The sequence below is a fragment of the Gymnodraco acuticeps genome, unplaced genomic scaffold (assembly GCF_902827175.1).
Source record: "Gymnodraco acuticeps unplaced genomic scaffold, fGymAcu1.1, whole genome shotgun sequence".
NCBI classification, from domain to species: Eukaryota; Metazoa; Chordata; class Actinopteri; order Perciformes; family Bathydraconidae; genus Gymnodraco; species Gymnodraco acuticeps.
The window spans coordinates 496,360-568,448 of NW_022991022.1; the positions used below are offsets into that span (position 1 = coordinate 496,360).

The following is a 72,089-nucleotide window of genomic DNA, read 5'->3' on the forward strand; positions in this document are numbered from 1 at the left end:
ATAAAGTTAATACATTTCAAAAGTATGAAAAATGGAAGCACATATTTTAATATCTTCGCCGTATTTGATCATTTTACGAAACGGAAAATACTGGAAACTGTAGATCCTGCTCAACAGGATGTATATGTGTATTTCTGTCGAAAGTACTGGCTTGAAACTATATGACAGTCTTTGTTTCATGCAAAAAGACCCAATAAACACGGACATACGATGATATAAAGTTAATACAGATATATTTCAGAAGTATGAATAATGGAAGCACATATTTTAATATCTTCGCCGTATTTTATCATTTTACGAAATGGAACATACTGGAAACTGTAGATTCTGCTCAACGCGATGTATATACCAGGGAGGGGGTGAGGTAATCAGGTAAACGGAGTGATACGAAACGAGACGAAAAGAGACGGCGGGAGACTGCGATTGAAGTAAAGTGACAGACAAACATTGAGAATTTAGATATAGTTAGATAGATTTAGAGTTTTGAAGATTCAACTATGATGAAGAGAACTCTGAACGTGAGTCAAGCTTTAAGCTTGTTTTTTGACATGGAGGAGGAGGAATCTGTGATGTTGCCCTCTGTGTCGTATTGACAGAAACCGCTTTGAAGCGTGGCACAGATAAAGACAGAAACAACTGATTTTTGTACATAATGTGTATATATATATATTTGTATTATATTTATAATAACACTTTTGCCTTATCAGAATGAAATCCCATGCTACCTCAATCAAACTTTCACATTATCATAGTGACATCCCATGTATATATTTCCAGCTTTTAAATTGTTTCGTTGTGTATGTTTGTGTTACATATGAAAAATAATATCATTTTCATAAAATGTTTTTACGTTTTTTTTTGTGATTTTGGGTCCAAAATGTTCATATAGTAGAAGATCACTGCTCTAAACAAAGTCAAAAATCCTACATCTAAACGAAATAAATATAATTAATTATGATGAATACGTTAAGTCTTGTTCATTGTTTTTCACTTTTATTAAATGTTTTTTTTATTTAGTCTTTCATTATTTATTTCCCTATTTATACATTTATTCCTGAATTTAATATATATATATTTATTCATGCATTTATTTATACCTGTGTCAATTTACCCAAAACAACAATCAAGGGTAGGAAGAAAGTGGTGCCATGGTGGAATGAGGAATGCAGCAGGGCTATTAAAGAGCGAAATAATGCATTTAGAGAATTAAAGAAAAACATGACACAAAATAATGTTATAGAGTTTCAAAGGACCACGACCATTTCTTAGTAACTTTTGAAGTACTGTTACGAGACTACAAAGCATTAGTCAAAAGCTCCTGCAGCAGAAACCTATCTGTTAGTGCTATAGCCAAATTTAAGAAAGAGATTCCACCAATACTTAACTCGATAGCATGTCTGCATGTAAGGGAGGAAACTTATACAAAATGTACACCACCCCAAATTGATCATGTTGTTGAGAGTGCTACAGATGCGCTGCAAATAAAATTAGACTCTGTTGCTCCTTTGAAAAAGAAGAAAATAAAACAACATAGATTAGCTCCATGGCATAATGCCGAAACCCGCTAAATAAAGCAAAAGTCGAGACAACTTGAAAGGATATGGCGTTCCACTAAACTTGAAGAATCTCGTTTAATTTGGCATATTACTCTCAATGAATATAAGAAAGCACTGCGTAAAGCGAGAGCAGCCTACTACTCTTCATTAATAGATGAGAATAAGAATAATGCAAGATTTCTTTTCAGCACTGTAGCCAGGCTGACAGAAAGCCACAGCTCGATTGAGCCTTCTATTCCCATAGCACTCAGTAGTAATGATTTTATGTGCTTTTTTAACGATAAAATTGTTACTCTTAGAAACAAAATTAATTACCTCTTGCCTTTGACCAGTATAGTGTTATCAACAGCTCCCGGAAACGTAAGTTCTAATATTACACTAGATAGTAAACTAGAATGCTTTTCAGCCATAAACCTTGAACAATTAAATTCAATGATTCTCTCTTCTAAACCATCAACGTGTATGTTAGACCCAATTCCAACTAAGCTGTTGAAGGAAGTTTTTCCATTAATTAGCACTTCTTTATTAAATATTATGAATATGTCTTTATTATCAGGCTATGTTCCACAATCATTCCAAGTAGCAGTGATAAAACCGCTTCTTAAAAAGCACAACCTCGATCCAGAGGTTTTAGCCAATTATAGACCTATTTCTAATCTTCCGTTCCTCTCAAAAATTATTGAGAAAGCGGTCGCAAAACAGTTGTGTGATTACTTAAAAAACAATGATTTATTTGAAGATTTTCAGTCTGGCTTTAGAACACATCATAGCACAGAGACAGCTCTGGTTAAAGTCACACATGACATTCTAATAGCCTCTGACAAGGGACGTGTCTCTATTCTTGTTTTGCTCGATCTCAGTGCTGCATTTGATACTATCGACCATGATATCTTATTGCAAAGACTAGAGCACTTAGTTGGCATATAGGGAACTGCTTTAGGCTGGTTTAGGTCCCATCTATCTGAACGCTCTCAGTTTGTATGTGTCAATGATGAATCTTCCACGCAAACCAAAGTTAGCCATGGAGTGCCACAGGGCTCAGTGCTCGGACCTATTTTGTTCACATTATATATGCTTCCGTTAGGCAATATTATAAGGAATCATTCTGTACATTTTCATTGTTATGCGGATGATACTCAACTATATTTATCAATCAAGCCTGATGAAATTAATCATCTAAATAAAATTCAAGACTGCCTCAAGGACTTAAAAACGTGGATGACCTTAAACTTTTTGATGTTAAACACGACCAAAACTGAAGTTATTGTACTTGGCCCGAAGAATCTACGAAACAAATTATCTAAGGATATACTAACTATGGATGGCATTAATTTGGCCTCCAGTGAGACTGTAAGGAATCTTGGTGTTATATTTGATCAGGATTTATCCTTTAACGCCCACATAAAATCAATTTCAAGGACCGCCTACTTCCATCTACGTAACATTGCAAAAATCAGGCATATCTTGCCTCAAAACGATGCAGAGAAACTAGTCCATGCATTTGTTACTTCAAGGCTGGATTATTGTAACTCTTTATTATCAGGGTGTACCAAGAAGTCAGTCAAGTCGCTTCAGCTGATTCAAAATGCTGCAGCTCGTGTACTAACCAGAGTTAGGAAAAGGGACCACATTACTCCTGTTCTGGCTGCCTTACACTGGCTCCCTATAGAACACAGGATATAATTTAAAATTCTTCTTCTCGCCTACAAAGCCCGTAATGGGCAGGCGCCATCTTACCTTAAAGAACTCATTATACCCTACTGTCCTACTAGGGCATTGCGTTCCAAGAATGCAGGGTTGTTGGTTGTTCCTAGAGTCTCTAAAAGTACAATAGGAGCCAGAGCCTTTTCTTATCAAGCTCCACATTTATGGAATCAGCTTCCAGTTTGTGTTCGGGCGGCAGACACCCTATCCGTTTTTAAGAGTGCGCTTAAGACCTTCCTTTTTGAAAAAGCTTATAGTTAGGGCTGATTAGATTCAGCCCCTAGTTTTGCTGATATAGGCTTAGTTTGTCGGGGGACATCTTACTTCTTCCTTCTCTCTGTCTATACCTGTGTACTCTCATGTTCCGATTAACCCAGCTTCCCCAAATGTCTTTCTTTTTGGTGTCTATATACGCCGGGATCTGGAGTCATGGATGATCCTGCGCTCCTGTGTCCTGGATCACGAGCCCTGGATCTTGAGTCGTAGCTGTGGTCCTGGATCATAGGTCCTGGATGGATATCCTCTTGGATTCATCTTCCTATTATACACACATGCATTTCCAAACATTTGGACTACCTATGTTGCAAATGTATTATCTTTTCAATTTACACACGGCATCTATTGCACGTCTGTCCGTCCTGGGAGAGGGATCCCTCCTCTGTTGCTCTCCCTGAGGTTTCTCTCATTTTTCCCTTTAAACTGTGGGTTTTCTTCGGAAGTTTTTCCTTGTCCGATGTGAGGGTCTAAGGACAGAGGGTGTCGTATTGTCATACTGATATTTTGTACAAACTGTAAAGTCCACTGTTATGACCGGCCCGTTGGCCACAACAGAAAAACCAGGAGAGAAGCTCAAAGTTTCCAACAATCTCCGCACTTTATTCGGCAACACCAAAAAAACAGCAGAGTGTGGACGAGGGGAAAGGCTCACAGTCAGTTCCTCCGCAGCAGGCTTGGAGAGAGTCAAGACGGGGGCTGTAACTCCGGGCAGCTGGGCTTTAAGTAGTACCTCCGGCCAGGTGTCCCCGATCACGCTGATTGGACCTGCAACAACATTCACACCCTCACAGGCCCCAGGCTCTGGGGCCGTCACAGCCCCCCCCCATGAAGTCAGGGTCCCCAACAGAACCCTGGCACCCAAATCAACCACTTTACCAAAACATAGTGCCTACCACAATGAGAGAAAACAGGACACTGGAATGCTGCGCCTATTTAACCCACACTAACATGGCATTACTCACCGGGGGCCCGAGACAATGCATCCGCCACCACATTGTCCCTCCCCTTGATATGGTGAATATCCAAATCATAGGACTGGAGCATCAGAGCCCAGTGCATCAGCCTTTGGTTAGGGCACTGTAGAGAACTGAGAAAGGTTAACGGGTTGTGATCCGTAAAGACCACAACCGGTACCGAGCCAACATACACACTGAAGTGCTGTAACGCCAAAATCAAGGCTTGTGTTTCCTTTTCAATCACTGAATAGTTCAGCTGATGTTTGATAAACTTTTTTGAAAAGAAACTAACTGGCTTATCCACACCCAACTCATCAGGCTGCAACAGCACCGCCCCTGCACCGACATAACTTGCATCCACTTCAAGTTTTACTGGTTTCTCCCACTGTGGAGCTGCCAACACAGGAGCGTTAGATACCAGTGACTTAACGCTCTCAAAACTTTTTGACACTCAGAGGACCAAACATATTTAGCTTTACCCTTTAGTAGATCGGTGAGTGGCGCAACCACAGCAGAGAAATGTCTGCAAAAACAACGATAAAACCCCACCATCCCCAAAAACCGCATCAGCTCCTTCTTAGTTGTGGGTGGAGCATAGTCATCAACAGCTTGCACCTTTGTGCGCACCGCACACACTTTGCCTTGCCCCACTATACGACCCAAGTAAGTAACTGTGGCCTTTGCGAACTCACACTTGGCGAGGTTAACTGTCAGATTAGCGTTAGCCAGGCGGTCAAACAACTTTTTCATGCGATCAAGATGGACCCCCCAGTCATCCGAATAGACGACCACGTCGTCCAGATATACCGAGCATCCCTCCAGATCTCCAACAACCTTGCTCATCAGGCGTTGAAACGTTGCTGGTGCATTTCGTAAACCAAAGGGCATCACACAATAAGAGTACAACCCTGTGGGTGTAACAAACGCGGCAATCTCCCGTGCTCTCTTAGACAGAGGAACCTGCCAGTAGCCTTTCAAGAGGTCAAATTTACTGACAAACTTAGCCGATCCCACCTGGTCAATACAATCCTCCATACGGGGAAGCGGGAAAGAATCCAATTTTGTGACCTTATTGACCTTACGAAAGTCTGAACAAAATCCTGGAGTGTTGTCTGCTTTCGGCACCAGCAGACAGGGTGAGGCCCAGCTAGAACAGGATGGCTCCGCAATCCCATTGTCAAGCATGTATTTGACCTCTGCATCAAGATACTTGCGTTTCTCTGGGTGCACCCGATAAAATCTCTGCTTAATGGGTTCAGCACCTCCCACCTCTATATCATGCTCTACGAAATGCGTACGAGTCGGCGTATCACTGAACAAATACGGATAACGGCTAACCAAATCAGTTAATTGCTTGCGCTTGGCGACGTCCAAATGCTTAAACAAACCAGCCAAATTTTGCAGAGACTCTGAATTCTTAAGTCGGCCATAAAGGACAGCATCATCGGGGCCCGACAAAGTATGTTCGTCCTGCTCTGCCACAGCCTGGTGGGACGCAGAGACCGACAAACACGTCGCGTGGGCACCGGGCAACAGCCCTTCCTGGTTGGCTGACTGAGCTGTTCGAGTGAAGTATGGCTTCAACAAATTGACATGACAGAGCTGAGGAGCAGACCTACGATCAGGGGTAGCTATCACATAATTCAGTTCTGAAACGTTCTTCACCACCGAATATGGACCAGAAAACTTTGCCTGAAATGGGGAAGACACAATTGGCAATAAAGCGAGCACCTGATCTCCCGGAAGAAAAATACGCTTCTCAACTTGACGGTCATATACCTTTTTCATCCTTTCCTGCACGTAGGTCAAATTGCTCTTAGCCACCTCCTGGGCTCTAAAAAGCCTATACCTAAAACCACTCACATACTCAGCCAGCTTTTGAGGTGGTTTATCTTCGGTCCAACCATCCCGCACCAATGCCAAAGGGCCCCTCACAGTATGACCGAACACTAGGTCATTGGGGCTAAACCCCGTACTCTCCTGGACAACTTCCCTTGCCGCCAGCAACAGCCAGGCCAAACCTTCCTCCCAGTCTCCATTTATTTGAACACAATACGCACGCAACATTGACTTCAACGTTTGATGGAACCGTTCCAATGCCCCCTGGCTCTGCGCGTGATAAGCAGTTGCCTGGTTGTGCTTAATGCGTAGTTGCTTTAACACTTGTGCAAACAAATGGGACGTAAAATTCGACCCCTGGTCAGACTGAATTACTTTAGGAACACCAAAGATGGAAAAAAACTGCGACAAAGCACGTACAACAGACCTGGCTGTAATCGTGCGTAGAGGATATGCCGCCGGATATCTTGTGCTCTGGCACATCACTGTGAGTAGGTAACTAGCACCTGACTTAGAAGGAGGTAACGGGCCCACACAATCAATAATGAGATGCTCAAAAGGCTGACCTGTAACTGGTATCGGGTACAATGGCGCAGGTTTCAGGATCTGATTAGGCTTACTGGTTAGCTGACAAGTATGACATGACTTAATGTAAGTGGACACATCCCTTTTTAATAAGGGCCAAAAGAAATACCTCAGCATCCGATCATACGTCTTCCTGACACCCAAATGGCCCGCTTCATCATGGGACATCCGCAACACCAAGGCACGGAACCCGGAAGGCACCACAACCTGGTAAACCAGCTCACCAACGAAGTGCTTCAACTGAGGAACCCACTTTCTCATCAGGACATTATTCTGGAAAAAATACCCCTGAGCATGATTTCTCACCTCCCCGCCAGGCAGAACACTCTCCCTCAGACCTTTTAGAGACGCATCAGCACACTGTGCCTCCACCAGCTCACCGTGAGAAACCGACCAGGGAAACTCGAGACCCATCACATCATGCTGCGGTGAGGCCTCATTGATTTCAGCTAAGCTCATGTTCCCCGCCTGCTCACGTCTCTTAGCCCGTGTCACGGCGCATGCTGTAAATACGTCAGGGTACTCCGTTTCGCTCTTGTCTGGCTTAATATTAACCAGCGGTACTGGCGCCACGATAGCAGGCGGTGCCCCATCAGCCCACACCCGACTACCCGCAATGTCGTTACCCAGGATCATCGTGACCCCTTCTATGGGCAGAGCCGGCCGCACGCCAACCGCTACTTCACCCTGAAACAGATCCAAAAACATCATCATTTTATGGAGGGGGACCTGCATAACATTCAACCCCATTCCCAGCACCGGAACAAACAACCCCATGTACGTGTCCTCTGAAAACGGCAAAGCAGACGCTAAAATAAACGAGTCAAATGCACCGGTGTCACATAATATTTGTATATGCACCTTCTCATCGCTCCCTACCAAAGAAACAAACCCCTCAGTCATGAACGGCAAATAAGACTTCAGTTCTGGGCTAGACCCCTGTGGTTTCAACTCACTGACTAACCACCCAGTCACCTGCTCAGCGGCAGGTGCCACGAACATTGCTTGCCTGGGACTACTACTAGTCCCTGCCTGCTCAGCGTTAGCCCTAAGTGCATAGCAGTCCTTTCTCCAGTGCCCTTGCCTATGACAGTAATTACACACATCGTCAGGTACACGTGCACCACGTCCATACCCTCTCCCTTGCCCCGCAGATCTCACTGGACGACCAGACCACGCTCCCACACCCGAGGAATCTCCTTTGTGACTGCTTTGTACGGCAGCACCTCCCTTAACGTGTGTTAAAACATAGTCATCTGCCAATGCAGCCACTTCAGCCGCCGTCCTGACTGCGTGCTCACTAATATAGACTGCAATGTGCTCCGGTACAGAATTTCTAAATTTCTCCAGAATGACGAGATCCCTCAACGCCCCGTGAGAATCAACGTCAGTTGCCGCACACCAGCGATCGAAATGTGTGGAAATCTCGCGAGCAAACTCGAGGTGAGATTTAACACCTCTCTTCTCATTCCGAAACCTCTGACGATAAGCTTCAGGCACCAGCTCGTAAGCCTTAAGAACGGCAGATTTTACTAACTCGTAACACAAATAGTCCTTGCCACTTAAAGACGAATAAGCCTCCTGAGCCCTCCCGGTTAACACACACTGCAATAATAATACGCGAGTGGCCTCAGACCACCCCCTTACAACAGCGAGACACTCAAATATCGGAAAAAAAAATGTCTGGATCCTTTTCATTAAACCTGGGAACCAACTTCAAATCATTTAATTCGTCGACTGACCTCCCTGGGGCCCCGCTTTTACTAGCTAGATCATCAGAAAAAAGGACATCAGCTGCTACTCTGCCCTCTCTAACCAATACCAGTTTCTCTCTCTCCAAGTCCAACTTTGCCTGCTCAGTTTCCTGTCTCAATCTTTCCACAGACACCGCTCTTTCCAGCTCAATGCCCTGTTGCATCTTCTCCACGGCCAACTCTTTTTCCGTCTCCAGCTCTATGCGTAATTTGAGCAACTCCTTCTGCTGCTCAAAATTCAACCCGGCACTTTGAGCCATTATTCCAGGCGGAGGTAAGTCCCTTGTGCGCACGGAGACAGGAGCATCCACTACAGTGGCAAACACATTATTTTTTAGCAAACAAGCCCTTAAGTTCGCCTTCACTGACTCTTTTACTCTCTTATCGCCAACCTCATAATCATAAAATTCAGCTATTTTCACCAACTGTTCCTTGGTGCACTGATCCAAAAAACTCTCAGACGGTGTCGCAACAAACGCCCCCACAAAATCCTCCATATTTATATGACCACCGCTATTCTTAGAGAGGAAATGCAATTTCTTAGCCCACCTGTGCACGCAGTAGGAATGAGCAACCCCACTTGCTGACTTCCTAACCACAAACTTACTAGGTAACTCCCCCCCTAGTCTTCATGAGGCGTAGCGGTGGGTATTTATGCACTTACAGCCCGCTGGACCGAGAGAGGCGACCAGGTAACCGGCAACTCCCCCTGAACCACGGAAGTGCTCCCGAGCAAGTTTAGGGAAAAGGGAAAGTGAAGCTCTAACCGCCGTACCCCAACACTATCAAGGCCCCCCCAGACAAAACCCAAAGGGTAAACGCCTCCTGAACCTACCAGGGGAAACACTCCTACAGGTATTGTACACACAGGCGGGACCCTACGCGTTAAATATAGTGGATATACAACACCATATAAGGCCACATACGTCACTGTCATCCGAGAGAATCCCCAACACGTGACGTAACAGTCATATGGGCGATACTGCTCCCAGCCTTTCCCCCCAAAAGACACTCAGGCTACCACTTAGCCACGAACACAGGCTAACTCAGGTACAGCTAACGCCACCCCAACCCAACTAACTCCCGGTTCCTACTCACAATAGACGAGCCCCCAGTTGTTATGACCGGCCCGTTGGCCACAACAGAAAAACCAGGAGAGACGCTCAAAGTTTCCAACAATCTCCGCACTTTATTCGGCAACACCAAAAAAACAGCAGAGTGTGGACGAGGGGAAAGGCTCACAGTCAGTTCCTCCGCAGTAGGCTTGGAGAGAGTCAAGACGGGGGCTGTAACTCCGGGCAGCTGGGCTTTAAGTAGCACCTCCGGCCAGGTGTCCCCGATCACGCTGATTGGACCTGCAACAACATTCACACCCTCACAGGCCCCAGGCTCTGGGGCCGTCACACCACTGAGACAAATGTAACATTTGTGATATTGGGCTATATAAATAAACATTGATTGATTGATTGAAAGGAAAAGGGCAGCTGCTCGAAGGACAATAAAATATACAAAAAAGAGAACACGGAGAGAATTTTGTTCTACCATTGGCAGAGTAGTAACATTAGGTGATGTCTGGTCCATCTTTAAGCGGATGAGTAAGAAAAGGAAATCCATTAAAATTCCAGCTTTGGTTGATGGGGAGAGGCTGGCAGTGACAGATAAAGAGAAGGCAGATATGTTAGGAAGGACACTTGCAGCAGTACATAGTGGGGAGCATCTCAGTGATATTCATAGGCAGCAAAAACAGCAGTTACTAGCAGAGAATGAAAACGTGAAGGAGAAGAGACAGGATAATAGGTCAGCTCTGGATGTGGAATTTACAATGTCAGAACTCAAAATAGCCTTACAAGGTACAGGATATACAGTCCCAGGACAAGACCAGCTATGTTATGCTATGTTTAGAAAGTTACCTATGAAAACTATGAAAATGGTGCTGAGTCTTTTCAATAAAATCTGGAGAGAAGGAGATATGCCAAGTGTGTGGAAAACAGCAATCGTGCTACCATTCAATAAGCCAGGGAAAGATACAGTACAGCTAACCCTAGTAACTATAGACCAATAGCTCTTACATCACACCTATGTAAATTGATGGAAAAGATCATTGTCCGTAGGCTCTCACATGTACTGGAACAGAAAGGGCTGCTGAGTAGTTTTCATAGCGGATTTCGTAAAGGGCGGTCCACAATAGATGCATTAGTAAGAGTGAGTAACGATGTGGAAAAAACATTGAAAATGAAAGAGATAATGGCAATAGTATACTTTGACATTGAAAAGGTGTATGACTTTATGTGGAGGGAGGGATTACTGATCAAATTGAGTATAATTGGTATTTGAGGGAGAATGTACAATTGGGTAAGGGCCTTTTTAACAGACAGGACATTTAGAGTAAAGGTTGGAGCAGATATTTCCAATTATTTTGAAATAGAAAATGGTATTCCCCAAGGGAGTGCAGTCAGTCCAATATTATTTAACATCATGATTAATGAGATATTTACATGCTTAGACACATGCGTCCAATCGGCTCTATACGCAGATGATGGGGCTATTTGGATGAGGGGAAGAAATGCCCCATAGGTAATGGAGAATATAGCTAGAGCGATTAAAAAAGTGGAGAGGTGGTCATATAACTGGGGATTAAAAATGTCAGAAAGCAAGTCATGCATGCTACATGGTATTTACAAACAAACGCAAGATTGATGGCCAACAGCTAACACTATATGATCGTCCAATGACAAAGGTGAATGAGTTACCTAGGACGGTGGATTGATAGCAAATATACATGGAAAATGCATATTAATCAAGTGGAAACAAAATGCTAAAAAGTATTACATTTATTGCGAGCTGTTGCTGGATGCAACTGGGGTGCAGACAAACAAGCATTAATAGACATTTACAGATCAATTATGAGGTCCACAATAGACAATGGTTGTATAGTGTATGGAGCAGCAGCAAAAACATCGCTTTTAAAAATTGATAGAATACAATATAAAGCATTGCGGCTGTGTATTGGAGCGATAAATTCATCCCCTATCAATGCAGTTCTGATAGAAGCAGGAGAGACACCTCTGGAGATCAGAAGAGAGAAACTTGCTCTGTCATACTGGGTCAGACTACAAGGAAGTGGAGAAGAAAATATTTCAAATAGAATATTACAGGATTGCTGGGAATATGCAAAATTCCAGGGACGTGGGTTTGGCTGGACGAGTAAGGAGAGAACGAGGGCATATGGAGTGGAGAATATCACGTTTGCCAAAGCAACCCCATTTAGCAGTGTTCCCCCATGGCTTTACCCAGAAGCTAAAATAGATATGAGTATTGTAGAAAGGAAAAAAGAGTGGCAAATAAATGAAGTGGGAATTAAAAAAAGTATGTATCTGAACGAAAAGTACTACAATTACCTACACATTTATACAGATGGTTCTAAGAACAAGGAAGAGTGTGTTGGAGTTGGCATATACATCCCAGACTTTATATCTATTTTTAAAAAGAGCGTCTGATCAATTATCAGTGTATACAGCAGAAATGCTTGCTGTAATAATAGGATTGCAGTGGGTTGAAGAGGTCAGACCAGATAGGGTGGTTATATGTACAGATTCATTTTCCATATTACAAAGCATACAATCAACAACAACTGCCAGAGAAGACATAGAACTGAATCATAGCCTGTTAAGACTGCAGAGAGGCGGTATAGATCTGCAGTTCTGCTGGGTGCCTGCACATGAGGGGGTGAAAGGGAACGAGTGTGCTGATAAATTAGCAAAAAGTGCACTACAAAAGCAAATACATTACCAGTTCAACTTGGAGAAGAAAAAGCAGTCACTAAGGCGAGACAACCCAGGTGAATAGGGTAAATTTTTTTAACTTAAAGGTATCAGCTAGAAATTTCTCCAGTTAATTACTTACAATAAGGCAATTGTATTTTGTATTACAAGTTCTCTGAAATAGCATGTTTAAATATGCAAATTATCCATTACCTCATTAAATATGCACATATTTTAACACATTTCAGGAATCGAAATCTGAACTTTGGATATAGCCAGATTCAAAATTATTGTTTCATTTTGTAGTCATATTAGTATCTAAGGCTTTTACAGAAGGGATATTGGATATCTCTTTTTATCACTCCATAAATCAGAAAATACTGTCAACAGCCCTAAAATATCAATTTTCGCCATGTTTTTTAGGTATACAATGTTGTATAATTCAGGCTATGAATTATATATGAACAAACCCTTCTGTAAAAGCCTTCATAATATTGATAGGAATATAACTGGAAGGTTTGGTGTATGTACGTGCTACTGAAGTTGACATTTCGAACTCAGAGTAGGAGAAAAAAACTCATTTTGAGAAAACGACCTTTAAAGATTGCAGTGAGGCGCTAGCTAAACCCTCCTGTTCTTTGGATGACAGCTTGCGCATCGACGCACTCCGTGAAGGTATTTCATGTTGAGGGTCATTTTTTTTTTATAACCTTGCTTCGTGCAAGTGACAATTGTGTCGTCTTCTCTGTGAACGTTTTTTTCGCCGTTCTTTTGGCATTTTGAGATTTAAATTTCTAGCTGAAAGCTAACCAGGAAGTGTTTTAGCACACCACGTGACGCATCTGAACGAATCACGTTGTCAAAAATTTACACCAGCCAATGAGATTTCGTTTCTTGGTTTAAGACCCCTTTGTGCTTTCACGATTGGTTGCTGATACAAAGGAAATGACCATATTTGGATCCGATGAGATTGTGCAGGAGAGACGGAGCTTTCCAGCGATACCTCTGTTGACATGGTGCACACAGCGGTCGCGGTACTTTATGTTACGTTAGAATGCTAACTTTTGGTGAATTTCGGAGACATCTACAGACGCAAATAGACAAACTATAGTAAAATAAACACTTAAATGTGTATTTTGTACGTTTTCCTTCCAAAAGCCTGAAAGAAAACATGTTATGGAATCAAAATAGCACAAAATCTCAAAATTGACCAGTACTTGAAAAACGATGTTTTTGCCTGCCGTGTCTCGCCTTAAGAAAAAAGGGATGGAGGTCTGGCAGAAAAGGTGGGAGAAAGACCAGAAAGGCAAGGACTATCACAAAGTACAAAGTACAATTACAATTAATATTCATAAAGAAAGAAACAGAAGGGAGGAAATCATGATGGCTAGACTCAGAATAAATCACACGGCTTTGAATAGTACGCTGTATATCATGGGGAAAAGTGACAGTAACAAGTGTGGGAACTGTGCAGTAAAAGAAGATGTAGAACATATCTTGTTACATTGTGACCTCTATAAAGCGGAAAGAGAGCAATTAAAGGCTAAAGTTTTAGAGGCAGAGAGGGAATGGAGTGTGGTTGGTGTTTTGGAAACAAAAGGAGAGGGAGTAAGAGCTACCAGAAAGGCACTGTTTAAATTCTTGAATGAAACTGGGGTAGGACAAATAATTTAACATTAGGTCAGGAAAGAACATAGATTTGTATTTTGTTTTATTTATTTCATGGTTTTATTGATTGATTGATTTATTTTAATTGTATTTTTGTTTAGATCATAGGTTAAAGAGTTGGAATGATGTGATGATTCATACTCATGTACAGTAGGTGGCGGTATGCACCTTTTTAAGTTGTTTGCAATCCGCCAAAAACAAGAGAAGAAGAATATCAGCAGTTGTTCGTCCCACATTTTATTCGGTAACGGCGTCTCGTCGCTACGGTTCTCTCTCTCTCTCTGTGTTCCTGAGAAAGTGTGTGTGAGCTCCAGCACTTCTGATCCATCATCTGTGTGTTTGGATAAACCTCTGAATGGACTGTGTGCTCTTTTTTCTGGAGCGTTTACCTCGGACTATAGGAGCTAGCTTAGCATGCTAGCTGGAAACACGTTAGCAACGCCAGTCAGATTGAGAGTTTGATGGAGAGATAAACGGTGTGTTTAACGGAGCTTGCAGGAAAAGGTGATCTAGTAAACATGAGTAAAGTCCAAATGCTGCTGTCGTTGAAGAAGCAGCGACTCACTGCTGCTGCTGAAGAGATATTTGCTTTGTTTGAAAAAACGATAGCCGAGCTCGAAGAGGAGCTGTCTCTTTCCAAAGAGGAGAACAAGAGACTCCAGAAACTTCTGGACGCTGTTTTACAGCCTCAACTTCGGATACCCAGAGAAGGTCTGTTCCCTTTACCCTTAATTAACACTTTACACTCTTCAGTAGCACTTTATTATCACATTATTAACACTTTAGACCCTTTATCAGCACTTGCTGCAGGTAGTAGATCCTGAAGTAAAAGTACAAACACCACACTGTGAAAATACTCCATTATTGTTTTTAAAGCCCTAAATGGGCTGGCTCCGGCCTATATAGCTGAACTCCTCCAGCGCTACACCCCAGCCAGAGCTGCTGGTAGTGCCCAAGACCAGGCTCAAAACCCGAGGGCACCGAGCCTTCGCAGCAGCTGGCCCTAGGCTCTGGAACACTCTGACCCTCCATGTGAGGTCGGCCCAGACCCTAGGGGTTTTTAAATCTACTCTTAAAACACACTTCTTCTCCCTGGCCTTTTAGTCAGAGCGGAGCACGACTCCTGACTTTTCCCTGTGTTTTTTATATATCTGTTGTAATTTATTGTCTTTTATTGTGATTGTAGTAATGTGTTTTTATGTGATTGTAGTATTTATTACATGTACAGCACTTTGGCCCGACCAAAAATCGCTTTTAAATGTGCTTTATAAATAAACTTTGATTGGATTTACAAGTTAAAGTACTGTATGTAAGTATTATTAGACACATGTACTTTATTATGATAATTAAAATGTATTACGGAAGAGCTAACCTACCAAAATTAATATATTTATAAAAATCCATACATTGAATAATATGCCATTTAATTTACTGATTTAAATATTACCCATACATGTAGGCACTAGTTGGTTAAATGTGACATAATTTGATAATTTAGTTTTAATGTGCTTCTTTATTCACCTTTTCGTTTTAAATGTGAAAAAGCAAATACAAATAAATACTTTGGATTAATTCAAATTGCGCGAGGATAATTCATAAAGAAATCAATGAATAAATATGTTCAATAATAAATTAAACACAATTAAAATGTTACTTGTTAAAGAATAGGGGAACTAGTACAAAGGTCATTAGGTAATTAAAACGTTAATATAAATGAATGTAAAATCTTATCAATCAATTATTGCCAACATGTATTTATAATATATATATATATACACAGAATATATATTTTGAGAGAGATATACACTAGTATTAGACACAGTCAAAAGTTTGGACACATCTTACATGTCATCTTCTCATTCAAAGTTTTGTATTTATTTAAATTGGTTCTACTTTGTAGATTTTTACTGAAGACATCAAAACTATAAAAGAACACATATGGAATTATCTAGTAAACAAAAAAGTGTTAAAAAAATCCAGAATATGATTTATATTTTGCTGGCTACTGCAGAAGGCTGTGGTAGCCATGCTGGTTAAGGGTGCCTTGAATTCTGAATAAATCACCAACAGTGACACCAGCAGACGCCCCCCCCCCCCCCCCCCCCCCACCACCACCATCTCACCTCCTCCTCCATGCTTCACAGTGGGAATCACTCATTCAGAAACCATCCGCTCACCGTCTGTGCGTCTCACAAAGACTCGGAGGTTGGAACCAAAAATCTCTAATTTGGACCGATCAGACCAAAGTACAGATTTCCACTGGTCTAATGTCCAATCCTTGTGTTTCTTGGCCCAAACAATTCTCCTCTTCTTGTTGTTCATCCTCAGTAGTGGATCTTTGCAGCAATTGGACCATGAAGGCCTAATTCACGCTGTCTCCTCTGAACAGTGCATGTTAAAGGTCCCATGTCATGCTTTTCCTGTTATTACCCGTCCCCTTGTGTGTTATGTAGCGTTTTCTGCAAACGGTCTGCAGAGTCACAAACCCTCAAAGTACACCCAGTAGAGAGTAAAACTCTAACACAGAAAATACATGTCTATTTTTACGACCCGCCCTCTACTCTGTGGTAGTGGCTCGTGGGGAGACCCGCAACATAAAATAATACACGCAAAAACCACTTGATTACGATCATTTATTGAAGTACAGCCGTTTACTCACACAAGCAATCCGGCAAACGAAAAGAGGTCTGGAGGACTGGCCAAAAGAAACAAACAGAAGGAGGTAACCCGAGCCAGCCACACCACGGGCCGTAGGACCCAGAGTTTCCCTCCCCTAACCAGAAATCAAATAAATACCCTATGGGAAAAAACTGGACCACCAGAGGACTGTACTACGAAGCAGGATTTTCACTTAGCGAGCTAACTTCAGGGAAAACTCGGTGTTTCCGGTCCTACGACGCTGGTTCTCGTTTTAGCAGGCTAGATCTTCTCCATGGTAACTTATGCTGTGCGGCTAACCTTCCCCGGAGCAGGTTAGGTTGCAGGCTAAGAGCTCAACTCAGTGAAAGCACTGCCTGCTGACCAATCAGAGCTCAGTGTGCAGAGTTTAAAGCGATCGAGTCATATTACAGGAGAAAGGAAATACAGAAAAACTGCCATTGCAGGAAAGACGGCAAATCAACTGACTGTGTGAACGTGAACATTAATAGAATATCACCTCCCATCTTCAGAGCAATCTGACTAATATAACATTAGCGTTTAGAAAGCTTAATTAAATATCTGCCACAACATAAGTAACCGGATCAAAGTAACAGTACAGTCCGCGGCATATCACATCATAATGTATCATATATTTCCTTATCTGAGTCAGCTGGAGCAGCAGGAGCTCCAACAAGGCGTGTAGGACTGTTACGTCCCGACCAGATTGGAATTGGTAATAATTATAAATGGCTTTATTGTAAAAGGGTGAAACAAAATGGCAGGCAAGCAGCCTGAAACAAACAAAATGGCCAAAGGGCGCCGACTTAACTAATGAAAAAAACAAAGGAGGACTCCAAAAGGGAGTTTGACAGATCATACAGAGTAATAATTAAATAAAAGGGGAAACAAAAACCTCACGTTAAACGTGGTACATGTAACTGAAAAAGCTGTGCAAAAACCACAGCTGCTGCTGATCGACAGGTGCTAACCGTTACGCTACCCTGGAACCTATTTACACATGTACACAGTAATCTCTTATCACACACAGAAGCACTGGGTTTAACACGCTGCTAAACAGTACAACTTTAACACATAACACAAATGCACTAAATGTCAACCAAACAAGTAAATGCACCAAGAGGCTTAGAGGCGTCTGTCCCACATCACAGAGCCTCCAGAGTGGTGATAGTCCGCGGCCTTTGTACTCCTCCCCAGCAGGTGTGTGCCGGCTGTGCTCTGCGATTGGATGACGTCAATCCAATCACCATCTTCAGAGGCGGACCAGAGGATGGGCAGCCAATGACGTCAGGGCTACTGCGCAGCTTATTTACATATTACACGCACAGCTGAAAACACTCGCAGGCAGATTAATGAGCAGACAGAAACAGCAACCGTAACAAGGACAGAGAGTGAATACACATACTATACAGAGATGCTGTATGAGAAACCAATGTGGTTTTGGAACATTGAACAATGTAAATCTATTCTAGTAGACCTCAACAATGGAATTATGATCAGTAGAAATGGCCATGTCATGGGACCTTTAAGATTGTCTGCTCCTTGAGCTCTTTGATCATCTATGTGGGCTCTAATCTGAGGTGCTTTTAATATGTGGTTTCTGAGGCTGGTAACTCTGATGTATTTATCCTCTGCAGCAGAGGTAACTCTTGCTCTTCCTTTCCCGGGGGGGGTCCTCATGAGAGCCAGTCTCATCATAGCATTCGATGGTTTTTGCGACTGCACTTGAGGATACATTCAAAGTTCTTGACATTTTACGGATCGACTGACCTTCATTTCTTAAAGTGATGATGGACGGTCGTTTCTCTTTACTGGGTTGAGTCGTTCTTGCTATAATATGGATTAAAACAGCAGTCAAATAGGGCTTTCCACTAGGGGTGTTGAAAATAATCGTTTCTACGATGCATTGCGATGCAGACGTGGACGATTCGGTCTCGATGCAGTGACGGAAGATAACCGATTATTCACGTGGTAGATTTTCCGGCAGCAGCTGAACAATAAAGATTTTCAAAAAAATTAAAACGTCACGGTAGCAACGTAGCATTGCATTGTGGGTTACCGAGCTAGTGCAATAATGGAGGGAGTCAAAAGCAGTGCGCAAATAATAAAAAACGCTCCTAGTATTCTGAAAGCAGACATCTGGACCCATTATGGGTTTTATCAACTAAAAGGGAAAAATGAACTGGACAAGTCGCACGCTGTGTGTAAAGTGTGTCACACAAAAGTAAAATACCTTGGTGGCAATACCACTAATTTGAGGAACCACCTTAGCCGTTTTCACTGTGAGAAGCTAACGTCTGCCACCAAGAACAGCGGACCCAGCCCAGCGAAGAATTGATGAGGTGCTGTCAACTTTTCCGCCTAACTCTGAGAAAGCGAAGACAATCACCCAGTCGGTGGCAGCTTTCATAGCGAAGGACCTACGTCCTTATTCGGTCGTGGAAAACGCCGGTTTTCGCCACCTGTTAAAGACGCTGGAGCCACGGTATAAGCTCCCATCACGTAGCCACTTTACAGAAAATGTCATACCTGCACTCTACAATGGAACCAAAGCCCAGGTAATGGCATCAATGATCCAAGCTAAAAGAGTTGCCATAACATGTGATGCCTGGACTTCTGTCGCAACGGAGTCTTATTTAACAGTAACGGCACATTACATCAGCGAGGACTGGCAGTTTTTGTCGCATCTGCTGCAAACTAGAGCTGTTTACGAGTCTCACACAGGTGCGCATGTTGCGGAGCTACTGTCTCGTGTAGTGGAAGAATGGCAGCTATCAGACAAAGATGTAATGCTGGTGACAGACAACGCGTCTAATATGATCGTTGCAGCTGAATTAGGAAAATTCCCTCATGTGAAATGCTTCGCCCATACACTGAATCTTGCGTCCCAGCGGGCGCTTAAAGTGGCCACCCTCTCTAAGCTACTGGGTCGAGTCCGACGGATTGCAACATTCTTCCACCGCAGCACTACAGCGAACCACTATCTGAAAGAGAAACAGAAATGTCTGGGCCTGAAAAATCATAAGCTGATAACTGATGTTGCCACAAGGTGGAACAGTGCATACGACATGGTCGAGATGTTCTTGGAACAACAACCTGCAATATGTGCCACCTTGCTGTCTCCAGAGGTGAGAAAAGGACAGTCAGACCTCTGCACTCTTAACGAAACAGATGTGTCAAATGCAGAGGACGCTGTGAGTGCATTAAAGCCAATGAAGGATGGAACCACTCTGATGTCAGAAGAGAGCAATCCAACTGTGTCTCTCATTGCTCCAATAAATGCACAACTCCTCCAGAACATGACAGCCACCATTGGAGACTCAGCGATGATCCACGCGATCAAAAATGCCATCACAACAGATCTCCTGAAGAGGTACAACGGTGAGGCAGAAAAGAAGATCCTTCATACAGCCTCTGCCCTGGATCCCCGTTTTAAGGGACTGCCTTTTCTAACAGTGGAGGAGAGATTGGAGATCTACAGAGGAGTGACTGAGGAGGCTACATCCTTGGAGGTATTTTCACCATGTTTCATGTAAACTTATAAAATAAAAACAAACTTTACAATATTAATAATAGTAGCTACAATGAGTGAAAACGTTCTATAGTTAAAGTTAAGTTAAAGTTAAGTTAAAGCCTTTTATTGTCATTATACACAGAGTATAACGAGATTCAGAGTGCAACTCTGTCCCGGTGTGCAAAAAATACAGACAAATACATAACACTAAAAAACATGGCAATAGGACTAGGGTTGGGAACCGAAACTCGGTTCCAGATGAGAACCGATAAGAAAATGCCGGGTACCAGTACACAATACACCTTTTCGGTTCTGCTTAACGGTTCCTAAACGCGGTAGACCCTGTATTCCAGCGGGTCCGTCTGTACCGCAGCGACCCGGTGGAATACAGGGCGGACCTGGAGAATCACAGAACGGCCGGTCGTCAGCGGGCCGTTGACGGCCGGCTCGGTACGCTGATGGCCGGCACCGCCCTTAATTTTTTTAAACGGCATCATGTAAGTTGCGCTGACAGGCGACAGAGGTCCACAGTTGCCCCGCAGCGAGGCTCCCCCCGCCCTCCCGTAGACAGTTCACGAGCTCAGTCACTTCATAACACCAAAGATGGGTCGCGGTAAACGCTCTGAAGTGAGGCTCCACTACACTAAAAAATAAAATTGGGCACAGTGTTAATAGCTTGCCACAGGCATAGCTCAGTTAAAATAAAGCACAGCTATTGTGCAATACATTTGTATTGCATGTATATTTTTTATTTGTAACAATTTCAGTTAAAGCTGAAAAGAATAAAGATATTTTTGTTAACTAAACGTTTGACCTCTTTCTTTTACAATTTTGGAATCGAAACGGGGAATCGATAAGAACCGGAATTGATAAGCAGAATCGGAATCGGAATCGATACATTTCAAACGATACCCATCCCTAAATAGGACAGACAACATACAATCATACGGGGAATAATATAGTTAAAAATATTGATATCAAAAATAGTATATAAAGTGCATTTAAAATTGTGTGTATGTGTGAGAATGGTTACAGTTATTGCATTATGTGTGATGGTTGAGCAGTCTATAAGACTGAAGAATAGAATAGATGTGAGCTGTTGCATTGACTGAGAAAGTGCTAACTGCTATTTTAATGCTATTTTCTATTATTTTGTTCAAACATAGAATGAGAGGACACTCAGGAGGACAGAAGTGATTGACGGCCCTTCTGCTCCCAAAAGAAAGGCCTCATCATCATCACTTCTCGTGAGTTTGCTGGGACGGTCTTTCACTGACACTGAAGGTACAGCAGAACCCAAGACCCCCTATGCCATTGCTGAGGAGGAAATAGAGAGATACTGTAAAGCATCATCTCTCCCTCTGACTGAGGACCCTTTGAACTGGTGGCGTGTCCATGAGATCACATTTCCCCTCCTCTCACGGGTGTCAAAGCGATACTTGTGTATCCCAGGCACAAGTGTGTCTGCAGAGCGAGTTTTCTCCACTGCAGGAGATGTGGTCACCGCAAAAAGAAGCACTCTCGAACCAGAACATGTGGATCAACTAGTGTTCTTGCAGAAGAACCTACACATTCCCAAATGCTGAGCAGTGAGTCATGTTTTTATTGTTTGGCACATTCAGGAAGTGCCCTGTGCCCAGTGCTGCTATTTGAAAACATTGTTGTAGATTACAGCACTGCAGAATGTTTTGTTTTTGAGGATTTACCTTTTTTTACACTATAGGTAGGCCAGGCCTATACTATTTATTTCATTTCAATTTAATAAACATGTTGATATGACACACATGGTAGTTCAATGCTACCTGTTGTCACACTCATAATGATGTTTGGCACTTTTAGGAAGTGCCATGTTATAGAGCAGAAGACAAAGAAGTGGTTTGATCGATTTGTAATGTACTTTCTATAGAATAAAAAAAGTTCATATTTATCTGACTGATTGTATTCATTGATGAAAAAGTGTCCATACAGTAATATTGAAAATTGAGGATGCAACTCATTGTTATGCACCGAAATGCACCGGGATATCGAACCAAATCGAATCGTTGACAGGATAATCGTAATCGAATCGAATCGTGAGACCAGTGAAGATGCACAGCCCTACTTTCCACTGTGCACTAACTCTACCTCTGCACAACACAACTGATGGTCTCAAACACATTAAGAAGGCAAGTCATTCCACACATTGACTCTTGACAAGGCACACGTGTTCATTGAAAACCATTCCAGGTTTCCACCTCATGAAGCTGACTGAGAGAAGCCAAGAGGGTGCAAAGCTGTCTTCAAGGCAAAAGGGAGCTACTTTGAAGAATCTAAAATAAAAATCATATTCTTGATTTTTTTTTTAACACTTTTTTGTTAACTAGATAATTCCATGTGTGTTCTTTCATAGTTTTGATGTCTTCAGTGTTCATCTCCGAATAGAAACATATTAAAATAAACAAAAAACATTGAATGAGAAGGTGTGTCCTAACTTTGACTGGTACTGTATATAAAACACACACATTTTAATATTTAGCAGGTTCCCTCATCTATAATCATTTATACAAGCGCAACTTTGAACATGTACAGCAGTAAAATGCAACATACGAAATAATCAAGAAACATCATACATTAAACACCGTCAGGGAACATTTTACTGCACCATCATTACTTTTACATAAGAAGGTGCCGTCAAATGTTCTGTTAATACTTGCATACTGTTACTTAAATAAGGTTTGAATGCAGGATTTTTATTTGTAACAGAGTATTGTAATTCTCTACTGTAGGCGTAGTGTATCTGTGAACGATCCCAAATACAATTCATTGTTTACATTGCAGCTAGTGCTACGCCAGAAGTGGAAAGGGGCTGGGCTACATAAGTTGAATTGAGCCAACACAAATACACGATAGGTGGGACTAAGAAAGATAATTTGAAAATATAAAAACAAAGGCATTAATTAGGGCTGCAAAATGTCTCCCATTGTAATGGTGATTAGATTTTTAAATGCCAACACTTAACAGTTTGTTCTGACTGTGTGTTTCCTGTTTCCTGCAGATGTCCAGCTGCTGGTGGTGGTTAAAGAAGAGTTTCTCCCTGACCAGCAGGAGTGGCGCACCAGTCTGGACCCGGAGGACCCAGAGCCCCCCCCACACATTAAGCAGGAACAGGAGGAACTCAGGATCAGTCAGGAGGGAGAGCAGCTTCAGGAGCTGGGGGAGGCTGAGATCACCAAGTCCACTTTCACTCCTGACCCTGTGAAGAGTGAAGATGATGAAGAGAAACCTCAGTCCTCTCAGCCTCATCAAACACAAACTGAACACATGGAAACAGAAGCTGATGGAGATGACTGTCGAGGACCAGAACTAGCCAGGAGCTCAGATCCAGAGAGCAGTTTACAACCAAAGACTGAGGACGACACTGAAGACTCTTCTGAACCTGACACTGAAGACAGTGCTGATTGGAAGGAGGCCAGAGAACCTGCATCAGGCTCAAACTCACTGAAAAATAGACATGAATCTGTCAGTGATCCACAACCTAGTGCTGAAAATAAACCATTCAGCTGCTCAGTCTGTAAGAAAGCTTTTTCACGGAGTGGGCATTTAAAGGCCCATAAGAGAGTCCACACAGGAGAGAAACCATTCAGCTGCTCAGTCTGTAAGAAAGCTTTTTCACAGAGTGGAGATTTAAAGAAACACATGAGAGTCCACACAGGAGAGAAAGCACACAGCTGCTCAGTCTGTAAGAAAGCTTTTTCACATTGTGGAAATTTAAAGAAACACTTGAGAGTCCACACAGGAGAGAAAGCACACAGCTGCTCAGTCTGTATGAAAGCTTTTTCACAGAGTGGAAATTTAAAGACACACATGAGAGTCCACACAGGAGAGAAAGCACACAGCTGCTCAGTCTGTAAGAAAGCTTTTTCACAGAGTGGAGATTTAAAGAAACACATGAGAGTCCACACAGGAGAGAAAGCACACAGCTTCTCAGTCTGTAAGAAAGCTTTTTCACAGAGTGATAGTTTAAAGAACCACATGAGAGTCCACACAGGAGAGAAAGCACACAGCTGCTCAGTCTGTAAGAAAGCTTTTTCACACAGTGGACTTTTAAAGAGACACATGAGAGTCCACACAGGAGAGAAAGCACACAGCTGCTCAGTCTGTATGAAATCTTTTTCACAGAGTTATAATTTAAAGAACCACATGAGAGTCCACACAGGAGAGAAAGCACACAGCTGCTCAGTCTGTAAGAAAGCTTTTTCACACAGTGGACATTTAAAGAGACACATGAGAGTCCATACAGGAGAGAAAGCACACAGCTGCTCAGTCTGTAAGAAAGCTTTTTCACAGAGTGCAGATTTAAAGAAACACATGAGTGTCCACACAGGAGAGAAAGCACACAGCTGCTCAGTCTGTAAGAAAGCTTTTTCACGGAGTGATAGTTTAAAGAACCACATGAGAGTCCACACAGGAGAGGAAAAATAGAGCTGCAATGTTTGTGAGAAAAGATTTAAATGGCATAAGTGTGTTGGTCGTCAGCTGCTTCTGTAACTGTCAGGGAATACATTTGTCTATTTTGTGTCCTGATGACCTCATGCCGTTACATGTAATGCGTAACTCCCTAAGCCTGATTTCACCCACCTGCAACCGATTCGCTAATAATCACAAATCTTCATTTTCTTTGACCCCTTGTCTCGACTATTTCTTGTTTAATAATCGTTACATCTCCTCAGGACCAAGTTCCAGTGTCCTGCCTTTCACCTGCTGATCACCAACTGCTCATTTAAGGTGGACTCACCTTTACAAGGGACCAGCTAGTCTTAGTGTCTTAATGCAAATGTTTTGTAAAGTGATGCTAGACCAAAAACGTGCTGTTGGGTAGTGTGCTCTCTGCAGGACGGTGTCTGTACTCAAATATTGTTTATGAAATGAGAGCTTCATTCCGTTGTTGTTGTCTAAACAACGCCAACAGTGCGATACGTCTTCTTTCCAGTAGATGGCATACATGTTACATCATCCAGTTCAACTGTCATTCACATATTAATGATTCAAAACAGCAATATGTAAGATATGGCTAGTAATTGATCATTTCAACAGAATGTGAAGAGGTTACAGTATTGAGGCCATGTCCAATATGTTTATGTTTTGTTTGAATACATCTACTGAAATGAGCATTCAATGACTAAATTATTCTTAATTACTGTCATTACATCATGGGTTTGCATTGCAATATTAGAACGCATTAAACCCAACTTTAGTTCTTCCAAGTTGCGGGTGTTCATTGTTTAGAAGTCTGCTGTGTTTCATCCAAGCTTCCACTTTGTGCTCCGATAATGCTGAAAGTATCTGTTGTATGCTTTACCTGCTCCAGTAACAAAAGTGTAATTCACTGGACAGAGACAATAGATAGTGGATGGATCCCGTAGATAGTCCGTATAGAACTCCAAAAACCTGAATAGAGCTAGAAGATAGCCAGTACAAAGCCAAGAAAGACCAAGTAGAAAGACAGGAAGGAGCCAAAAGAGTTTGTGTTTTTTAATATTCAAGCTCTTCACTTAAGATATTAGAACTTCCTATCTCAACATGTGTCCTTTTATGTCAATTAAAAAAACCTTACATTTTTGCTGCCAATTATTGAGATTGTTTCACAGCTTTATGTTAAATATATAGACTTGTATCTTTACATATAGATTACATAGGATGAACAGCACGGTCCACTCTGCTGGATTCTGCCCAAATCTGCTCCAAATGCATGCACACATCTCGCTGTATCCATACTCCTGCATTTGTATTGTTCTGGATTCATAGTGAAGTGTATTAGATGTAATGCACTCTTATTGTTATGTATTTAATATAAAGTGAAATACCCATAATGTCAGAAAAGAAAAGAGACTCACTTTAGGAAAAAGGTTCTGAACCAGTGAGAGTTCTTCATTTGCATATAAACATGGTAAAATATTTAAAGTTGTTACCAGATTGTGTCGCCATAATCCGTGTACCTACGGTCCATTTGTTTTTCTTTATTACACAAGTAAGCGGAAGAGTGCCTGAGAGGCCTTTTTGTTTTAGTTTTTTTACCTTACTAAATGGTCTAATGATCATTGGAGCGAGGGGCAGGGCGAAACTCGCGGAAGTGATTTAAAGGAGACATGTCATGGCCACTTCCACTGATCATAATTCCATTGTTGAGGTATAGAATATTTATATTGTGCAATTTTCCAAACTCACATTGGTTTCTCATACAGCATCTCTGTAAACTACGTGTATTCACTGAATTTCACTCTCTGCCTTTAACGGCTCGTTGTAGTAGCTCCAATAGCTCCAGCCCCCACCCTCCCTGTGAGCACAGTGTGCTCTGATTGGTCGGGACGTTGTGAATCGCGCTGAGCTCCGTGGAGTTGTTGTTTCCTTGTTTAGCGATACACAGCCAAACTCATCCTGAGCACACACAAACTCACAGCCGAAGTAAAAACAATAAGTGTGGCTTGATATTGAGTAAGAAAAAGGTTGATAAACGCTGTGAGAATGGGTCTGCAGAGAGAATTTCGCCGCGATCCCAACTGTCTGTTATCTGTGTGTGTGTGTGTGTGTGTGTGTGTGTGTGTGTGTGTGTGTGTGTGTGTGTGTGTGTGTGTGTGTGTGTGTGTGTGTGTGTGTGTGTGTGTGTGTGTGTGTGTGTGTGTGTGTGTGTGTGTGTGTGTGTGTGTGTGTGTGTGTGTGTGTGTGTGTGTGTGGATTGGTTGATTTGGACCAATCAGCCTGGTCATAGCTCTGGGCGTGGCTACAGGGTGTTCAGACGTCAGAATGTCCAGGAAGAACATGAGAAATCTCCAACGAGGCGTTTTGGGGAGGTTTTGTGTTAGAGTTTTACTCCCTACACTGCTACAGGGTATACTTTGAGGGTTTTTGACTCTGCAGACCATTTACAAGCATAAAAACCTTCATAACACACAAGGGGACGGATAATAACCGGAAAAGCATGACATGTCTCCTTTAAAAACAAAAGCCCTCCTTTGCTTGGAACGGTGATATTATAAACAAGGGGAAACAAGGTAAATTTAGCGATCACAATGAAAACGGCCAAGACACATATTGAGCACAGAAAATGAATGTTATTAAGGGCTGTAAATATAATCGGCCTATGTCTAAAATGGACAATATTGTTAGGAGATTTAAACTATACAGCGATTCTGCACTGTCAACTCAGCCGTCTCTCGAGTTTGTTTTTTCAAATCAGCTCCTCTTCATTTTTTTTCCTGTTATATTCAATGAGTGATACACATATTATTTACCACAAGTTCTTAATAAAACTGACACTGTTGGACTCGGTACTAGTTTGACTGCTACCATAAATGAAATGAAGTACTTTTACTGTGTACTTTGTGACTCCCCTCCATAGTACAGAATGCATGTTTTCTGCCGTCTTTGATGAGTGATAAAAAATACAATTGTACCATTAGTTCTTGATACTGTTTGACTTTGTATTAGTTAGCCTACTACTAATAATACATTGAAGTACTTTTACTGTGTATTCATTGAGCAATCCTCTGTCAAAGTCCCCTGCTGAGAACAAAATCAAGCCACTTCCGCTAAGTTTGATGAGGGAATTATTTTTTGTTTCCATTAGTTCTTGGTGAGATTGATCCTGTCGGACTCAGTACTAGTGAAACTACCCCCACAAGTACTATGAAGTACTTACTGTGTACTTTTCCAGAAATCGTCTGTCAATGTCCCCTCCTGAGTACAAGAATGCATGTTTTTCTTTTAATAAGCGTTAAAAAACATTTCTTCCTGAGACTGATATTGTTGGACAGAGTATTTTAAGAGGTTATACATGATATCAGCAATACTTCCAGTCAGTACTCCAGCAGCAGCATTTACCTCATGGAAAGTCTTTAGAGTCTGGCCTGGATAGCTGGTCATTCAGCAAAGTGACACACTCTGTCACATGGTTGCCCTCTTATGATGCTGCTGTCTTTTAATATATAATTATTCCTCTGCCGCTAGTTCGTTCGTTAGTCAAAATGACCCCCAAGGATCAAAGGTGTAAAGTAAACTTGAGGATAAAAGGAAGACACAAGTGAATTATTTGTTCTTTAATGTGAAAGTGAAGCGTCTCTGGCTGTCCGTCACTTTGGATTTGAGTTGTTGTGGTACTTGTACTTTACTCGAGTATTTCCATGATATGCCACTTTTGCATAACGTTAGCATAAAGCTATCATTAGCATAGAGCTAACTAGAAGCTAGACCATGAGTGGTAAGAACCAGAGAAGACAATGTAAAACGAATATTATTGAAAATGATAATAACCGTTCCAACATCAGTAGCTACCTATCTTTAGTCACTCGCGCTGACTAAACTCAATGGCGTTTTTGGAACGTTTTGGCTAACACAGCTGCAACTCATCTCCACCTGATTTCCCGCTTATGGTCATGGCTGCATGGAAAATACACATGACTTTGCGCAATGTAATACTATTGAGAGTCATACCAGCAAAGCCTCCACACTAGAGTTCCCGTTAGCCGGTAATTACCGGACTACGACCGGTAAAATATGCTGAAGAACGGCACATCTATATCTCTCCGGTCAAAGTGTCCGTTCAAAAATAATTTCCGTTTAGCGCAATACCACATCAGTTGCGCAACTTGCGCCATTTATGTGACAGACAAAAGAGTATGTGACAGACAAGAATAGTCAATTCTAATGTCTAACACTTAATGTAGAGAAAGAGATGTCCCGTATGGGTTGATCTGTTGGTAATGCCTCGGGGTTCAGGTGGGCATGTAAACAAATGCATAATGCTGCGCTATACTTTGTGGCCTCACCCAGTTGCATAGCGACGCTTATTGTTGAGGTGTCTTTGAATAAGCAGGTAGTCATATAATTAGCTAGAACTAGCTGGATCTGATTGATATGGAGATAAACGCGAGTAAAGTCTAATCTGGCGGGAGAGAGAGATCAGCTGCTGCTGACGAGTCGACACGTAGCTCTGCATGATCACAGAACAAAACACACACCAGGTTAGAATATCACACGTAGCTATTTTAATTACCTCTCAAACTACCGTAACTAGTTATAGATATGTTTAGTTTTACTGTCGGGTCACTCATTACTGGATCCGCGAGCTGCATGATACTGACGGGCTGTCAGGAGAGGGAGAGCGCTCCGTTTATTATTCCCGTGTTATTGTAAATTACTGTACACTTTTGAATAATGTAGTTAATCTACTATAATTAGTTTGTTTAATATCGAATCATATCATTTTGTTTTAAAGCACAATAAATAACAAAGAAGACCTTTGACCGGCACTTTTCTCATTTTGTCCGGAAGATTTAAACTTTAACGGACATGTTGACCGGCGAAAAAATATTCTAACGGGAACTCTGCTCTACGGAGCCCTGGAGGGTTCATAGAGAGAAAAATAAATAAAACGTGGCCACGTTTTACTTTCTCGTGCGCACGCTTTAGTAACTCGTGCGCACGAGTTACTAAAGCGTGCGCACGAGTTACTAAAGCGTGCGCACGAGTTAATAAAGCGTGCGCACGAGTTACTAAAGCGTGCGCACGAGTTAATAAAGCATGGCCTCGTTTTGTGTGTGTGTGTGTGTGTGTGGGGGGGGGGGGCATTTGTTTATGATAGTATCGTTCGTTCCGGTGCACTCCGGCAGGACTATAGCACATCGAGATTAAGATTAAACACATTTCTTTCACTTGGGAATACACTTAACTATGGGGAACCAGATTTGTTTAAAGTACTGTTCGTGGTAATTTGAAAACAAATGCCGGTGGTGTCGGATACACACGAACACGCACACAGAGCGGAGCTGAGCACACACACACACACACACATCATGCGCCCCGGTGACAGGACATCTCCTTCATAAAGCGAGGGGGAATACTCTGGTAGTTCGATGTGTGTATAGGTGTGTGTGGTTAAACGTAGCAGCCTCGATCTCTATTCAGCGGTTCTAATGAAGGGAAACGCAGTGAAGTAAACAGTAAAAGGCACAGCTCTTTGCAGCTGGTGCTGCTCTTCTCAGATTCTGCTGAGTTGAATATGTTCGATTTACCCGGCTTAACTGACCCTAACAAACGCGATGTCGATAAGCGGTCCTACGAAGCTGGTTATCAACTCAGTAAATCAACCAGGGTTTCTCTGTCCGGCTGAGAGCGCGTTCATGGGACGGGGTTAGCAACATTTGACCAATCACAAACATGGAGACGCGTGCTGACAGCGCAGCATCATACTTCATGAATGAATAGTGTAAATAGCCAATCCTGCTTCGTAGTACAGGCCACTGGTGCCGCTGAGATTTCATAAAGTGAAGGAGGTTTTCCTTCTATAAAACAGCTGTGGGCAGCAGATACTGTGAGTCACGGACAGGAATCCCTCAATTTAAATAAAACGAGGCCACGCTTTATTAACTCTTGCGCACACTTTAGTAACTCGTGCGCACGAGTTACTAAAGCGTGCGCACGAGAAAGTAAAACGTGGCCACGTTTTATTTATTTTTCTCTCTATGAACCCTCCAGGGCTCCGTACTGCTCCACACCAGCCTTGACACTTTTGAGTCACACCCTACGTGATGTTTACACATACTTTTAATACAAAAATTATCATCATAAATGATTGAATATACATGGTCCTTACCTTTGTTACGCCCAGGTCTAGGGGCATTATTTTAGCACAATTTGCACTCTCCCCACTCCCAAGAACACAGACACCGAGTCAGAGAAAGCGTTTGGTAAATGCATTTACCCAAAATATAAACAAACAGGAGTAGCAAAACCAACAAAAAATAAACAAACCTTACAACTCAAAATCTTACCTAACCGAGAAAATAAATATACAGGCTTCTTACCTATACACTAACTTAAACAGGAGAAAACGATCAATCCAAAAGGGAAAATAAAACAAAAGGGTTTGCACTCCTGAGAACGTAAATCTGTCTTGCAAAGACAGGTAAAGTGACACTGGTAGTGATGGCAGTTTGACACTGAAGCTTCGAACGGAGCTTCAACCCTGGACTTCCTATTCCATAGAAGCAGTGCTTCGAAGCTTGCTTCAAATCACGTGACATATGACGTCCGAAGCAGCAACTGCTTCAAATCACGTGACATGTGACGTCCGAAGCAGCAACTCCTTCATTTCCTGAATGAATCACTTGACTGGTTCACGGTCCATTCACGCGATTCAATGCACTGCCTCGTCTCGATTCTGACAGGTGACAGGTTGAAACTGTTTCAAATTGGAGCGCTTCAACACTTTATGACCGCTCTAAACAATGCGCAATGTGTGGGTTGTTGTTGTAGTTTGCGTTGTTGCTGTTGAGTTGTTGTTGGTATTGCATTTGATATCATTATAGAGCAAGCCAGGAAGAAAGATAGGTCGTTTGGCTCGGGAAACACTTCGAAATGTGGAAAAGTTGTGAACAAAAAGACAGTTATAAGTAATATAAAAACAGTTAAATATTTCAAGGAATAGATAGCCCAGTGGGGAGACCCGGCGTCCCGAATGCGGCGTTGTCCTCCGCGCAGCTAGTTCAAAGCCCGGAATGGATGTATTTTAATCATTGCTTTTCAACTTTAATAACTGATAAAAGGCCCTCTCCTTCCAACATTTTTTCCAGCACTCTCTAGTCTCTTCTCAATAACCCAATACACACAATTATCAATCTTTAATTGCAAATAGAACATGAACATGATATTCAATTCAGTCTTAGTGTGTGTGTGCATCGAATATTTTTCAAGGCAAAGATACGTTAAACCCACCTTGCACTTCGCCAGGAGAGGTCGCTGTAACTGAAGCTTCGAGAAATGAACCTATTTCCGACACAATTGTCCAAGTGGTTCGACGCTTCATTCAAAGCTTCATTTTGCCATCACTAGACACTGGCCCGCAGCCAGAGGACAAGGACAAAACGATACCAAGGTGCACTCACAGCACCATAGAACAAAATATAAAAAAGCGCTGCGTTGGGAGTAGGAGAAGTGGAGTCAGTGAGAGCGGCCGAGGAACTGCACGGCTGCAGTTAAATATCCTCCCGTCTCCCCAGGTGGACCAATCAGCCTGTCGAGGGCCTCCAATCAGCTACCGGGCACCACCTGTTCACCCATACGCAGCCACAGACACAGGAGGAGGAAGAAAATACCTGCACAAAAACAACATAACGACCCAGGGTCGTAAAACCTTTTTGAAATATTGTGGGCTCCCCTTCCAGACACAGGTTGTTCTCCGCCATGAGATAAAGAAAAAAGGCGCACTAAAACCGGAAGTGTAATTAACTCCAACTAGAGTGCATGCAATCAACTCCCTTAAATAGCACCGGCCTTAGAGCTTTGTCAGCACTGCACGTCTAAAAGAACACCCAAATCAACACTTATCAACTCGAAATAATTGACACTGAAACATTAACACTATTTCACACTACAGAATTTGCTGTGTACAGTGTATGAAGGGGGTGGGGCTGGGCTTTATCTAAAGTCAAAGATGAATCTTGATTGAGCCAAATTTGACCTTGAGTCACCCAAAACAATTCTGCTGGGTCTTCCCGAACCGAACACCACATTTTTTAGAGACCTTCAGACTTGGCTAGAATTGTCAAAATCAGTTTTGTAGTGTTTGTATAGCTGTTGGGGGGATATCATGAAGCCTTGTTCAGATTTAAAAAACTAGAGCGTAGTTATTATATAATTTTAACTTGAAACAGGTCACGGGAGAACCCGAACACAACATAAGGGTTAAGAAGTACAATACAGGACTAGCAGAAGTTTCATCTGTGGGCCATACTGCATTATACTTTTTGAATTTGCTGAGGTCCGATTCAAAATGGCCCCCGAGCCATAGTTTGGACACCCCTGGTTTAGATACTCGAGGGTTCAAGAGGCGCTATTGTCTTATAGCTACAGTGTAGATATGGCAATGAATATGTCAACAATGCTACATAAATATATATATATATGGGTAACTCATACTTACTGATATCCATTTAATCATATCTTACATCTTGGTTCTCTCTTCGGGCGTTGGAATAATATTAATACAGAATTGCTCATGTCAAGTTTAAAGGGGGAGCAGTAATGCGACGTGGCATTTCAAGTAGACTAAACAACTAATGGTTAAGATTTTCATGGCTCGTTGGTCTATGCAGGGGTATGATTCTCGCTTTGGGTGCGAGAGGTCCCGGGTTAAAATCCCGGACGAGTCCTCCTTATGTCCCTAAGGGTCTGACAGAAGCAGTTATTCCTTAGATCAAGGGTGTCCAAAAAATGTTCACCAAGGGCCAAATACAGAAACAAATATAAGAAGAGCTGGGCCCCTCACTCGAGGAGAGGTATAATGCCTCATAAGTTCAGTTATAAGTCAGCAAAATAAATCAAATGTAGGTAAATTATGCTTAAAGGTAGGGTAGGTAAGTTAGAGAAACCGGCTCGAGATCGCTAGAATTTGAAAATACACCACCGGAGAAAATCTGCCACTTCCTTATAGAGCCCCTCCTCCAACACACACGAACGCGCACATGACCAATGAGGACACGAGATAAGTTTGTGCACAGATAGAAGGCTGACAGGCAGGTAGGCCATCCAGTTACTTTAGCCGGGCCGGCTAAAATGATTGGTCGTGCTTTTTACAGCACCACGGCTTCCACAGATGACATTTTTTTATGGATTTTTTGTCAAAGCACTTCAGATATTCATTGCTATTGGGATGTTAAGAGCATTCCATGGAATATAACAAAAAGTGTATCTCGAGCCGGTTTCTCAAACTTACCTACCCCACCTTTAATACTTGAAAATACTTTAAGAAAACAAACAGCCTATATCCCAGCTCTCCAGAGGGTTTCATTTATCTTGTTAGCAGCTCATTCCTTAAAACAGAAGCCCTTTATTATCATAAGAGGAAATATTAAGGGTTTATTTCAAGCGTGTTATGAAAATAAGTTATTGGGCTTTTTTCTTATCAACTTAGATTTGATAGAAACATTTTTCAACTTGAATTGACTGAATTTGTTTGAAAAGTGGGCTTCTTAAAACATGAATACTACTGAGTGATATATGTTTTCATCTATATTTAAGAAGTACAACACAAGACCAGCACAAGTTTAATCTGTGGGCCGTGCTGCATTATACTTTCTGAATTTGCTGAGGGCCGATTCAAAATGGCCCCCGGGCCGTAGTTCGGACACCCCTGCTTTAGATACTTGAGGGTTCAAGAGGCGTTATTGTCTTATAGCTACAGTGTAGATATGGCAATGAAAATCTCAACAATTCTACATAAATATATATATATATATGGGTAACTCCTGACAGGGCCGGTTTTTGGCATAGGCGACATAGGCGGGGAGGGCGCCAGATCTGGGGGGGGGGGGGGGGGGGGGGGGGATTTCCCTCCCAGCTCTGGGAGGGAAAAAAACATTTTTGACCATTGGTGCTCATCCTCATTTTCGGCCTTGATGTAACAACATTCATAATTAAATAAATGTAACACCCTTTTCACCCCGGTTACACTTTTCATTTGCCCTGTACGATGGGCGCTGTAAGTGATGAAAGTGGGGGATGTTGGCTTACCTGGCGCCCGCAGCACATAGCCAAAGTGCAAGTGAGCGTGGGAGCGAGCGAGGGAGAGAGAGAGGACGCACCGGTACCGGCGCTGTTGTTATTAGCATCTGGTGCTAGCTGGTCTGACGGATATAAGAAGAAGATGTTTCTACAACCAGGGTGGAGGCTGAGAGGCTCAGTGAGGTAAAGGACTCTGAGTGTTAAGATAGTTCCCTTTAGTCTAAGTTATCTCAGTGGGTCTCAAACGTTTTGTTCACAATTGATGTAAACAAATATTTCCAAGGCACTCCTTTATAATTATTGGGATAAACAGGTTTGAAATCATTTCAATGTTTACTATAGGACAGTAAACCAGCTAAAATCTCGCCTCGGGCAGCTAATTGGCTAGAACCGGCCCTGTTTATTGATATCCATTTAATCATATTTTACATCTTGGTTCTCTCTTCGGACGTTGGAATATTATTAATACAGAATTGCTCATTTGCAAAAGTCACATTAGATTGAATTGTATTACATGTTATGACTACTGAGCCAAGTATCTAAAATAGTTATTTCTAAATCAAATGGAAGCTCTAGATTGTCACCGATGCATTTAATGTTGTTAATATCATTTTCACCATTCTTTCACCTCAGGAGTTTCCCTGTGCAACCATGTTTTGTGATATATATATTTAGGTGATGAATGGAGAGAGTGTACTGGTAAAATGTAAGTCAATGATGTGCTCACTATAGTATGGGCTGCTTACTTATGGAGGTTTGAGTATCAAAGATATTTATTTATGAATAAATCTCAGCTCCAGAATAACATCCAGTCTATCCAACGTGGTCATGACTAGAAAAACCTCTACATGTGCTTCTTGGTATTGATTTTCTGAATATCTTCATGGAAATGTTACTCACTGCAGTTAATTTAGACTATTTTTATGAATAAAAGTTAAGCAATAACAGAGTGGAAGGTATTACCGGGAACATGAGTGAAAAATAGTCACGTGTGATTAATTCAGTCGGGGTGATTAAAGCAAAAAAAGTCATCATTTAAAACGGTTCTTCGTGTTCTCCGGAGCCGCTTTTCTGCCTGTTTCCAAAGATGTGAGGGACAGAAACTGAAGGAAAGGAACCAAATGCAGGATTACGGGGCTGCATTTACTGCCTGATGGTTAACAATATTCCCTCATGGACCTGGAAGATAAACAGGGAAAATACTCTTGTTATATAACCAACAATCACTTTAAACAGAGATCTCTTAAAAAAATGCTAATAAGTTACACAAAAGTTCAATGTGATGTTGACAGAGACATTTATATTCCTCAACTTTCCCAGTGGTGGGTTTATTTATTTAAAATATATAATATGTAACATTTCCTCATTAAAATGTCTAATAACGATTACACCTATGGTATTTATAATTTTTCTTTGAGTTGTGAACATCCAATACCTGTTCTTTCACACAAGTGAAAAGCTAGCGTTAGGCTATAAAGGAACTACATCACAGTCACATGATTTAACATCACAGCCAATGAGGAGATGAGTTTCTCCGTGATCACCGTTAGAGAGGCAAAGTCCCGCCCATCTACTTCCGACCCATGGGACCTTATTTCGGGAAAATTATGTATTAAAGTCGATGGAGAGAAAACGTATCTTTCGATCCCGTTTGAATTGTGCCATGAATTACACATATGATGTTTGTCAATCTTAAACAATCATTTCCATGTCAAAAAAGTCACAGTTTGTTGTAAAACTGTTGAAATATAAGACTGAAAAATACGTAACTAGAAAGACTACAAATCCCAGATAAGTTATGACAGGTAAGTGATGTCATAACTGATGTAATTTGTTTACTTACTAAAATGAATACTAATGTATATATACAGGAAGGAGGTGTAATAACCAGGTGGTGCTTTGCTAAAGCTGATTGGGGGAAATTTAGGATATGGTGTGAGGAGTCGGTACACCTGCTAACATCAGAGGGAAGCATAGAGGTCATTACAAGCCAAATAACGCAACATATACTAAATGCAGCAGAGAACAGTATACCCAAAACAACAACCAAGGGTAGGAAGAAAGTGGTGCCATGGTGTAATGAGGAATGCAGCAGGGCTATTAAAGAGCGAAATAATGCATTTAGAGAATTAAAGCAAAACATGACTCAAAATAATGTTCTAGAGTTTCAAAGGAAAAGGGCAGCTGCTCGAAGGACAATAAAATATACAAAAAAAAGAACATGGAGAGAATTGTGTTCTACCATTGGCAGAGTAGTAACATTAGGAAGATGTCTGGTCCATGTTTAAGCGGATGAGTAAGAAAAGGAAATCCATTAAAATTCCAGCTTTGGTTGATGGGGAGAGGCTGGCAGTGACAGATAAAGAGAAGGCAGATATGTTAGGAAGGACACTTGCAGCAGTACATAGTGGGGAGCATCTCAGTGATATTCATAGGCAGCAAAAACAGCAGTTACTAGCAGAGAATGAAAACGTGAAGGAGAAGAGACAGGATAATAGGTCAGCTCTGGATGTGGAATTTACAATGTCAGAACTCAAAATAGCCTTGCAAGGTACAGGATATACAGTCCCAGCACAAGACCAGCTATGTTATGATATGTTTAGAAAGTTACCTATGGAAACTATGAAAATGGTGCTGAGTCTTTTCAATAAAATCTGGAGAGAAGGAGATATGCCAAGTGTGTGGAAAACAGCAATCGTGCTACCATTCAATAAGCCAGGGAAAGATACAGTACAGCTAACCTTAGTAACTATGGACCAATAGCTCTTACTTCACACCTATGTAAATAGATGGAAAAGATCATTGTCCGTAGGCTCTCACATATACTGGAACAGAAAGGGCCGCTGAGTAGTTTTCAGAGCGGATTTCGTAAAGGGCGGTCCACAATAGATGCATTAGTAAGAGTGAGTAACGATCTGAAAAAAACATTGAAAATGAAAGAGATAATGGCAATAGTGTACTTTGACATTCAAAAGGTGTATGACTCTATGTGGAGGGATGGGTTACTGATCAAATTGAGTGGAATGGGTATTGGAGGGAGAATGTACAATTGGGTAGGGCCTTTTTAACTGACAGGACATTTAGAGTAAAGGTTGGAGCAGATATTTCCAATTATTTTGAAATAGAAAATGGTATTCCCAAGGGAGTGCAGTCAGTCCAATATTATTTAACATCATGATTAATGACATATTTACATGCTTAGACACATGCATCCAATCGGCTCTATACGCAGATGATGGGGCTATTTGGATGAGGGGAAGAAATGCCCCATAGGTAATGGAGAATATAGCTAGAGCAGTGTTTCTCAATCGTTTTCATACCAAGGACCACTTAACCAATAAAAAAACACTTGCGGACCACCTGCCTCCACAAATATCCAAAAACACATCATTTTTCTAGAACAGATTACAAATCGCCTGCAAATGGTACAAACAAGTGGAAACATGTGTGATGAAGGTGTTGCGCTGGGCCATATCATGCAATTGAAAGTGAAACTTAAGCTCTTTCCATTGCGGAGATATTCCCGCGAGAGTGCGGAAAACTTAAATGTATTTATTTATTTCAAATGTGAAATGTTACCAATATACTCACGGACCACTAGGGGGCGCTCACGGACCACCAGTGGTCCGCGGACCACACTTTGAGAAGCACTGAGCTGCTAGAGTGATTACAAAAGTGGAGAGGTGGTCATATAACTGGGGATTCAAAATGTCAGAAAGCAAGTCATGCTACATGGTATTTACAAACAAACGCAACATTGATGTCCAACAGCTAACACTATATGATCGTCCAATGACAAAGGTGAATGAGTTCAAATACCTAGGACTGTGGTTTGATAGCAAATATACATGGAAAATGCATATTAATCAAGTGGAAACAAAATGCTAAAAAGTATTACATTTATTGCGAACTGTAGCTGGATGCAACTGGGGTGCAGACAAACAAGCATTAATAGACATTTAAAGATCAATTATGAGGTCCACAATAGACTATGGTTGTATAGTGTATGGAACAGCAGCAAAAACATCGCTTTTAAAAATTGATAGAATACAATATAAAGCATTGCGGCTGTGTATTGGAGCGATAAAGTCATCCCCTATCAATACAGTTCTGATAGAAGCAGGAGAGACACCTCTGGAGATCAGAAGAGAGAAACTTGCTCTGTCATACTGGGTCAGACTACAAGGAAGTGGAGAAGAAAATATTTCAAATAGAATATTACAGGATTGCTGGGAATATGCAAAATTCCAGGGACGTGGGTTTGGCTGGACGAGTAAGGAGAGAACGAGGGCATATGGAGTGGAGAATATCACGTTTGCCAAAGCAACCCCATTTAGCAGTGTTCCCCCATGGCTTTCCCCAGAAGCTAAAATAGATATGAATATTGGAGAAAGGAAAAAAGAGTGGCAAATAAATGAAGTGGGAATTAAAACAAGTATGTATCTGAACGAAAAGTACTACAATTACCTACACATTTATACAGATGGTTCTAAGAACAAGGAAGAGTGTGTTGGCGTTGGCATATACATCCCAGACTTTATATCTATTTTAAAAAGAGAGTCTGATCAATTATCAGTGTATACAGCAGAAATGCTTGCTGTAATAATTGGATTGCAGTGGGTTGAAGAGGTCAGACCAGATAGGGTGGTTATATGTACAGATTCATTTTCCATATTACAAAGCATACAATCAACATCAACTGCCAGAGAAGACATTCTCATAGAACTGAATCATAGCCTGTTAAGACTGCACAGAGGCAGTATAGATCTGCATTTCTGCTGGGTGCCTGCACATGAGGGGGTGAAAGGGAACGAGTGTGCTGATAAATGAGCAAAAAGTGCACTACAAAAGCAAATAACATTACCAGTTCAACTCAAGGAAAAGCAGTCATTAAGAAAAAAGGGATGGAGATCTGGCAGAAAAGGTGGGAGAAAGACCAGAAAGGCAAGGACTATCACAAAGTACAAAGTACAATTACAATTAATATTCATAAAGAAAGAAACAGAAGGGAGGAAGTCATGATGGCTAGACTCAGAATAAATCACACAGCTTTGAATAGTACGCTGTATATCATGGGGAAAAGTGACAGTAACAAGTGTGGGAACTGTGCAGTAAAAGAAGATGTAGAACATATCTTGTTACATTGTGACATCTATAAAGCGGAAAGAGAACAATTAAAGGCTAAAGTTTTAGAGGCAGAGAGGGAATGGAGTGTGGTTGGTGTTTTGGGAACAAAAGGAGAGGGAGTAAGAGCTACCAGAAAGGCACTGCTTAAATTATTGAGTGAAACTGGGGTAGGAAAAATAATTTAACATTAGGTCAGGAAAGAACATAGATTTGTATTTTTGTTTTATTTATTTCATGGTTTTATTGATTGATTGATTTATTTTAATTTTGTTTAGATCATAGGTTAAAGCGTTGGAATGATGTGATGATACATACTCATGTACAGTAGGTGGCGGTATGCACCTTTTTAAGTTGTTTGCAATCCGCCAAAAACAAGAGAAGAAGAAGATATCACCAGTTGTTCGTCCCACATTTTATTCGGTAACGGCGTCTCGTCGCTACGGTTCTCTCTCTCTCTCTGAGAAAGAGTGTGTGAGCTCCAGCACTACAGATCCATCATCTGTGTGTTTGGATAAACCTCTGAATGGACTGTGTGCTCTTTTTTCTGGAGCGTTTACCTCGGACTATAGGAGCTAGCTTAGCATGCTAGCTGGAAACACGTTAGCAACGCCAGTCAGATTGAGAGTTTGATGGAGAGAGAAACGGTGTGTTTCACGGAGCTTGCAGGAAAAAGGTGATCTAGTAAACATGAGTAAAGTCCAAATGCTGCTGTCGTTGAAGAAGCAGCGACTCACTGCTGCTGCTGAAGAGATATTTGCTTTGTTTGAAAAAACGATAGCCGAGTACGAGGAGGAGCTGTCTCTTTCCAAAGAGGAGAACAAGAGACTCCAGAAACTTCTGGACGCTGTTTTACAGCCTCAGCTTCGGATACACAGAGCAGGTCTGTTCCCTTTACCCTTAATTAACACTTTACACTCTTCAGTAGCACTTTATTATCACAGTAATAACACTTTAGACCCTTTATCAGCACTTGCTGCAGGTAGTAGATCCTGAAGTAAAAGTACAAACACCACACTGTGAAAATACTCCATTATTGTTTTGAAAGCCCTAAATGGGCTGGCTCCGGCCTATATAGCTGAACTCCTCCAGCGCTACACCCCAGCCAGAGCTGCTGATAGTGCCCAAGACCAGGCTCAAAACCCGGGCACCGAGCCTTTGCAGCAGCTGGCCCTAGGCTCTGGAACACTCTGACCCTCCACGTGAGGTCGGCCCAGACCCTAGGGGTTTTTAAATCTACTCTTAAAACACACTTATTCTCCCTGGCCTTTTAGTCAGAGCGGAGCACGACTCCTGACTTTTCCCTGTGTTTTTTTATATATCTGTTGTAATTTATTGTCTTTTATTGTGATTGTAGTAATGTGTTTTTATGTGATTGTAGTATTTATTACATGTACAGCACTTTGGCCCGACCAAAAATCGCTTTTAAATGTGCTTTATAAATAAACTTTGATTGGATTTACAAGTTAAAGTACCGTATATAAGTTCAAACCGGAGAGACGTGATGTAAGAATTACATATGTATTGTTTACACGTCATATGAATGAAATGATTGCCATGATAATACAACAGGAGAATGTAATGGTGTTTGGCGATTAGGCCCCGGTTTGCAGGATAATCATTCAGGAAGGAAATAACCGCTCCGATGAAATCCCCGGGGTCTAGACACTGGTGGTGGTGATGAGTAGGTGAGACCGGTCTGAAGGAGGAAGGTTTAGCTTTGTCCTGAAGGAGACAGGAGGCGAGAGGGGTGGAGGCGGGTTGCGTGTGATCATCTGCAATGACAACTGACAGGGAGGAAGAGCAGGCATTTAAGGAATTTAGCATGTGCAGCGATTGGCTGCTGAGGGGTGACACCCTCGTATTTAATGAGGGGGGAAGGGAGCCATAGAGTGACGTGTAAGTGACTCGTGTTAGGTCTTCCTTATTGAACTTGTGCTAAAGCTTTCATTTCAAACCGGAGAGACGTGATGTAAGAATTACATATTTATTGTTTACATGTCATATGAATGAAATGATTGCCATGATAATACAACAGGATAATGTAATGGTGTTTGGCGATTAGGCCCCGGTTTGCAGGATAATCATTCAGGAGGGAAATAACTGCTCCGATGAAATCCCCAAAACCAGTGAAGTATGAAATACTGAGATGAACTGAGTTGCTTACCTTGTGGGGTGACTGGTGATCTGGGAATTAAAGATAATAGATTAACATATGTAAGCGGCATTGGGCCGGAATCACTGCCGGAGCTTACGGGTCATGCTGAGACTCTGACTGCCGAAATCAGTGCCGGTCTTATCTGAAAACGACCTGCGGGTCGCCTGCCTGGCTAGCAGGGCTTGACTACGCCGCCCGAAGGTCGAACGGTTTTGTTTTGTAACTGACACCGAAGTGTACGGTGGCCCAACGTCCACGACACCGAAGTGTACGGTAGCCCGAAGCTACGACACCGAAGTGTACGGTGGCCTTCCGCCACGCCTGACTTCGCAGGATATTTTTTTATTTTTTTATTTTTTACTCTTTTTCTCTTTCTTTATTTTTCTTTTCCTTTGTTTTGTAACTGACACCGAAGTGTACGGTGGCCTTCAGCCACGCCTGACTTCGCAGGATATAGCTTTATCTTTTCCTTCTTTACTCTTTCTTTATTTCCTTTGTTTTGTAACTGACACCGAAGTGTACGGTGGCCTTCTGCCACGCCTGACTTCGCAGGATATATCTTTATCTTTTCCTTCTTTACTCTTTTCCTCTTTCTTTATTGCCTTTGTTTTGTAACTGGCACCGAAGTGTACGGTGGCCCGAAGCCACGACACCGAAGTGTACGGTGGCCCGAGTCCACGCCTGACTTCGCAGGATATACATTTTACACTGACACATTTGAGCAAGGGCATGAGATTTGGATACCTGTGTCCAGGAGATGAAGCCCGTTACGTGTAGGTGCGCGTGAGACGAGACGTTATTCCCTGTGGGCGGGGCCCGCGGACTAGGACGGGAATGCAGTTTGAATATCAGGTACCTTAGTGAGACATGTATACTTATGAATGTGTTTATGAGCCACCACCAGTTATATGCATAGATACCATAGTTAGGGTCTGAGAGATCTTTGGGAAGCCCGTACGGCGCAGATGTCCGGACGAATGAAGGTTGTGAAGGCAGAGGAGGACCACCGTCCTAGTTGTTGTAGGGATGAGGTAGAGAGACCTGATATGCCGGGTGATAGGCCGGATTTAATGAGAACTTGCTTGAGGTAGAAATTGACGGGGCCATGACCCTGCGAACCACTCTCCCTGGAAGAAACCCCCAAAACCCATGGATGGGCGGCATCCGTGAAGAACCTCATTGAGTCAGAGGAACGCACGAGGCCATCGTAAAAGAAAGTAACTCCGTTCCAGTGGGCGAGCAGGAGGGACCAGAACCGAAGGTCTGAGCGGCAGCCTTCGTCTAAGAAAACGCAGTCATGGAGGTTGTCGACCGCTGATGCTGCGTCCAGGAGGCGGGAGATGAACGAGCGCCCCTGGGGGATGACGTGCATGGCGAAGTTGAGGTGTCCGAGAAGGGAGAGCAACTGTTGTTTTGTGATAACTTGTTGCTCGCAGTATGACTTAGTGATGTCCCGGATGCGCTGCAATTTGTCGGAGGGGAGAGACGCCTTCATGTCTATGGAGTCGAGGATGATGCCTAAGAACTCTCAGCGTGTGTAGGGACCTAACGTTTCTCTTTGGAGAGAGGGACACCTCACTCCTGAAGCAGTGTTTAAGCTTGGCCAGTGAGATCCCTGAGCTGTCCTGTGGCGGGTTTATGGGGAGGAAGTCGTCCGGTAGGTGAAGGACGGAGGGGATTCTGACGATGTTCAGCAAGATCCGATAGAGCGCTTCCGATAAGGAATTTAAGATGCGGGGGCTGCTTCTGCACCCGAAGGTCAGGCGAACGGCGAAGATAGAGTTTGGACTCCCACTTAATACCGAACAAGTTCCACTGAGACGGATGAATGGGGATGATTTGAAGGCATCGGTAATGTCCGCTTTGGAGAGCCGAGCTCCGTGCCCTGTGAACTTGATCATCTTTATTGCATTATCCACTGAGGCATGGTGAAGGGAGAACTGATCTGGAGGGATGATGCTATTGACGCCGCAGAATGGGCCGGAGCAGGGAGCGGACAGATCGAAAATCAGCCTTTTATTTACGTGTGGCTATTCCGATGGGATTTGAACGGAACACTGAGAAGGGGGAGGAGCTCAAATGACCGATTATATATCCTTTGAGAAGTTCTTTGTCGATGAGCTGGGAAACTATGTTGGGTTCTTTAGCGGCTGACTGTAAGTTTCTTGCTACGAAAGTCACTGTGGGAGATGGGAGGACCCCTACCCTGAAGCCTTGGGAGAGCCCTGACAGGAGATAGTCAACAAACACGGAATCTGGGTGAGTAGATAGCGCAGCTGCTAGCTGAGGGATGTTGATGGGAGTGGAGGGGTAATATTCCAGAATGTTTTTAGTTATTTAATTTTTGTTTTTTGTTTTTTTGTTGATGTTCCTGGTGCAGAGCCACCGTGACGGCCCGTCCACACGGTGGCGTGCGTTACAGCTTCCAAACGCTTCTGCCCATTCACTTTGAATGGGGTGACGTCACTTTTAGCAGAACTGTATTTTGGGAAGCGACGTGGAGCGTTTGCTGGCGTTGCTCGCTTCAAAAAGTTGAGCAATGTTCAACTTTTGGCGCCTCGGCAGAAGCGTCAGCCAATGAAATCCCGTTTATGCAAATCTACCAGTACAAGCGCTAGCCAATCAGACCGCGTGTATGCTGGGAGAGACTACGCAGGTAATTCCTCATATTCCAAAAATTTGAGGGAAAATTCATTATAGCGGTAGTGAATCACCCGGTGCTGTATGATCAGTCTCTGTTCATCTACCGGGATACAAACCAGAGGAGCGAGGCATGGAGGGAGGTGGCAGAGACAGTGGGTGAAACTGGTAGGTTTTCGCCTGTTTGGGGATTTTATATCCAGTTTACTTCCTTTTAACATTGCTATTGCTTTGTATGTCGGGGGCGGGAGATTCATGTGATTGGTTGTTGCTGCTGTGCGGACCAGTAGCATAGGCAGAAATGTACTTTAGGGTGGGCCTGTAAAAATATAGGGTGGGCCAGATTTTTCTTCTGCGCATCAGAAACTAACCACAATCCCGCCGGTACCGGTGGCAGATTACTTTTAGAATACTTCCTTTCTTCTCTTCTTTTTATCTTTTTTCTTTTTTCTTCTTCTTTCCTCTTCTTTTTATCTTTTCTTTTTCTTCTTTCCTCTTCTTTTTATCTTTTCTTTCTTCTTTCTCTTTAGAATACTTTCTTTTCCATAACAGATGGGTATGTTTTGGTGAACGGGAGACCCGTATTTTACTGTTTTAATGGCTTATGAAGAGCACAAACACAACATTTTAGTGTCATTCTGGACAGCTCTCTCATCTGCACCGCACATAAAAACAAAAACTCACCCAGACTGCATCCTTTGTACTGTCTTAAAACCTTTCCTTGGAAAATTGTATGCATTGTAAGGTGTCCTTGGGTGCTTTGAAAGGCGCCCCTAAATAGAATGCATTATCATTATTATTTATTATCTGAAACAATGTAATAACTTTTAAAACTTTTCCCAGTTACTTGCCCCATGCATTCGGCAGTCAGCAGGCCATTCAGTTAGATTTGATCCCGTTATAAATGTCATCATTCCGACAATAAATAAATTCTACATAAACGTTATCTTCCACGTTTTATCTAAACATCTCCGTTTCTACCTTCCAATATGTTTTGAAAGAGAACTCTCTCTCTCTCTCATCTGCATGCGGGGCGGGGCCTCACGGACACGCTGCATCTCTCGCTCACAGATACGCTGCAGCGCTGTGCACACGGTTCTGCCGGTAATGAATATTACATATTGTGAGGAAACTTTCCACCAATAATTCCAATAAGTATTCATTTCAGGTTTACGAAAGTAACTGCACTCAGATTACTCGTTTTTCAAATGTAACACCAGCTGAATATAGGCTACTGATTTTTCTTTTTCTTCTGATTACGTAACACCGTTACATGTATTCCGTTACAACCCAACCCTGTGTAAGGGTGAGTGCAAACATTTTCGTTAAAACTAGTACCTGAGTGCAACGGAAGTTGAAGCTCCTGTGGCGGAGTCTTCCAGAGCCTGGAGGCGAGCATCGATAGCTATCATGGAGCTAGCCAGGGATTGCAGGGAGCCGGCCGCGCTACTCTCCATAAGGGGTGTGACACTCCCTGCCTGGCGAGCCTGAGAAGGGGTGGATTTTTGGAGGGGGACGGGATCCTGGAGGGCTCGACTTCCTGCCCTTTTTTACCTCCGCGGCTGCGGCCTCGTCCTGCTCTCTGGGGAGCTGACTGGAGCTGCTGCCCCAGACTGGGGAGCTACGCTGGAGACCTGGTCCGAGAGCTCTCGCAGCTGAGAGAGAGTGAGGCCTGGGGCTGTGGGAAAGCCCTGCTGCAGGAGCCGGGCGATGAGGAAGTCTGCCTCTGTTGATAAGCCGCTGTGGGGAGCCGAACCGGGATCGGAGACTTCCAGAGAAGGTTCGTGTTCCGAATTGTCCGAGTTGGACATCTTGAGCTAGTTGTTTCTTACGGTTCTTCTCACGAGAAGGAGTATTGTATTGCAACTACCATTGCGTGTGATCATCTGCAATGACAACTGACAGGGAGGAAGAGCAGGCATTTAAGGAATTTAGCATGTGCAGCGATTGGCTGCTGAGGGGTGACGCCCTTGTATTTAATGAGGGGGGAAGGGAGCCATAGAGTGACGAGTAAGTGACTCGTGTTAGGTCTTCATTATTGAACTTGCGCTAAAGCTTTCATTATTATTAGACACATGTACTTTATTATGATAATTAAAATGTATTACGGAAAAGCTAACCTACCAAAAATAAATATATTTATAAAAATCCATACATTGAATAATATGCCATTTAATTTACTGATTTAAATATTACCCATACATGTAGGCACTAGTTGGTTAAATGTGACATCATTTGATAATTTATTTTTAATGTGCTTCTTTATTCACCTTTTCTTTTTAAATGTGAAAAAGCAAATACAAATAAATACTTTGGATTAATTCAAATTGCGCAAGGATAATTCATAAAGAAATCAATGAATACATATGTTCAATAATAAATTAAACACATCTAAAATGTTACTTGTTAAAGAATAGGGGAACTAGTACAAAGGTCATTAGGTAATTACAACGTTAATATAAATGAATGTAAAATCTTATCAATCAATTATTGCCAACATGTATTTATAATATATTCTATATATATACACAGAATATATATTTTGAGAGAGATATACACTAGTATTAGACACAGTCAAAAGTTTGGACACATCTTCTCATTCAAAGTTTTGTATTTATTTAAATTGGTTCTACTTTGTAGATTTATACTGAAGACATCAAAACTATAAAAGAACACATGGAATTATCTAGTAAACAAAAAAGTGTTAAAAAATCCAGAATATGATTTATATTTTGCTGGCTACTGCAGAAGGCTGTGGTAGCCATGCTGGTTAAGGGTGCCTTGAATTCTGAATAAATCACCAACAGTGACACCAGCAGACGCCCCCCCCCACCACCATCTCACCTCCTCCTCCATGCTTCACAGTGGGAATCACTCATTCAGAAACCATCCGCTCACCTTCTGTGCGTCTCACAAAGACTCGGAGGTTGGAACCAAAAATCTCTAATTTGGACCGATCAGACCAAAGTACAGATTTCCACTGGTCTAATGTCCAATCCTTGTGTTTCTTGGCCCAAACAATTCTCCTCTTCTTGTTGTTCATCCTCAGTAGTGGATCTTTGCAGCAATTGGACCATGAAGGCCTAATTCACGCTGTCTCCTCTGAACAGTGCATGTTAAAGGTCCCATGTTATACTTTTCCTGTTATTACCCGTCCCCTTGTGTGTTATGTAGCGTTTTCTGCAAACGGTCTGCAGAGTCACAACCCCTCAAAGTACACCCAGTAGAGAGTAAAACTCTAACACAGAAAATACATGTCTATTGTTACGACCCGCTCTCTACTCTGTGGTGGTGGCTCATGGGGAGACCCGCAACATAAAATAATACACGCAAAAACCAGTACTTGATTACGATCATTTATTGAAGTACAGCCGTTTACTCACACAAGCAATCCGGCAAACGAAAAGAGGTCTGGAGGACTGGCCAAAAGAAACAAACAGAAGGAGGTAACCCGAGCCAGCCACACCACGGGCCGTAGGACCCAGAGTTTCCCTCCCCTAACCAGAAATCAAATAAATACCCTATGGGAAACAAAATAAAGCCGTGAAAACTGGACCACCAGAGGCCTGTACTACAAAGCAGGATTTTCGCTTTGCGAGCTAACTTCAGGGAAAATTCGGTGTTTCCGGTCCTACGACGCAGGTTCTCTTTTTAGCAGGCTAGATCTTCTCCATGGTAACTTATGCTGTGCGGCTAACCTGCCCCAGAGCAGGTTAGGTTGCAGGCTAAGAGCTCAACTCAGTGAAAGCACTGCCTGCTGACCAATCAGAGCTCAGTGTGCGGAGTTTAAAGCGATCAAGTCATATTACAGGAGAAAGGAAATACAGAAAAACTGCTGTTGCAGGAAAGACGGCAAATCAACTGACTGTGTGAACGTGAACATTAATAGAATATCACCTCCCATCTTCAGAGCAATCTGACTAATATAACATTAGCGTTTAGAAAGCTTATTTAAATATCTGCCACAACATAAGTAACCGGATCAAAGTAACACTACAGTCCGCAAGCATATCACATCATAATGTATCATATATTTCCTTATCTGAGTCAGCTGGAGCAGCAGGAGCTCCAACAAGGCGTGTAGGACAGAGTGAATACACATACTATACAGAGATGCTTTATGAGAAACCAATGTGGTTTTGGAACATTGAACAATGTACATCTATTCTAGTAGACCTCAACAATGGAATTATGATCAGTAGAAATGGCCATGTCATGGGACCTTTAATATTGTCTGCTCCTTGAGCTCTTTGATCATCTATGTGGGCTCTAATCTGAGGTGCTTTTAATTTGCGGTTTCTGAGGCTGGTAACTCTGATGTATTTATCCTCTGCAGCAGAGGTAACTCTTGCTCTTCCTTTCCCGGGGGGTCCTCATGAGGACCCCCCGTCTCTTCGTCGCAAAGAGACGGAGCGGCTCCACCTGTTTGCTGCCTGAGATCTGCGATCTACGGAGGCCTGCTCCCACCTGTATAATACGGCTGTACTGGAGAGGTTTTTACCCCAGAGTCGTCGCGGAGAGACGGAGTGGATCCACGCTTCGGGCTTGGCCTGCTTCCACCGGGCGTGTGCTGCTGTGCGGAGGAGGATTTTACCACCGCTGGGGCCTGCTTTCCACCTGTCCTGGTTCTGCTGTTGCAGAGGCCTGCTTTCACCCCGGGGATACCACGGAGGGACCGGAGCACTTCCACGCTGCTGTTTTCGCCTGTCCTTTGCTGCTGTGCTGATTTTGCTCCAGGAACATCGCGGATACTGTGTGCTGGTCTGGGAAAATGGCCCATATCGGGATTCTGCTGTGCCTGTTAACTGTTTTGGACTATGAGAAGATCTCTATTCATTCTGAGAAGACTACTGGATTCAGGTCTGTTCTGCCACCCGCAGTGGGCATCCCCTGCAAAGGTTCGGATGTGTTGCTCAAACAATTACCGGTTGCCTTGTCACAGACAATCTGCTCGACAACATATGTTTGTCTTTTTTATTTTCCTGCGATGATGGTTCTTCAGGACTGCTTCTTAAGCTCTAATCACACTCTCGCAGACTTTTCCGGTGATTCTAAATTAGATGACAATGTATGTGTCGTTTAAGAGGAAAAGATGCCTGGTTTTTGTGTTGTTATTACTATCAGGAAATGTACAACCTAACCCTGGTCCGCCCAGTAGTAGTAGTCAGATCGCTACTCCTGCTGATTTTAAAGCTAGGTCTGGGTTGGGTTTCATCCACTTGAATGTGCGCAGTCTGTTAGGTAAACTAGATTTTGTCCGTATCTGGGCAAAATCGACTGACGCTGACGTCATTGTCTTATCAGAAACATGGCTAAACAAATCTATTTTGGCCTCTGACATTGCCTTAAATGGTTTTAATGTGTATCGTACCGACCGGCCTAATAAAGGTGGTGGCGTTGCCATTTATGTTAAGAATAAGTTCAGTGTAACCACATTAGTTTCCAAATCGATCAGTAAGCAATTTGAATTTTTAGCCATAGCAAAGGGTCAACAGGTCATGGTAGTGAGTTGTTACAGACCCCCCTCAGCTGTCAAATAATCCTTGTCTTCACTAGCAAATCTTTTATCACAACTAGACTACAAGGAAATAGTGCTACTTGGAGATTTTAACTGGGACTGGTTAACTGCAGTGTCAGAGGATTTAAAAAACCTTTGTATCTCTTTGAATGTTACTCAGATTGTTGACAGTCCTACCCGCCCAAATATTAAGTCCCCTAATAAATCCTCCCTAATTGATCTCATTTTAACTAATGTTCCCCATAAATATTCATCTGTGGGAGTATTTGCAAATGATCTGAGCGATCACTGTGTTGTAGCCACAATTAGGGACACTAAGGTCCAAAAGGTTAAACCTCGTATTATCATTAAGAGAGACGAAAAACATTTTGTTGAGCAGGGTTTTGTGCATGATCTGTTTGATTTTGATTGGGGTCAAATCGATCTGTGTGCTGATGTGGAAACTGCATGGTCTTATTTTTATCTTGGTTTTATGGAGGTCATTGATAGACATGCACCCCTGCGTACATTTAGAGTAAAGGGACGAGACAATCCTTGGTTTTCTGCTGAGCTGTCTAGTCTCCTTCATGAGAGAAACAAGGCCTGGGCAAAGGCTAGGCAATCAGGCTCAGAGGTAGAGTGGCTGCGTTTTAGGCAGCTAAGGAATAGCTTCACTTCAAATGTCAAAAGTGCAAAGTCGAAGTACTACTTGTCAGTTACCACAGAAAACCTAAATAATCCTAGGAAATTTTGGAAAGCAATAAAATCGATATCCACCGGTGAGATCCGTAATGAGCTACCTCCGTGCCTTACCACAGCATCTGGCACTATATCGGACAGGGCCACTATGTTAAATTGCTTTAATGAGCATTTTGTGTCCTGCGGTTCTATGTTTGATTCTGTGATTAACTCTGCTTCTGTGAACACCCCAATCCGTGACTTTGAACAATGTGGTCTGGAAAACCCTTTCAGTTTTACTCCTTTTACTGTCAATGTTGTTCATGAAGCCTTATCTAAGCTAGATCCTAAGAAACCGGCTGGCCCGGACAACGTAGAACCTTTCTTTTTAAAGATAGCTGCAGATTTTATTGCTCTTCCTCTTACTACTCTTTTTAACCTCTCCCTCAGCACAAATGCAATTCCAAAAGTATGGAAGTCAGCTTATGTCTTGCCTTTACTAAAAGGAGGGGAGGCAACTATTTTAAATAACTATAGGCCAATCTCTAAATTGTCAGTTCTGGCGAAGGTGCTCGAACGCTTAGTGAGTGAACAGGTAAAGGAGTTTTTATGTAAAAATTATATCCTGTCCAAACATCAGTCAGGCTTCAGAAAACAACATAGCACCATCACTGCCACAATGAAAGTGGTGAATGACATTACGAGTATTTTAGACAATAAGCAGAGTTGTGAAGCTCTATTTATTGACCTTTCCAAAGCGTTTGATACCGTCGATCATCGCATCTTAAAGCAGAGGCTACTCAGTATCGGCATATCCAGCCATGCAGTGGGTTGGTTTGTGAACTACCTCTCTGAAAGGTCCCAATGTGTTCACTTTGATGGGCTGTCTTCTGAGCGGTTAAACATTGCTAATGGTGTTCCTCAAGGTTCTGTTTTAGGTCCACTTTTATTCTCCATATATATCAACAGTTTAGGTGAAAATGTGGATGATGCTACTTTACATTTTTATGCTGATGATACCGTGATGTATTGTGCAGGTCCCTCCATTAAGGAGGCTGGTGTTAAATTACAGGCTGTTTTTAACATTATTCAGACTCAGCTTGCTGAACTTAAGCTTATTTTAAATGTTGATAAAACCAAGTTAATGCTATTTTCAAAAGCTAAAAAGACACCAGAGCCTGTTTTGGATATTGTTACTATGCAAGGACAAGTACTTGAAGTGGTTACCAGTTATAAATACCTAGGTATCTGGCTTGATGATTGTCTTACTTTTAAACTTCATGTCAATAACCTGCTTAAAAAGCTGAGGGTTAGACTAGGTTTCTTTTTCAGAAACAAGTCCTGTTTCTCTTTTGAAGCCAGGAAAAGGCTAGTCACTGTGACCTTTTTACCTGTGCTGGACTATGGTGATTGAATGCACCTGCCCATTGCCTGGAAAAGTTAGATGCCGCCTATCACAGTGCCCTGAGATTTGTTACTAACTATAAAGCACTTACTCATCACTGTACCCTGTATGCCAAGGCAGGTCTGCCTTCACTAACTGTACGGAGGCTCAGTTATTGGTACATGTTCATTTACAAAGCCATGTTGGGTAAACTACCTTTTTATATCTGCTCTCTGATCTCTCGACTAATTGAAAGTACATATTGCCTGAGATCTCATGATGTTGTTTTATTAAATGTGCCAAGTGCTAGGACTGTCTTAGGGAAGAAAGCTTTTAGTTGTGCAGCTCCACTAAATTGGAACAGTCTGCAAACATGTTTAAAACTAAGCACTTTGGTTCCCCTGCATCATTTTAAAACTCGGCTGGGTGACATGCTGTTTGATACTCATGGTACCTGTCACTGTAAATAGAGTTTGTAAACTGTACCCTGTACATTATGTTGTATGTCATCCTTATTGTTGTTCTGTTGTTTTTATGTTACATGTGTAACTAATGTCCTGCAGGTCACCCTTGAAAAAGAGATCTTTTGATCTCAAGGGGCTTCACCTGGTTAAATAAAGGCTACAAACAATACAAACAAACAATGAGAGCCAGTCTCATCATAGCATTCGATGGTTTTTGCGACTGCACTTGAGGATACATTCAAAGTTCTTGACATTTTCCGGATCGACCGACCTTCATTTCTTAAAGTGATGATGGACGGTCGTTTCTCTTTACTGGGTTGAGTCGTTCTTGCTATAATATGGATTAAAACAGCAGTCAAATAGGGCTTTCCACTGTGCACTAACTCTACCTCTGCACAACACAACTGATGGTCTCAAACACATTAAGAAGGCAAGTCATTCCACACATTGACTCTTGACAAGGCACACGTGTTCATTGAAAACCATTCCAGGTGTCTACCTCATGAAGCTGACTGAGAGAAGCAATGGGTGCAAAGCTGTCATCAAGGCAAAAGGAAGCTACTTTGAAGAATCTAAAATAAAAATCATATTCTTGATTTTTTTTTAACACTTTTTTGTTAACTAGATAATTCCATTTGTGTTCTTTCATAGTTTTGATGTCTTCAGTATTCATCTACAAAGTATAAACATATTAAAATAAACAAAAAACATTGAATGAGAAGGTGTGTCCAAACTTTGACTGGTACTGTATATAAAACACACACATTTTAATATTTAGCAGGTTCCCTCATCTATAATCATTTATACAAGCTCAACTTTGAACATATACAGCACTTAAAATGCAACATACGAAATATTCAAGAAACATCATACATTAAACACTACAGGCGTAGTGTATAGTGAACGATCCCAAATACAATTAATTGTTTACATTGCAGCTAGTGCTATGCCAGAAGAAAAAAAACGTTTTAACTGGAAGTGGAAAGGGGCGGGGCTACATAAGGTGAATTGAGCCAACACAAATACACAATAGGTGGGACTAAGAAATATAATTTGAAAATATATAAACAAAGGCATTAATTAGGGCTGCAAAATGTCTCCCATTGTAATGGTGATTAGATTTTTAAATGCCAACACTTAACCTCTTAAGCCCGGTCCCCCCGATACCGGGGAGAAAAACGCGTCACGGCAGGAGACAGCGTCTGAGGGCTTCTTAATATTTAAAAACCTATGAATGTCTTATACTCAAATAACGGGAAAAAACTCAGCTACCTGACGATATGAGCCATTTTTACCGAAACAAAACACAAGTCTCACAAGAAGCGTTAGCATTAGCCCTTAGTGAAAACAGGCTGATGCTACTTCCGGTGCTAACTAGCAAAAACGATCTTTAAAACTTAATATGTTCTGCATAAACTACATATCAGCTGAAAGCTGATACTCCACAGATTATTTTGATATAAGTATCATCACGGTAGGACACAAACTCACTGAGCTAGCAGCCAGAACAGAGCAAGAAAACAACAACAGTGTTCTAAACCATAAAAATAATTATGTCTTACCGTTGCTGTTTTGTGATCAAAAGTCGTGTTCAAGGGAATAACTTTAGAATTGTTCCTGATAATCCATCATTACATTCATGGCCGCAGAGTAGGTATAAAGTTTTGCAGTCCGGGGTTTAGGCTTTCTCACGTGCTGTTTACGCAAGCCTCTCTCTCCTTGACGTAAGTGTAAAGCGGGATTTACTATCTCCCCCTCGATTCTATTGGCTCCAAAGTTTCAAAAAAGGTGTCAATCACCCAAATCGACCAATGGGTTCCAGAGATAGGATCCTGCGTAGTATGAATAATGCCAGCAGCGGCTGCTTTACGCACAGACGTAGCAGAAGCAGCCGCACAACCGCTCCAGCACAGCAGCAACAAACACAACACAGCGAAGCGACAACACAGCAACGAACACAGAGACAACAGCAGGCAACCCTGATTAGGAACTTCAGGAAAGGTATGTACTCTCTCTGTTTGTATCTTTTAGTTGTGTATTTGGTGTAATCTATAGTAATTCCACACTCGCAAAAATACAAAATGGACGCCCCTTTGTTGTTGTAGCGTTATCGTTCCGTGAGAAACTAAAACAATGGCAACATCATGTTGGTGAACGTATAAATAGATGAATTGTATTTCGTGACTATAACACGGCAGTATATAAATAAAGCTGTATTGTATATCAACCCAGTATATATATATATATATATATATACTGTTATTCCACACACGCCAAATGGATGCTGTTTTGTAGTTCTACATACATGGACTATTAGCAGTATTATTAAATATATATATATATATATACACTATAGCGTAGGGGTGTTGGAAATAATCGTTTCTACGATGCATTGCGATGCGGACGTGGACGATTCGGTCTCGATGCAGTGACGGAAGATAATCGGTTATAGCGTAGTAACGTTGCTTCCTGATTTTCCGGCCGCGGCTTTACTATAACGTTTTTTTTTTCTGTCACTTTAATATCAAATCGGTCGGTGACGCAGAGATCAGGGAACAGACGTGACAGCGAAACAGCAATACCAAACACGGAGCGGTCTGCTTTATCCACCAACACAAGAACACCAGTCCAGAACCAACAGCAGAAGGACCCGCTCTGAATCACTCCGTGTCGCTGCGGCACAGGGATTTATGTTTTTCAAAAATAATCGCGTTACAATCATGTCAGGTTTTTGGTGGATTTAATTAAGTCTTGGATTGCAAAGTATGAATGTCCTCTAGCAATTTTCAGACGATATATACGTGTGTAAAGTTTGTGAAGGCAGGAGGAAAAAAGCTTCCGCGATCACCGTCTCCTCTCCGTTCCTCCAAACCCCGCCCCCTCCCTGAAAATAATGAGTGACAGGCTGATAGTGACCCGATAGAAACTTTATTATTCACTTAATCACTGAGATATAATGAAGCTAACTTAATCTCATACATTCATGGGATTTATGTAACAGTAAGACAGAGAATGTAAGTGTGCACCCACATGCAGTATTTTTGTTTGTATATGCTATTGTAAATACTCCTGTTGTCTGCTGTGTTCAGACTCAAGTCCTGTGTGTGATGCCACATTCAGGACATTCAGTGTCCTTTTTTTAACAGAAGACCGTTGCTAGAAGCTGCAGCTAGACTGCAGAAGCATTATTTTTTTGTTTTTGAGGATGGAACAACTTCACACACATATATATAGGGAGGCTAGACCTATACAATTCATTTATTTTGGTTTATAAATGAATGTCAAGACATTTATGTTATTGATTTCTGAAGCACTTTCTAAATAATAAAAATAGAGTTCATATGTATTTACTGCATGTATGCATTGATGAAAAATAAGCCATGTGCAGTAATATAGAAAATTGAGGATGCAACGCATTGGTATGAATCGTGATATCGAATTGAATCGAATCGTTGACAGGATAATCGTAATCGAATCGTGAGACCAGTGAAGATGCACAGCCCTACTATAGCGTGTGTGAAATAACAGTATACACATATATATATATATATATATATATTTATGTGTATATATGTGCTAAATGGAGGAATTATTTCTGATTTGAGTTACATTTTTGAAAGAATAATCCAGTGAAGTAATCAAAGTAATTGTTTTTTCCACATTTGTTTTCACAGTAATGAAGACAAGTATCAAATGGCTTCTGGATCACAGACCATCAACATCTGCCTCATCCGAGCTACGACGTGCATCAGATCAGCATACAGTTGCCCCAGAGCCATCAACATCCAAGCTACGCCGCCGGACGTCTGCACCAGTACTAACTCAGCCTCCCTCTGCATCTTCTGATTCAGTGGACAGACTGTCAGGAGGAAAGTAAAACGGGCTGGTGTGTGGCAGACTAAGGTTGTTACCGTTCCTGACACTGTGGTGGACTACAACAGAAGCATGGGCTGCGTGGATGTGTCCGATGCTTTGATTGGGTACTACAGCGTTCACCACAAAACCATGAAATGGTACAAGACCTTTTTTTACAATTTTCCGGACATTGCAGTGGTGAACCGCTTCCTTCTCCACAAGGAGCTGCACAAGATGAGGGGTGACCCGGCAGGACGAAACCACACACCCAGAAGTCCTTCAGGGAGCAGCTTGCTGCAGACATGAGGGGTGAAGTCCCTGCAGCAGCACCACCACCACTCCCCCCATCATCACTCGTATGCATTCCCAAGTATTATGGGGAAGATGCCACCGCGCTCAGGAGGTGCTCTGATGCTGGCAACACAACGGTGAAGACCTATCTACTGCACTAAGTGCCTGGTGCCTCAATTCAAAAACACTAAACACATTCAGGTTGTGTACATTTTTTCTTTTTTGCCAGTGTTTACAAAAAAAATGCTTGTGGTGTTATTTCGGTTTTAGTGTAGTTTTTTAGTGTTATTTTTGAAATAAATCTGCTCCTACAAATGTATCCTATGTTTCCTAATTGTTATTGTGTAAGTACACCTTCCTAGAAGTGTTAGTCGGGTGATAAACATGTAAGGACTGTGGCAAAGTCCACACACAGACACACACACCATTTACATACAAACAAAAATGTAATTAAAAAAAATATATATATATTTTTTAAAACACTTGTATTTGGATGGAATGATTACCTATAGTGATAATAACATTATTTTTACAGTATGGTACCTGAAAAAGGTCAAATGGCACTGATGGTATCAAAATGTGCCCAAAGGTCAGTCCGCCTGGACTACTTTTTGCTAAACCTCTCTAAAAAGGTCACATTTAACTTGTTTGGCCTCAATCTTGATACAGGGTACTTATTATGTTATACTCTGGATTCCTAAAGCTTTTAGTCTACTATCCCAACATTCAAAAGTAGTTTTCACTATAAGTAATGTTTTTTTTTTAGGCGGAGGTAAGAATTTACCTTTTTTTACTATGTTCCATCTGAATTTACTCTGACTGAGAAATATCTATATTGATCCTGACACTTCTACATCCAACTCACAGATGTAACCTTGCTTTGATAAAATAAATTATTTATATAACCCTTTTAGAAGTTAAGTTATAGTCATTTGTTTTGGGCATAGCATTTTTTAGCCTGAAACCTTAAAAACAGGCTCAGGGCTTAAGAGGTTAACAGTTTATTCTGACTGTGTGTTTCCTGTTTCCTGCAGATGTCCAGCTGCTGGTGGTGGTTAAAGAAGAGTTTCTCCCTGACCAGCAGGAGTGGAGCACAAGTCTGGACCCGGAGGACCCAGAGCCCCCCCCACACATTAAGCAGGAACAGGAGGAACTCAGGATCAGTCAGGAGGGAGAGCAGCTTCAGGAGCTGGGGGAGGCTGAGATCACCAAGGCCACTTTCACTCCTGACCCTGTGAAGAGTGAAGATGATAAAGAGAAACCTCAGTCCTCTCAGCCTCATCAAAGACAAACTGAACACATGGAAACAGAAGCTGATGGAGATGACTGTCGAGGACCAGAACCAGCCAGGAGCTCAGATCCAGAGAGCAGTTTACAACCAAAGACTGAGGACGACACTGGAGACTCTTCTGAACCTGACACTGAAGACAGTGCTGATTGGAAGGAGGCCAGAGAACCTGCATCAGGCTCAAACTCACTGAAAAATAGACATGAATCTGTCAGTGATCCACAACCTAGTGCTGAAAATAAACCATTCAGCTGCACAGTCTGTAAGAAAGCTTTTTCACAGAGTGGGCATTTAAAGGCACACACGAGAGTCCACGCAGGAGAGAAACCATTCAGCTGCTCAGTCTGTAAGAAAGCTTTTTCACATTGTGGAGATTTAAAGAAACACATGAGAATCCACACAGGCGAGAAAGCACACAGCTGCTCAGTCTGTAAGAAAGCTTTTTCACAGAGTGATGGTTTAAAGAAACACATGAGAGTCCACACAGGAGAGAAAGCACACAGCTGCTCAGTCTGTAAGAAAGCTTTTTCACGGAGTGATGGTTTAAAGAAACACATGAGAGTCCACACAGGAGAGAAAGCACACAGCTGCTCAGTCTGTAAGAAAGCTTTTTCACATAGTGGAAATTTAAAGAAACACATGAGAGTCCACACAGGAGAGAAAGCACACAGCTGCTCAGTCTGTAAGAAAGATTTTTCACAGAGTGAAGATTTAAAGAAACACATGAGAATCCACACAGGAGAGAAAGCACACAGCTGCTCAGTCTGTAAGAAAGCTTTTTCACGGAGTGATAGTTTAAAGAACCACATGAGAGTCCACACAGGAGAGAAAGCACACAGCTGCTCAGTCTGTAAGAAAGCTTTTTCACAGAGTGCAGATTTAAAGAAACACATGAGAGTCCACACAGGAGAGAAAGCACACAGCTGCTCAGTCTGTAAGAAAGCTTTTTCACGGAGTGATAGTTTAAAGACACACATGAGAGTCCACACAGGAGAGGAAAAATAGAGCTGCAATTTTTGTGACAAAATATTTAAATGGCATAATCGTTTCAAAAGACATAAGTGTGTTGGTCGTCAGCCGATTCTGTAACTGTCAGGGAATACATTCATCTATTTTGTATCCTGATGACCTCATGCCATTACATGTAATACGTTGCTCCCTAAGCCTGATTTCACCCACCTGCAACCGATTCGCTAATAATCACAAATCTTCATTTTCTTTGACCCCTTGACTCGACTATTTCTTGTTTAATAATCGTTACATCTCCTCAGGACCAAGTTCCAGTGTCCTGCCTTTCACCTGCTGATCACCGACTGCTCATTTAAGGTGGACTCACCTTTACAAGGGACCAGCTAGTCTTAGTGTCTTAATGCAAATGTGTTGTAAAGTGATGCTAGACCAAAAACGTGCTGTTGGGTAGTGTGCTCTCTGCAGGACGGTGTCTGTACTCAAATATTGTTTATGAAATGAGAGCTTCATTCCGTTGTTGTTGTCTAAACAACGCCAACAGTGCGATACGTCTTCTTTCCAGCAGATGGCATACATGTTACATCATCCAGTTCAACTGTCATCCACATATTAATGATTCAAAACAGCAATGTGTAAGATATGGCTAGTAATTGACCATTTCAACAGAATGTGAAGAGTTTACAGTCGTGAGGCCATGTCCAATATGTTTATGTTTTGTTTGAATAAATCTACTGAAATGAGCATTCAATGACTAAATTATTCTTAATTACTGTCATTACATCATGGGTTTGCATTGCAATATTAGAACGCATTAAACCCAACTTGAGTTCTTCCAAGTTGCAGGTGTTCATTGTTTAGAAGTCTGCTGTGTTTCATCCAAGCTTCCACTTTGTGCTCCGATAATGCTGAAAGTATCTGTTGTATGCTTTACCTGCTCCAGTAACAAAAGTGTAATTCACTGGACAGAGACAAGAGATAGTGGATGGATCCCGAAAAGAACCAGAAGATAGTCCGTATAGAGCCTTCAGGTTCTGATCATGATCAGTGACAGAGCTAGAAAAAAACTCCAAAAACCTGAATAGAGCTAGAAGATAGCCAGTACAAAGCCAAGAAAGACCAAGTAGAAAGACAGGAAGGAGCCAAAAGAGTTTGTGTTTTTTAATATTCAAGCTCTTCTCTTAAGATATTAGAACTTCCTATCTCAACATGTATCCTTTTATGTCAATTAAAAAAACCTTACATTTTTGCTGCCAATTATTGAGATTGTTTCACAGCTTTATCTTAAATATATAGACTGTTATCTTTACATATAGATTACATAGGATGAACAGCACGGTCCACTCTGCTGGATTCTGCCCAAATCTGCTCCAAATGCATGCACACATCTCGCTGTATCCATACTCCTGCAGTTGTATTGTTCTGGATTCATAGTGAAGTGTATTGGATGTAATGCACTCTTATTGTTATGTATTTAATATAAAGTGAAATACCCATAAAGTCAGAAAAGAAAAGAGACTCACTTTAGGAAAAAGGTTCTGAACCAGTGAGAGTTCTTCATTTGCATATAAACATGGTAAAATATTTAAAGTTGTAACCAGATCCCATCATGCAAAATGCACCTTTGTACGTCTTTTATACATGAATATGTGTCCCCGGTGTTCCAGGGAACTCACCAAGTGTCAGAAAACACAACCCTCTCTATTTTCCTCCTTAGCCAAATCTCTAAAAAAGGGGCTGCAACGGATCTGAAAAAAACGGATCCAGATTTCACTTATTTTCTACGTCACAAAGACGTGCTCCGCTTATTGGTCAACTCTCCACCTATCGGGAATGAGCCACGGCCACGTGCATTGCCAAACCTCTCATTCGCATATAGGCTATCGGCAGGCTAAATCAACCCCAGTCACATCTGTGTTTTTGCCTGCTCTTGCCAGGATGTCTAAACCAGTTAAACATTGTGCTGTTGTTGGCTGCAAGACTCGAGAAAGGGGACTGCATGCAATGCCATCAGTGGAAAAATAAAATAATCTGTGGCTAGACTTCATTTTCAAGGGACATGTGCCAGAAGACCACGGCAGATTTCTGTTGGTGTGACTGTGTTCCAAACATTTTACGACGGACATCAATCAATCAATCAATCAATCAATGTTTATTTATATAGCCCAATATCACAAATGTTACATTTGTCTCAGTGGCCTTTACAGTTTGTACAAAATATCAGTATGACAATACGACACCCTCTGTCCTTAGACCCTCACATCGTACAAGGAAAAACTTCCGAAGAAAACCCACAGTTTAAAGGAAACATGGGAGAAACCTCAGGGAGAGCAACAGAGGAGGGATCCCTCTCCCAGGACGGACAGACGTGCAATAGATGCCGTGTGTAAATTGAAAAGATAATACATTTGCAACATAGGTAGTCCAAATGTTTGGAAATGCATGTGTGTATAATAGGAAGATGAATCCACGAGGATATCCATCCAGGACCTATGATCCAGGACCACAGCCACGACTCAAGATCCAGGGCTCGCGATCCAGGACAGAGGAGCGCAGGATCATCCATGACTCCGGATCCCGGCGTATATAGACACCAAAAAGAAAGACATTTGGGGAAGCTGGGTTAAGCGGAACATGAGAGTACACAGGTATAGACAGAGAGAAGGAAGAAGTAAGATGTCCCCCGACAAAATAAGCCTATATCAGCAAAACTAGGGGCTGAATCTAAACAGCCCTAACTATAAGCTTTATCAAAAAGAAAGGTCTTAAGCGCACTCTTAAAAACGGATAGGGTGTCTGCCGCCCGAACACAAACTGGAACTAATTCCACAAATGTGGAGCTTGATAAGAAAAGGCTCTGGCTCCCATTGTACTTTTAGAGACTCTAGGAACAACCAACAACCCTGCATTCTTGGAACGCAATGCCCTAGTAGGACAGTAGGGTATAATGAGTTATTTAAGGTAAGATGGCGCCTGCCCATTAAGGGCTTTGTAGGCGAGAAGAAGAATTTTAAATTATATCCTGTGTTCTATAGGGAGCCAGTGTAAGGCAGCCAGAACAGGAGTAATGTGGTCCCTTTTCCTAACTCTGGTTAGTACACGAGCTGCAGCATTTTGAATCAGCTGAAGCGACTTGACTGACTTCTTGGTACACCCTGATAATAAAGAGTTACAATAATCCAGCCTTGAAGTAACAAATGCATGGACTAGTTTCTCTGCATCGTTTTGAGGCAAGATATGCCTGATTTTTGCAATGTTACGTAGATGGAAGTAGGCGGTCCTTGAAATTGATTTTATGTGGGCGTTAAAGGATAAATCCTGATCAAATATAACACCAAGATTCCTTACAGTCTCACTGGAGGCCAAATTAATGCCATCCATAGTTAGTATATCCTTAGATAATTTGTTTCGTAGATTCTTCGGGCCAAGTACAATAACTTCAGTTTTGGTCGTGTTTAACATCAAAAGTTTAAGGTCATCCACGTTTTAAGTCCTTGAGGCAGTCTTGAATTTTATTTAGATGATTAATTTCATCAGGCTTGATTGATAAATATAGTTGAGTATCATCCGCATAACAATGAAAATGTACAGAATGATTCCTTATAATATTGCCTAACGGAAGCATATATAATGTGAACAAAATAGGTCCGAGCACTGAGCCCTGTGGCACTCCATGGCTAACTTTGGTTTGCGTGGAAGATTTATCATTGACACGTACAAACTGAGAGCGTTCAGATAGATAGGACCTAAACCAGTCTAAAGCAGTTCCCTGTATGCCAACTAAGTGCTCTAGTATTTGCAATAAGATATCATGGTCGATAGTATCAAATGCAGCACTGAGATCGAGCAAAACAAGAATAGAGACACGTCCCTTGTCAGAAGCTATTAGAATGTCATTTGTGACTTTAACCAGAGCTGTCTCTGTGCTATGATGTGTTCTAAAGCCAGACTGAAAATCTTCAAATAAATCATTGTTTTTTAAGTAATCACACAACTGTTTTGCGACCGCTTTCTCAAGAATTTTTGAGAGGAATGGAAGATTGGAAATAGGTCTATAATTGGCTAAAACCTCTGAATCGAGGTTGTGCTTTTTAAGAAGCGGTTTTATCACTGCTACTTTGAATGATTGTGGAACATAGCCTGATAATAAAGACATATTCATAATCTTTAATAAATAAGTGCTAATTAATGGAAAAACTTCCTTCAACAGCTTAGTTGGAATTGGGTCTAACATACACGTTGATGGTTTAGAAGAGAGAATCATTGAATTTAATTGTTCAAGGTTTATGGCTGAAAAGCATTCTAGTTTACTATCTAGTGTAATATTAGAACTTATGTTTCCGGGAGCTGTTGATAACACTATACTGGTCAAAGGCAAGAGGTCATTAATTTTGTTTCTAAGAATAACAATTTTATCGTTAAAAAAGCACATCAAATCATTACTACTGAGTGCTATGGGAATAGAAGGCTCAATCGAGCTGTGGCTTTCTGTCAGCCTGGCTACAGTGCTGAAAACAAATCTTGCATTATTCTTATTCTCATCTATTAATTAAGAGTAGTAGGCTGCTCTCGCTTTATGCAGTGCTTTCTTATATTCATTGAGAGTAATATGCCAAATTAAACGAGATTCTTCAAGTTTAGTGGAACGCCATATCCTTTCAAGTTGTCTCGACTTTTGCTTTATTTTGCGGGTTTCGGCATTATGCCATGGAGCTAATCTATGTTGTTTTATTTTCTTCTTTTTCAAAGGAGCAACAGAGTCTAATTTTATTCGCAGCGCATCTGTAGCACTATCAACAACATGATCAATTTGGGGTGGTGTACATTTTGTATAAGTTTCCTCCCTTACATGCAGACATGCTATCGAGTTAAGTATTGGTGGAATCTCTTCCTTAAATTTGGCTATAGCACTAACAGATAGGTTTCTGCTGCAGGAGCTTTTGACTAATGCTTTGTAGTCTCGTAACAGTACTTCAAAAGTTACTAAGAAATGGTCGGATAAAGCAGGATTATGCGGTTCGACTAATAGTTGCTCAATTTCAATACCATAAGTCAGAACAAGGTCGAGAGTGTGATTATAGCAGTGGGTTGGTTTATTTACACTCTGACAAAAACCAACAGAATCTAATATAGTGTTAATTGCAACAGTAAGGCTATTTTTATCATCGTCAACATGAATATTAAAGTCACCTACGATAATTACTTTATCTGTTTTAAGTACCAAAGTTGATAAAAACTCAGAATGCTTATGAATGTTTATGAATGCTTATGAATGTTTATGAACTTCTCTTAAGTCCAACACGGATATGCCTCCAAACTAATGCTAAACCCGGGATCAATACCAACCATCCGGGACCAGGCCAGTGAGGACACATCCAATTTTGAAGCTGTACGTTTTTATTTAGCGGTGTTTTTCCTGATAAAGCTATCTCTAGCTTGTAGTATGTAGCATGTAGCATGTAGCTTCGCCGTATCAATGTCGCCTCAAACCCAAATAGTAATCGGTTAGGTGTTTATATGTTTTTGTAACATTTTATTTTGTACGCTCCGCAGTCTTTGCTTTGTCTTTTATTTTAATTATCAGGCATTTGCTAACATGTTCAGACATACTGCCATAATGGCAATCTGTGTGAAGGCTGTAAAGCCATGCCCTAGCCCAGGGGTGGCCAACCAGTCAGAGGTTAAGAGCCACATTTTTTCTATGTTACTGCAAAGAGCCACAACAAACACACAGTCACTGATACCGCTTGTTTCAGTTTTTTGTTTTCTGGAGACAAGATTTCAACCACGTCACTGATGCATTTTTGTGGCATTGGGATATATTTTTTTTAAATCCTCTGGAGCAGAGAGAGGAGCTTATTGTTATTGATGAATGCATCAGTGTTTCTTAGGGTCAAAAACACTAAACTCACAACTTAAAATGAAAGTGTTTAGTTTATTTAATTAAAGAGCACATATTCAATGTGAAACGTGACAGTAGATATAGATTATTTGCAATTTGGTGCTATATATATATATATTTAAAAAAAAAGATTATATATATTTTTTAAACACCTTGAATTTCAGGGGGGGGCGCGGGGCTCCGTTGGCGGGGCGCAGCGCCCCTCCAAGACAATGGTAGGGGAAACACTGGATAGTGTTTAATCAACGATAGGTTTCCCCCCCTCATAGGTGATTGGTTCACTGCATCGTAGGTATTATTGTGATTGGCTCTTGGGCCACATCAAAATTAGACGCGCTGTCATCCTCTCATACTGACACCACACATACACACGTATAGGGAGAGCCGGGACGAAAGTAACACGGGACAAAAGTAACGGAGCGATTTTATCTGAGCCCAAACAACTTTGACCGGCCAAATTACGTCAGAATTATCAGCATTCAGTACTTAACAGACCTACTAACTATCAGGTTTAACTGTCAGGAGTAGCTAGTGTTGTCACGATACCAACATTTTGGTTTCGATACCAAGTCAAGAATTGCGATTCCGATTATTTTTCGATACTTTTCTTAAAAAAAGGGAAACAGTCTTAAATGTAATTATTGTGCTTTATTTCACACCAGAACCATAACCATAACACAAACTTTTAAACAATGAGAACAATAAATAAAATAAATGACAAGAATTAATACATGTCTGACAGACAGGACTCGTAGTGTCCGTAGGCTTGCCCTCACTGTCAGAAATATAGCTAAAATACTTCCAAATTTCGCTTCTGGCGTCTTTTTTGTCAACAAGCCGAGGCGCTTCTCGTTTTCTCACATGCTCTGGCAGCTAGCGCGTGCACGAGAGAGGGGATGGATTTAGCACGTGCACGAGAGGGGAGGGACTGCAGGCACGGCTGCAGTGCAGGGAGTGGAAGCAGAGCGCTGAATACACACGGCTCTTATTAAAACGCCGCTTTCTCACCGGAGTACTTTTCCCCGTCATTCTTAAAGTACCGATACTAATGAAACGGAGGAATCGTAACGTTTTTAACGGCAGAGTATCGCGGTACCTTTCAAGTATCGGTACACCGTGCGGAGTCAGTGTCTCTCCCCCAAACTCACACACATACAATTCGATATGAACTGAAGAGCCACATGAAACTAGACAAAGAGCCGCATGCGGCTCGAGAGCCGCGGGTTGGCCACCCCTGCCCTAGCCGATAACACAAGTATTTATTCTCCTATTTATTAGTATTTTGTATCCTCTAAAATCATATTGAGTAAGTTATAATAACAAACGTAATCTTCTGTAGGTAAGTGCCGTTTTTTGCAGCGTTATATGTAAAAGCTTTTGTGATTGTAGTCTGTAAGAACGATCAGATATCATCGATCTGTAAGCTACGCTTATCAACTCGAAATAATTGACACTGAAACATTAACACTATTTCACACTACAGAATTTGCTGTGTACAGTGTATGAAGGGGGTGGGGCTGGGCTTTATCTAAAGTCAAAGATGAATCTTGATTGAGCCAAATTTGACCTTGAGTCACCCAAAACAATTCTGCTGGGTCTTCCCGAACCGAACACCACATTTTTTAGAGACCTTCAGACTTGGCTAGAATTGTCAAAATCAGTTTTGTAGTGTTTATATAGCTGTTGTGGGGGATATCATGAAGCCTTGTTCAGATTAAAAAAACTAGAGCGTAGTTATTATATCATTTTAACTTGAAACGGGTCACGGGAGAACCCGAACACAACATAAGGGTTAAGAAGTACAATACAGGACTTGCACAAGTTTCATCTGTGGGCCATACTGCATTATACTTTTTGAATTTGCTGAGGTCCGATTCAAAATGGCCCCCGAGCCATAGTTTGGACACCCCTGGTTTAGATACTCGAGGGTTCAAGAGGCGCTATTGTCTTATAGCTACAGTGTAGATATTGCAATGAAAATCTCAACAATGCTACATAAATATATATATATATGGGTAACTCATACTTACTGATATCCATTTAATCATATCTTACATCTTGGTTCTCTCTTCGGGCGTTGGAATAATATTAATACATAATTGCTCATGTCAAGTTTAAAGGGGGAGCAGTAATGCTACGTGGCATTTCAAGTAGACTAAATAACTAATTGTTAAGATTTTCATGGCTCGTTGGTCTAGGGCAGTGGTTCTCAAACTTTTTCTGTCAGGCCCCCCCCTTTGGAGAAAAAAAAAAGTCGGGCCCCCCCCAACACAAATAGTCAGGCTCAGTAGCTCAGGTAGCTTGACGTTTCATAGAGGGTGCTCAAACATTTAGGGTTTCCCATTAATGTACCGGTCGCTACAGTGGAATTTTCTACTGCAACATTCCCCACGCATATACACAGTGTAGCCGCGACTGTTACAATGAAGGCTCGATAATCAGCTTAGCAGGGGTAAAGTACTATTTTTATAGGTGGTGTGTGGACCTCACATAGGGGGGTCCGGGGGCAAGCTCCCCCCGGGAAGATTTCATTTTTAAATATTGAAGTTAAATGCATCAATCTGGTGCACTTTGAGAGCAAAATGAAGAGATCTATGGATACATCTCTCAACACGTAATAATACTGTACTGCATCATATTATTTTCGAATCAATAACTTTTAAAATTATGATTTTTTTTTTTTTATCTTTTTTTTTTTTAACCATTTTTCCTCCTGGTCTCTCGCGCCCCCCCTGGCATGCCTCTGCGCCCCCCTGGGGGGGCGCGCCCCCCACTTTGAGAACCACTGGTCTAGGGTCTGACAGAAGCAGTTATTCCTTAGATCAAGGGTGTCCAAAAAATGTTCACCGAGGGCCAAATACAGAAACAAATATAGGAAGAGCTGGGCCCCTCACTCGAGGAGAGGTATAATGCCTCATAAGTTCAGTTATAAGTCAGCAAAATAAATCAAATGTAGGTAAATTATGCTTAAAGGTAGGTAAGTTTGAGAAACCGGCTCGAGATCGCTAGAATTTGAAAATACACCACCGGAGAAAATCTGCCACTTCCTTATAGAGCCCCTCCTCCAACACACACGAACGCGCACATGACCAATGAGGACACGAGATAAGTTTGTGCACAGATGGAAGGCTGACAGGCAGGTAGGCCATCCAGTTACTTTAGCCGGGCCGGCTAAAATGATTGGTCGTGCTTTTTACAGCACCACGGCTTCCACAGATGACATTTTTTTATGGATTTTTTGTCAAAGCACTTCAGATATTCATTGCTATCGGGATGTTAAGAGCATTCCATGGAATATAACAAAAAGTGTATCTCGAGCCGGTTTCTCAAACTTACCTACCCTACCTTTAATACTTGAAAATACTTTAAGAAAACAAACAGCCTACATCCCAGCTCTCCAGAGGGTTTCATTTATCTTGTTAGCAGCTCATTCCTTAAAACAGAAGCCCTTTATTATCATAAGAGGAAATATGAAGGGTTTATTTCACTGAATTTCACTGAATTTGTTTGAAAAGTGGGCTTCTTAAAACATGAATACTACTGAGTGATATATGTTTTCATCTCTATTTAAGAAGTACAACACAAGACCAGCACAAGTTTAATCTGTGGGCCGTGCTGCATTATACTTTCTGAATTTGCTGAGGGCCGATTCAAAATGGCCCCCGGGCCGTAGTTCAGACACCCCTGCTTTAGATACTTGAGGGTTCAAGAGGCGTTATTGTCTTATAGCTACAGTGTAGATATGGCAATTAAAATCTCAACAATTCTACATAAATATATATATATATGGGTAACTCCTGACAGGGCCGGTTTTTGGCATGGGCGACATAGGCGGTCGCCTAGGGCGCCAGATCTGGGGGGGGGGGGGGCGCTGCGCTGGCAGCTCTGGGAGGGAAAAAAACATTTTTGACCGTTGGTGCTCATCCTCATTTTCGGCCTTGATGTAACGACATTCATAATTAAATAAATGTAACACCCTTTTCACCCCGGTTACACTTTTCATTTGCCCTGTACGATGGGCGCTGTAAGTGATGAAAGTGGGGGATGTTGGCTTATCTTAAGTGCAAGTGAGCGTGGGAGCGAGCGAGGGAGAGAGAGAGGACGCACCGGTACCGGCGCTGTTGTTATTAGCATCTGGTGCTAGCTGCGCTAACGGATATAAGAAGAAGATCTTTCTACAACCAGGGTGGAGGCTGAGAGGGTCAGTGAGGTAAAGGACTCCGTGTGTTTAGATAGTTCCCTTTAGTCTAAGTTATCTCAGTGGGTCTCAAACGTTTTGTTCACAATTTATGTAAACAAATATTTCCAAGGCACTCCTTTATAATTATTGGGATAAACAGGTTTGAAATCATTTCAATGTTTACTATAGGACAGTACACCAGCTAAAATCTCGCCTAGGGCAGCTAATTGGCTAGAACCGGCCCTGTTTATTGATATCCATTTAATCATATTTTACATCTTGGTTCTCTCTTCGGACGTTGGAATATTATTAATACAGAATTGCTCATTTGCAAAAGTCACATTCGATTGAATTGTATTACATGTTTTGACTACTGAGCCAAGTATCTAAAATAGTTATTTCTAAATCAAATGGAAGCTCTAGATTGTCACTGATGCATTTAATGTTGTTAATATATGTTTACCATGGGGCTCTGAGGTTCATAACCAACTGTAAACCCCTCACACACCACTGCACGCTGTACGCTTTAGTCAACTGGACATCATTATCAATGCGCAGGTCACTGCATTGGTACAAACTCATCTATACCGCTATGCTTGGACTGCTGCCCCTCTACATATCCACTTACATATCACACAAACAGTACAGCTATAGACTAAGATCTCAACATTACATCACTCTGTCCGTCCCCTCAGTACGCACGGTGCTTGGGAAAAAAGCCATATCATACTCTGCCCCCTCGACCTGGAACACACTTCAGCAGGAACTTAAGCTGACCACTTTGATACCCATCACGGATTTTAAACTCATTTTAAAAAAGCTGGAGAAATCATCTGTGGGTGTTTGCACCTGCTATATCTGACTGCTGTATATGGATTTTAATGACTACTTTTTTACGATGTTGTATTTTAGTGTTGCCTCTGTGTTTAGTGTCCTGTCTGTCTGTAACTTTGTGTGGTAGTGTTACCACTGACAGGTCTCTCTTGAAAATGAGACCTTGTGTCTCAATGAGATCTACACCTGTATAAATAAAGGCTAAAAAAAAAATTAAAAAAAATAAAAATATCATTTTCACCATTCTTTCACCTCAGGAGTTTCCCTGTGCAACCATGTTTTGTGATATATATATTTAGGTGATGAATGGAGAGAGTCTACTGGTAAAATGTAAGTCAATTATGTGCTCACTATAGTATGGGCTGCTTACCCATGGAGGTTTGAAAATGACATAATATATAAAAATACAAAAATAAATGATTAAATAAGATAAGGGAATAAAATAAAACAAGAATTTGTGATATTACATTACAGGTTACTTTTTAGATGCTTTTATACAAAGGGACTGTCATACTCAATACTGTGGACAATCCCCTAAGGAGCAATTTGGGGTGAAATGTCTTGCATAGGAACACAATGACATACTGACTGTAGTGGGGTTTGAACCTGTTTTGCAACCTGATCCAAACACCAACGCAGTAGTCCACTGCACCACACGCCTCGTTATATAAATACATTTGACAAAATGGCCAGATGGTGGAAGGTAAATACAGAATAATACATTTTAGTCTACAACACATTATAATAATAAATTACATTTAAACAATACAATGCAAGAATTGAACCGAGTATCAAAGATATTTATTTATGAATAAATCTCAGCTCCAGAATAGCATCCAGTCTATCCAACGTGGTCATGACTATCAATTACAACTTTTTATCCTGTGGTAGGAAGATGCAGAGAGAGGAAGAACCTGTGTTTCAACCGATCAAAGAAACGAACATGGGTAAGAAGGGTTTACCATCAGGATATCAAACATTATTCACAATTGTAAATGTATCATCTCTGCCCAGGGGGGTATACTACGAAGCAGGATTTTCACTTAGCCGGCTAAATTCAGGGAAAACTCCGGCTTTCCGGTCCTACGAAGCTGGTTTTCTTTTTAGCAGGCTAGATCTCCATGGTAACTTATGCTTAGCGGCTAACCTGGTCGGGACCAGGTTAGGTTGCAGGCTAAGAGCTCAACTCAGTGAAAGCACTGCCTGCTGACCAATCAGAGAGCAGTGTGCGGAGTTTAAAGCGATCAAGTCATATTACAGGAGAAAGGAAATACAGAAAAGCTGCCGTCGCAGGAAAGACGGCCGGCAAAAATCACCGACTGTGTGAACGTGAACATGAATAGAATATCACCTCCCATCTTCAGAGCAATCTGACTATTATAACATTAGCGTTAAGAAAGCTTACTTAAATATCTGCCACAACATAAGTAACCGGATCAGAGTAACATTAAGTACAGTCCGCGGCATATCACTTCATAATGTATCATATTTTCTTATCTGAGCCAGCTGAGCCGTATCTGGCCGTGAAACACTCACAGTGTCACATACTGTATGCAGAAGTATTATTTTAAGCAATACATTAAGTTGACGAAACACTCGAGACAAATGTAATTAAAGTCAGATCGTGTTTTAGACGGGCAGTGATATCATAAACCTGTTAATGTACGCATTCAAACACTTTTTCTTTTGCCAGCTGTATTCACCTTGCAGGTGCAGCTATGTGGCTTTTATCCTGGATAAAGTGTTTAAGTCATGGATGTTTAAAGTTTAACTTCTTCATTTTTGACTAGTATTAAAGTTCACTTTTCATTCAGGAAGTATGACGCTGCGCTGTCAGTACGCTTCTCCATGTTTGTGATTGGTCGAATGCTCCAGATACCACCCCTTTCATGTGAACGCGCACCTAACTAGATAGGACACGGCTGGCTTGAGCGATCCACTTGATAACCAGCGTCGTAGTACAGTTTAGCGAGAGCCAACCGGCTAACTCAAACATATCCAGGTTAGGTTGAGCCAGCTTCA

General features: G+C 41.8%; 2 protein-coding genes across 2 annotated transcripts; both read left to right on the forward strand.

Moving 5' to 3' along the window:
- Window positions 1–19,733: 19,733 nt before the first annotated feature.
- Window positions 19,734–22,198, forward strand: LOC117559521 (zinc finger BED domain-containing protein 1-like). The gene is made up of 2 exons (XM_034236314.1): window positions 19,734–20,269; window positions 21,438–22,198. Exons 1-2 carry the CDS (start codon window positions 19,826–19,828, stop codon window positions 21,855–21,857), a joined length of 864 nt encoding a protein of 287 aa, XP_034092205.1. The 5' UTR covers window positions 19,734–19,825; the 3' UTR covers window positions 21,858–22,198.
- An 18,130-nt stretch (window positions 22,199–40,328) lies between these two features.
- Window positions 40,329–59,895, forward strand: LOC117559515 (zinc finger protein 583-like). The gene is made up of 2 exons (XM_034236307.1): window positions 40,329–40,813; window positions 57,932–59,895. Exons 1-2 carry the CDS (start codon window positions 40,621–40,623, stop codon window positions 59,188–59,190), a joined length of 1,452 nt encoding a protein of 483 aa, XP_034092198.1. The 5' UTR covers window positions 40,329–40,620; the 3' UTR covers window positions 59,191–59,895.
- Window positions 59,896–72,089: the final 12,194 nt, after the last annotated feature.

Excerpts from the sequence above, each read along its gene's own strand:
- LOC117559521 (XM_034236314.1), top strand. The coding sequence starts at position 19,826 with ATGGTCGAGATGTTCTTGGAACAACAACCTGCAATATGTGCCACCTTG. Across the intron at positions 20,270-21,437 it reads AGGAGGCTACATCCTTGGAG|AATGAGAGGACACTCAGGAG; the intron begins GTATTTTCACCA and ends GTTCAAACATAG.
- LOC117559515 (XM_034236307.1), top strand. The coding sequence starts at position 40,621 with ATGAGTAAAGTCCAAATGCTGCTGTCGTTGAAGAAGCAGCGACTCACT. Across the intron at positions 40,814-57,931 it reads GCTTCGGATACACAGAGCAG|ATGTCCAGCTGCTGGTGGTG; the intron begins GTCTGTTCCCTT and ends TGTTTCCTGCAG.